Source organism: Capricornis sumatraensis, chromosome 1, assembly GCF_032405125.1.
Source record: "Capricornis sumatraensis isolate serow.1 chromosome 1, serow.2, whole genome shotgun sequence".
Taxonomy (NCBI): Eukaryota; Metazoa; Chordata; class Mammalia; order Artiodactyla; family Bovidae; genus Capricornis; species Capricornis sumatraensis.
In genome coordinates this window covers 111,914,979-111,987,067 of record NC_091069.1, presented here as the reverse complement: position 1 = coordinate 111,987,067, position 72,089 = coordinate 111,914,979, and the positions used below count along the sequence as shown (strand labels likewise).

The 72,089-nt window shown below is 39.0% G+C and overlaps 2 protein-coding genes across 2 annotated transcripts; one reads left to right on the top strand and one right to left on the bottom strand.

Annotated features, from left to right (window-relative positions):
• Positions 1-24,022: 24,022 nt before the first annotated feature.
• LOC138085153 (keratin-associated protein 13-1-like) lies at positions 24,023-24,508 on the bottom strand. Its single transcript, XM_068979317.1, has one exon. The coding sequence runs from the start codon at positions 24,506-24,508 to the stop codon at positions 24,023-24,025; it is 486 nt and encodes a 161-aa protein (XP_068835418.1).
• Positions 24,509-44,880: 20,372 nt separating this feature from the next.
• Positions 44,881-45,426, top strand: LOC138084547 (keratin-associated protein 13-1-like). The gene has a single exon (XM_068978883.1). It carries the CDS (start codon positions 44,923-44,925, stop codon positions 45,424-45,426), a length of 504 nt encoding a protein of 167 aa, XP_068834984.1. The 5' UTR covers positions 44,881-44,922.
• The last annotated feature ends 26,663 nt before the right edge of the window (positions 45,427-72,089 follow it).

Below are 72,089 nucleotides of genomic sequence, written 5' to 3'. Positions count from 1 at the left end.
CTATTTTGCCATAATTCAGCCATTTTACCTGTTATTGCAGGTGGTCCCCAGAATCTCTGGTCTTGCCTATGTCCTATCAGCGGTTGCAGGCAGATTCTTTACCATCTGAGCCACCAGTGAGGCCCATGTCCTATGTATTTATCAGAAAGATTTTTCTAAAGTCTATGTTGGCTTTTTCAAACTCAGATTCAATTTCTGAAGTCTTTGATCCCAATCATCCTATGATTTAACCCCCAATTATCTCATACTTGGTATCTCCATGCCCTAATTTTAATCTTCAAAAGATACCAGATTGCTTCCATGTAGCTTAAGGCTGAAAGCAAAGAAGTTAGGTGAGAGGGTCTTATTTCAAGCTCAGCATCCACAATGAGTATCAGAAGAGAAGAGATGAAAGGTAAGGCTGGAGACAGACAGGAACTAGATGACAAGCAGCTCCTGGACATTCTTCAGAGGTCCAAAATACTCTGAAAATCAAAAACTTCCCTTAAAACTAATTTGGTGGTGAAAGAAGGCATTATCTATTCTCTGGATGGAATGACGTGATCAAATGAATGGTATCTGTGCATATTATTTTTCTTTCTCTTCTTAGTATAGATATATTGTGCCTCAGGAGTAGATCAATATGTTTGATTATAGGGTGCTTTCACAATATTACATACAGCTTATGCATTCTATTATCATTCTAAAATCTGAGAAACTGGATTTCAAAAATCTTCCATCACCCTTGGCTTAGACAAGAGAATGGAGACCTGTAACAGTGAGAAGCCACAGATAGGTTATAAATGTGGACATAACTAGATCAAATTTGCCTCCTAAGGAAATGACTCTAGCTGCAGTGTGATGGCTTGGAGGGTCACATAGGAGTTAGAGTGGGTCCCCAGGTCAGACCCTGGCATTGTGATTCAGTAGCCTGTATTCTTAACTACAGTGAGTGGCTGTCTTCAATAAAAATGATTATTAAAACTCAGAAATATGTGTAAAATGAGAAGGGAACCTCAGATGGCACCCTGAGAAAAACTTACATTTAATGAATTGGCAAAGTTTAAGGGGAGCCCACAGAAGACTAAGAAGGAATAGCCAGTAAATTTTAAAGAAAACTGGGAGTGTAACAAAGTCAAGTTAAAAAGGCATTATAAATAAACAAAAGCAATCAAATTATCCAGCATTGGAAGGAGGTCAAGATAGTCAGTCCTCCTAAATCTTAAGCATCTCACTATCACAAATTATATATCTATATCTGTATCTATATCATTTATTTTGGGAGGTTGTAATTTAATTTGGAAATGACCACCATTTAAATAGTGCCTGGTGCTATTTCAAATGCTAAAAAACTTGCTAAATATAAATTAGCTATTTTTTTAAGCAATAGATGCTAAAAAACCCATTTGTTAAACTAAACCATCTTGTCCAACTTTCTCAATATACTAGCATAGCATTTGAACCTAAAGAGATTCATTTCAAGTCGATTAGCAAGCACACATTAAAAGACAAGGCATTGGAGAAATGTCTATTTAGTTCTTTGGCCCATTTTTTGATTGGGTCGTTTATTTTTCTGGAATTGATCTGCATAAGTTGCTTGTATATTTTTGAGATTAGTTGTTTGTCAGTTGCTTCATTTGCTATTATTTTCTCCCATTCAGAAGGCTGTCTTTTCACCTTGCGTATATTTTCCTTTGTTGTGCAGAAGCTTTTAATTTTAATTAGATCCCATTTGTTTATTTTTGCTTTTATTTCCAGAATTCTGGGAGGTGGATCATAGAGGATCCTGCTGTGATTTATGTCAGAGAGTGTTTTGCCTATGTTCTCCTCTAGGAGTTTTATAGTTTCTGGTCTTACATTTAGATCTTTAATCCATTTTGAGTTTATTTTTGTGTGCGGTGTTAGAAAGTGATCATACGGATGGCTAACAAACACATGAAAAGATGCTCAACATCACTCATTATCAGAGAAATGCAAATCAAAACCACAATGAGGTACCACTTCACACCAGTCAGAATGGCTGCGATCCAAAAATCTGCAAGCAATAAATGCTGGAGAGGGTGTGGAGAAAAGGGAACCCTCCTACACTGTTGGTGCGAATGCAAACTAGTACAGCCACCATGGAGAACAGTGTGAAGATTCCTTAAAAAATTGCAAATAGAACTACCTTATGACCCAGCAATCCCACTGCTGGGCATACACACCGAGGAAACCAGAATTGAAAGAGACACATGTACCCCAATGTTCATCGCAGCACTGTTTATAATAGCCAGGACATGGAAACAACCTAGATGTCCATCAGCAGATGAATGGATAAGAAAGCTGTGGTACATGTACACAATGGAGTATTACTCAGCCGTTAAAAAGAATTCATTTGAATCAGTTCTGATGAGATGGGTGAAACTGGAGCCGATTATACAGAGTGAAGTAAGCCAGAAAGAAAAACACCAATACAGTATACTAACACATATATATGGAATTTAGAAAGATAGCAATGACGACCCTGTATGCAAGACAGGAAAAAAGACACAGCGGTGTATAATGGACTTTTGGACTCAGAGGGAGAGGGAGAGGGTGGGATGATTTGGGAGAATGGCATTCTATCATGTATACTATCATGTAAGAATTGAATCGCCAGTCTATGTCTGACGCAGGATACAGCATGCTTGGGGCTGGTGCATGGGGATGACCCACAGAGATGTTATGGGGAGGGAGGTGGGAGAGGGGTTCATGTTTGGGAACACATGTGAGAATTAAAGATTTTAAAATTAAATTAAAAAAATTAATTAAAAAATAAATAAATAAATAATAAAAAAACAAGTAAAAAATGATAATTATGTGGCATGATAAAGGTATTAGCTAAAGCTAAGGTGGTAATTGTATTGCAATATATAAATGTATTGTCAATAGGTTGTACATCATAAACTTTTATAATGTTATATATAAATTATAAAATAAAAGTGAAGGTTGGGAAAAAAAAAAAGAAAAGAAAAAAAGGACAAGGCATGTCATGGACGGTGAGGATGAGGAGGGGACTAAGAAAGGGCTCTATCCAAAGGAGCTGTGCCTTATGGGAGCAACCTAAATGTCCACCGATGACAGAGGAATGGACAAAGAAGTGGTACGTGTATACACTGGAATATTACCCAGCCATTAAAAAGAATAAAATAGTGTCATTTGCAACATCAATAGAACTAGAGATTATCATACTGAGTGATGTAAGTCAGACAGAGAAGGAGAAATATAGTATGACATCTCTTCTATATGGAATCTAAAAAGAAATGATAAAGGAACTTATTTACAAAACTGAAACAGACTCACAGACTTAGAGAATGAACTTGTGGTTTCAGGAAAGGATGAGGGGAAGGGACAGTTAAGGAGTTTGGGATCAACATGCTCACACTGCTATATTTAAAGTGGATAACCAATGAGATCCTACCGTGTAGCACAGGGAACTCTGCTCAATGTTGTGTGGCAACCTGGATGGGAGAGGAGTTTGGGGAAAAATGGATACATGTATATGTATGGCGGAGTCCCTTTGCTGAACGTCTGAGACTATCACAACATTGTTATCAGCTATACTCCAATAGAAAATAAAAAGTTAAAAAAAAAGTAAAAACTCTAGAAAATGAGAAGTATATTAAGAGCAGATAAGTGATTTTAGAATGTATTACAGGCAATTAAATCCAATAACTTTTGTTCTTCCTTCAGACCCCTCAACAAATACACGAAGCTGAATAAAATCATATGCCCTTTTATTTACATAATGTGAACAATTTTGAATTTTATGTTTTACACAGGAAATAATAATTCTCTAATTTGAAGTTTTTCTTAGACTATAATATTTTTCTACCTCTACAGAAGGATTATACTACCTCTGATTTTACAGAATGTTTTTTACAAAATCAATAACCAAAGTTATCTAAATGGTATTCATTCTATTAAAATATGCAACCCCAGGGAGCCAAGAACTCTCTAAAAATTCAATGAAATATGATTGTATTTGGAATTCCTTAAAAGATTAGTTTATTCAAGAGCAACATTTCTGTCACATTGCAGGATAGCAAGAACATATGAAATAACCTCTTGATTTCTCTTATGAATCGTTGTTCAATCTCTCAGGTATGTCCAACACTTTGCGAACCTGTGGTTGGCAGCACAGCAGGCCTCCTTGTCCTTCGCCATCTCCTGGAGTTTGCTCAAACTCATGCCCATTGAATCAGCGATGCCATCCAACTGCCTCATCCTCTGTCACTCCCTTCTCCTCCTACCCTCAAACTTTCCCAGCATCAGGATTTTTTCCAATGAGTCGGCTCTTCACATCATGTGGCCAAACTATTGGAGCTTCATTTCTTTTAATATACAACATATAAAACTCAAAGATAGTTTCCCAATTTTGACTACTCTGATTGTGTAATGATGACAGAACATCTATATCTGAGAGAGAAAAAAAAAAAAAAAGGGAGTTGGTGGTCAGTCAATTCCTAAAGTGGGGGGTTATAGTAAATGAACAAAATAGAAAATAGTATTTCATGTAGGCATGAAGAGGCATTAAACTGTTCTACAGAATCCAGGCCTCTAGGCTGGTCTGTATTAAGTTGGCAGGATACTTTAATAAGAAAGTAGTTTTCATGATAGAACCTGGGAAGATAATTCAGATTTTGGGAGTTAGAGGATGGATTTAAAAATTGGAAGCCATTTAATTCATACTGTTTGGGAAAAAGATGACTTCTGGTTGCTGATAGGCTTCTAGCATCTCTTTTGAGAGTCATTAGAACCAAAGTGAAGTGAAAGTTGCTCAGCCGTGACCGAGTCTTTTTAACCCCATGAACTGTAGCCTGCCAGGCTCCTCTGTCCATGGAATTCTCCAGGCCAGAATACTGGGGTATCTTCCTTCTCCAGAAGATCTTCCCAACCCAGGGATCAAACCCAGGTCTCCCACACTGCAGGTGGATTCTTTACTGACTGAGCCCCCAGACAGTCATTAGACAGAAATGCATCTTGGAGGAGACTAGCAGAACAAAGGTCAGTGGGTGAGAAGTGGCTGAGATAAGAGGCACCACAGGACAAGAGTAGGTAGACTAGGAATTCTTTAAAAAAGCTGGAGAAGTTTTCCAGTCTAGCTGCTATAACATGTTATCACTATATCTACTTCATTTGTTAACAGTGTCTGTGAAACAGAAAGTAGCTCTGTTGTGTCCGACTCTTTGCAACCCCTTGAAATTCTCCAGGCCAGAAAACTGTAGTAGGTAGCCTTTCCCTTCTCCAAGGGATCATCCCAACCCAGGGATCAAACCCAGATGTCCTGCATTGTAGGCAAATTCTTTACCAGCTGAGCCACAAGGGAAGCCCAACAGTGTCAGAGAAGATCTAAATATCCCTGTTGGCCTAGAGGGCTTATGTGCACTGCACCTGTGGGTGAGATGTTCTTGACAGCCAGTCTCAATGTCTTTGTACACTACAAGTTGTATAAGAACATCTCCTTAGGAATACCTTGATGGTCCAGTGGTAAAGAATCCACCAACCGATGCAAGGGACGTGAGTTTGATCCCTGGTCTGGGAAGATTCCACATGCCACGGAGCAACTAAGCCTGGGCACCATGACTACTGAAGCTCGTATGCCCTAGAGCAGATCTGAGCAACTAGAGAAGCTATGGCAATGAGAAGCCTGCCCCTGCAACTAGGCAACCAGAGAGTAATCCACTGTTGGCCTCAACTAGAGAAAGCCCTGGCATAGTGACAAAGACCCAGGCCAGTCAAAAATTATCTATAAATAAATTTTAAAAATTAAAAGAAGACAATCTCTTTAGTGTGTTGTCTAATTACAATCAAATAGATTAGCAGCATGGTAAATATGCTTACTTGTATTTTATAGTCGAAGACAGTTTATAGTTTATATGGCCTTGGATTTAAGGCATCATTGTATGCTCAGAACAGTTGGTCATCATCTCTGGTTTAATTTGTGACTCAGAGGGTTATTTGAAGGATGTTGAGATATGGCTCTTTTCTTTCCTCCCTGCATTCAGCATTATATTTTACTGCAATTCTTTTCTCAGGCATCCTTGATGTGGTTTGCCATATTATAAAGCGTGTACTTACGCTCAGTAACAACTGATATGTGTGGTATAAATGGTGCATAAAAGACAATGATATCATTGCCTGATCATGATACTCTGTGAGAATCAAATGAGTTTTATGGAAAAATAATTCTGCTCAGCTCTCTTTTTACCAGCTGGATGAATATGGAATGCCTCACATAAGTGGACTTAAATTATATTAGCTAAGAAGATGGAGATGTTAGCCCTAATACTTTTAAAAAGTAATCTGCTATCAAATTTATAGTGTGTAAATTTTTAATGGCCCCTTAGAGGCTATGTTTATAAGCAGTAAAGCAAATACCAAATTATTTTCTTCCAGCACATTGAAAAATGCTGAACAGATAAAAAGTTCCAAAGCAATGTTACAGATAATCACATTTCTATATTATGGGAGGGTGGGCATTACATCTAAAGACCCTTGATTAACCTAACTATAGGAATGTGGTAGCTTGAAGGGTAGACAGACACTCGTGAAGACCAAGAGTTCAAGGCACAGAGATTAGACTGCCCAGAAAAACCACAGCATAAAAGAAACATTAAATAAATACATAAATATATCTATATACTTGTGTACATAAGAAAATGCCAAATTAGGTTACCCCCAGGGTAAAAAATTGTAAAGAAAATGGATTAAAACATCTTTATTTGCATGTTTGTGAGGTTGAGAGGGAATTGTGTACGTTACTGTGTATTTAAAATGTTTACGGATTGAGAGTGTAAATATTTGGCTTTAGGTCAAATGAAAGAGTTTGATGTTTATGGCTTACATTAGTTAGGTCACAGTTTGCTTTATTGACTATGCCAAAGCCTTTGACTGTGTGGATCACAACAAACTGGAAAATTCTTAAAGAGATGGGAATACCAGATCACCTTACCTGTCTCCTGAGAAGTCTGTGTGCAGATCAAAAAGCAACAGTTAAAAATGGACATGGAACAACAGATTGGTTCCAAATTGGGAAATGAATATGAAAAGGGTGTTTATTGTCACACTGCTTATTTAACTTATATGCAGAGTACATTGTGTGGATCCAGGGTGATTTGAAGGTGGGGACGGAGTTGGCGTCCTTGGAAATAACTTATTTAATTACAGATAGAGAGGGATTAGAAAATTAGCAGAGAAAAAGAGGCTGAATAACTTGGTTCACATGGAATAGCAATCACCACCTATGTAGGCTGCAGGCGTCTTCCCGTTCTCCCGAAGGAGAGGAGGCACTGAGGCCCCCCTAGTCCAATCTTAGAAGCCCAGGCAAAATTAGCAGGCTTGGTGGGTACCCATGCACCAGATGGGAATTTGGCCAGAAAAACGGAGAGCAAGAAAGAAGCAACATGGGGGAATCAGTCTTTCCAGAAACTGATCCCATTTCTTTATTTTTAGGTTTGCTTATATACCTTTCGTTATACATAGGGATGAGTACAGAGTCATGCGGGGGTCAGCAGCCCTCACCTTTATCAAAATCAGGTGCTTCACATAAATGTATAAAAATAAAAGCTCTTAGGGGTTTTACATCATCTTCTGGCCATGAGACCTGCTGACATTTTACGACCCTTTCTTTCTCATAACCAAAAAACTTATTTTTTCCAAGGGTGTCTTTTTCTTAAATCAGGCACCACCCTCCAAATAAAGTTGCATTCCTATAGGGTGAGGGTGTAGTGAGTTACAATCAAGAAAGGAATTCATGTAACCCAAGGTTAACATGATTAATCTTAAAGGTTAATACTTATTTCTCCTATATGCTAGTTATATTCATTATAAGGGCAGGGAATATGGAGATTTATCAGCAAACATCAGCCCAACAAGTGAAAATCCTTTCACCAATGTTCCCCTTAAGATCTATTTAGTCTTAAGATAGTGATAAAGTTACATTTTTACATAGCAAGGACACAGTGATTTATAACAAAGTACAGTGATCTATAACAGAAGAGAAAATTCATTAACTCAAAGTCTAGTATTGTTAACCTTAAAAATTACTATATTTCCTTTTCTATATTCCAAATACATTGATTAATATGCTCCCAGGTGCCTAAGGATATGGAAGCCTGGAAGCAATCATTGACTCAACAATGAGAAAAGCCCTATGCTAATTAAGACTCTCAAAATACTCCAAAACTCTCTGTGCTGTTTATGGTTGAGAGGTAGTAAACAATCATGTGGCAGGAGTATGGATAATCCTGTCACACAAGCTAGTCTGTCAGCAGAGAGGTTTGACCTGAGACACCCTTGTCACACCCAGGGCAGGGAATTAGCAGCAATTATTGGCACAACAAATGAAAAATCCTTCACCAATATAATTCCTAACCAACACACTATACTGACAATTTCCCAAAAGAATTTGCCTTTAGTAAGTCTAAAACATCTCATGCCTCTCAGGTTGGGAGGCTGTAAACAATCACATGTGGCCGGAAGAACCTATACAGGCAGGCTAGATAAACTTCAGAGGAGTCCGTAAGCTGAAACACTCTTGTCATGCCCAGGAATTTTTATTGACTTGGAGCTGCACATTAACTCCTTCTCCGAGAGAAATGATGATGGGGGAGAGCCCCCCCGTAAAGTCAGAGGTGTAGGTGAGAGCATGAAACAGTAAAGTAGATAGACTCTGGTTTTGGGGTAGATGCTCGGGAACAGGGTGTTTCCTGAGGCTTGATCATGCCTTTGTGTATGCCAAGGCTCCTTCCTCATGACCTTTGCCTTGGGTGGAGTTCCTCACGCTGGCCCCCCGGCAAGAATACATAAATGCCGGAATGGATGAAGCACAATCTGGAATCAAGACTGCTGGGAGAAATATCAATAACCTCAGATATGCAGATGATACCACCCTGAAGGCAGAAAGTGAAGAGGAACTAAACAGCCTCTTGATGAAGGTGAAAGAGGAGAGTGAAAAAGCTAGTTTAAAACTCAGCATTCAAAAAACTAAGACAATGGCATCTGGTCCCATCACTTCATGGCAAATAGATGGAGAAACAATAGAAACAGTGACAGATTTATTTACTTAGGCTCCAAAATCACTGCAGATGGTGACTGCAGCCATGAAATTAAAAGACACTTGCTCCTTGGAGGAAAAGCTATGACAAACCTAAACAGCATATTAAAAAGCAGAGACATTACTTTGTCAACAAAGTCCCATCTAGTCAAACCTATGGTTTTTCCAGTTGTTATGTATGGATATGAGAGTTGGACCATAAAGAAGGCCAAGCACAGAAGAAATGATGTTTTTGAACTGTGGAGAAGACTCTGAGAGTCCCTTGGACTGCAAGGAGATCCAACCAGTCAATCCTAAAGGAAATCAGTCCTGAATATTCTGAATATTGGAGCTGAAGCTCCAATACTTTGCCCACCTGATGCAAAGAAACAACTCCTTAGAAAACACTCTAACGTTGGGAAAGATTGAAGGTGGGAGGACAATGGGATGACAGAGGATGAGATGGTTGGATGGCATCACTGACTCGATGGACATGAATTTGAGTAAGCTCTGGGAGTTGGTGATGGACAGAGAAGCCTGGTGTGCTGCAGTTCATGGGGTCGCAAGGAGTCAGAAATGACTGAGCGACTGAACTGAACTGAATAGTTAGGTCAAGGAATCCATAGGCATCAATTTTTTTTTTTTTATATAAGTCACATGTATCTATAGCCTAATAATAGTTAACATTTGTAGAATGATTTCTGTATTCAAGGAACAATTCTAGTTACTTCACATATCACTTTCTTCCCATCGTGATATAAATACTGTCATCTCTCTTTTACATTTAAGGAAATTCAATTTTTGAGAGGTTCTGCAAATAGCCATTAAGTATTAGAATTCAAGGTTTTAAATATACAGTATTTCTTCTTAAATGTAGTTTAAATGAGTTCATCCTCAGAGCAGACAAACTAATGTCCAAGTGAAAAATAAAATCTAAATGCTAAGGACACATTCTGAAACATGAAAATTCAGAAATTCTCTAGGTGGAGAAACCAAAGTGGGGACCAAGAATGAAGCATCCTGAAGATCAAGTGATCTTGTTATCTGGAGGGTGGCATGGGAGCTCAGGCACAGCTGTCTCACAGAACATTCCTGACTCTTTCTTCTTATTAATGGGCTTGATCCTGACAACTCTGTACTTAATATCAGATAGCTCTCCTAGTTCCATTTGCATTTTGGGAACAAGGAGTCGCTGCTGATAATCTAGTTATGACTAACTAAAGATACTCACCATTCAGGATCCATGTGCCTAATAACAGACAGGAATTCTTAGGACAGCATCAGTTCTTCATGGTTTTAGCAGCTTGGAGACAATGGACCTTCATTCTCTACTCATATCGGCAAGATTCAAAGTTCAAGAAACAATGATAATAACTTATGGTACGCATTTGTTTCAAATTTTAAGACCAGTACACATTTGTTTCAAATTCTAAGACCATTGGGAAGCAGTTTTCTGTTTGGCATTCCCAACAGAATCATGATAGTGTCATAACTGATATTGTTACCCCCAAGAATAGAATCCAGCAGGTTAAAGGGTGTCGGGTGGAGCTTTGTTTCCCTAGCCACATTTTCTGACTTTTTGGTGTCTTTCATCAGGTACTATAGTATAGATTTATATAGAATTATGCAACATAGTGTCTCATCAGGTGAGAATGCTTTTAAGGAAGGTTTGCATATTTTTAGGCTGCTTTGCTCTCATACAATATAGCAATCAGTGAATATTTAGGCTAAAAATATATTAAATTAGTTACAAATAAACTTTGGAATGCACATTTATTTTTCTTCATATTTGAGAAAGCAGTAGTTGCTTTCCTTATGCTTAAAATAGTGATGCTCTTGGAATATATTTTTAATCTCAGTAATGCAGACCAAGGATAAGATGGCTGGATGGCATCACAGACTCGATGGACGTGAGTCTGAGTGAACTCCAGGAGATGGTGATGGACAGGGAGGCCTGGTGTGCTGCGATTCATGGGGTCGCAAAGAGTCGGACATGACTGAGTGACTGAACTGAACTGCATACAGACCAAAGCCTACTGTATGCAGCTTCTTGCTAAAAGAGATTCATATGTTGACACTAATTGCCAAATATATGATAATCACACCATATATCAAGGAAATGGGCTTAGAAGACAAAGATGACTGAGACACAATACCTCTCTTAAAATCGAAACCTAAAGCCTCCTATTCTAATTACATAATTCTCATAGTTGGTCCTCATAATAGCTCAATGAATTAACTAGTGCTGCTTTCACTTTGCAGAATAAAGCATATTGATATGTTAAACGTGTACAAATTATTTTAATGAAACACTCTATAAAACCAGAAGGTTAGATAAAATCTCTCTGCCTTCAAATATTTCATTACCCATATCTTCTGTTTGTTAGGGTTCCCAGGTAGCTCAGTGGTAAAGAATCCACCTGCCAATGCAGGAGACACGAGTTCAATCCATGGGTTGGGAAGATCTTCTGGAGAAGGAAACAGCAACCCACTCCAGTATTCTTGCCTGGCAGATCCCATGGATGGAGGAGCCTGCTGGGTTACAGTCCGTGTACATGACTTAGTGTACATGTACATGACTCAGTGACTAAAGTCATGTAGTGACTAGTGTACATGTGCACGACTTAGTGACTAGTACACAACTTAGTGACTTGTACATGGATACGTACAAGTCCATGTACACGACTTAGTGACTAAAATCACCACCACCAGCACTGTCTGTTTCTTAAGCCACAATAGCTAACAATAAGCTAACAAATGCTGAGAACCAAATGCATGACATAGATGTGTCAAACTTTATTACTCAGCTCTTTAGCACTTAAGAACCTCTCTAAAATAGGATTAAAATGGAAAAGAGGATGATACTATCCCAGGCAAAGTGCTAACCCACACACCAAAAGGTACTGGGTAGAAAGTGAAAAGCAAGTCATTTTAGAATTCACATGACATACTTGTCTAGAATTTGAAAGTGAAAAACTTGCTGAGTAGAATTCCATCTTGTGACTTCAGTAAAGACAGGCTTGCTGTACAAAGCATTCCTTCCCATGTGTTGACAATCGATTAAGAGAACATTTCCACATCACTCTCCCAGAATGAAGTCTGCAGCTCCTGAGGATGTGCTAAATGTGGTTTGACTGTTTGTTTTTCCTGTGTTACCTTGTGCAATAATAGACCGTGAAAAATCACCCTAAAATTGTTGAAGCAAAAGCATTTTTCAAATTTGGTTTATAAGCTGGAAAAGATGAACAATCAATGACACCATTTCACCTTGCAATATCATGGGACACAGGAAGTGTAGTCCCTTGGAATCAATTTTATAGTCAAGACATTAACCTCTGTGGTCATTTGCCCAGCAGGAAGAGTAAACTGTTAAAAACACAGAATCAGCTGCTATTCACTTCTTTTTATGATTATAAGTGTAATAACAGCTTCCTCTTCAATTACATGACTGGAGTTATTTTGCTGGTAAAGTACCAAAGAGGGTGTATATCAAAAGCAAATTTAGTTATTATCCCTTTGCAGAAATTCCCTGAAATAAGAGCAATAACTCATTCCTTCCCTAGTAGCTCAGATGGTAAGTAATCCACCTGCAATGCAAGAGACCCTGGTTTGATCCCTGCATCAGGAATACCTGGAGAAGGAAATGGCTACCCGCTCCAATATTCTTACTTGGAGAATCCCATGTTCAGAGGAGCCTGGCAGGCTACAGTCCATGCAGTCTCAAAGAGTTGGATGCAACTGAGTGACAGCATGTACAGGTTTTAATTAAAATTAATTTTGACTAAAATATTATCTGGACCTAAAAACTTAGAAAAACTCATGTTGTGTCTCTTTCATCTCTACAATGGAGAAGAGAGGGACAGAAACAATAATTCTCCCCTCTTCATTTGGAAATTTAGATATTCTTGCCCACGTGAGTTTGAGCAGACTCCTCTGGCCATGGGATTCTCTAGGCAAGAATACTGGAGTGAGTTGCCATGCCCTCCACCAGGGGGTCTTCCTGACCCAGGGATCAAACACAGATCTCCTGCTTTGCAGGCAGATTCTTTATCACTGAGCCACCAGGCAAGCCCATATGTGTATAGTTCTATGTAATTGTATTTTATGTCTGTGTGCTCAGTTGCTCAGTCATGTCCAGCTCTTTGTGACCACATAGACTGTAGCCCACCAGGCTCTTCTGTCTGTGGGGATTCTCCAGGCAAGAATACTGGTGTGGGCTGCCATGCTCTCCTCCAGGGGATCTTCCCAATCCAGAAATCGAACCCAGGTCTCCCGCATTGCAGGCAGATTCTTTACCATCTGAGCCACCGGGAAACCCATATCTTATGTCTAAGTCTTCCATAACCATAGCCACAATCCAGGTGAAGAACTGTTTCATCAGTGGTTAACTTTTCAACATTAGAAAAATTGGCATTTGTAATGAATCAGATATATGGGCCATCATTTTGCTTTTTTATATTTAAGTATGTTCGATTTAATTACATCTGAGGTTTTTTAAATTTACTTTTAATTGGAGAATAATTGCTCTACAATGTTTTCTTGGTTTTTGCTATACATCAGCATGAACCAGCTTTAGGTATACATACGTCCCCTCCCTCTTGAAATTCCCTCCCACCCCACCCCCATCGCACCCCTCTAAATTGTCACAGAGCACCAGTTTGAGCTGCTTGTGTCATAGAGCACATTCCCACTGGCTGTCTATTTTACATATGTTAATATATATGTTTCCATGCTACTCTCTCAATTCGTCCCACCCTCTCCTTCCCCCAGTGGGTCCACAAGTCTGTTTTCTATGTCTGGGTCTCCTTTGCTGCCCTGCAAATAGGTTCATCAGTATCATCTTTCTAGATTCCATATATATGGGTTAATATATGATTTTTGGTTTTCTCTTTCTGACTAGCTTAACTCTGTATAATAGGTTCTAGGTTTATCCACTTCATTAGAACTAACTCAAATGTGTTCATTTTTATGGCTGAGTCATATTCCATTGTACATATGCACCACAATTTCTTTACCCATGTATCTGTTGATGGATATCTAGGTTGCTTCCATGTCTTAGCTATGGTAAATTGTAATAATGCTGTAATGAACATTGGGGTACATATATCTTTTTAAGTTTTCTCAGGGTATATGGCCAATAGTGGGACTGTTGGGTTATATGTTAGTTTTATTCCTAGTTTTTAGAAGAACCTCCATACTTTTCTTCAGAGTGCTGTATTAATTTACATTCCTACCAACAGTGCAAGAGGGTTTCTTTTTCTCAACACCCTTTTGAGCATTTATTGTTTGTAGATTTGTTGATGATGACCATTCTGATCCGAATGAGTTGATACCTCATTGAAGTCTTGATTTGCATTTCTCTAATAATGAGCAATGTTGAACATCTTTTCATGTGTTTATTAGCCCTCTGTATGTCTTCTTTGGAGAAATGTATGTTTAGGTCTTCTACCCACTTTTTGATTGGGGTTGTTTGTATTTTTTCTGGTATTGAGTTGCATGAGCTGTTTATATATTTTGAAGAATAATCTTTTGGGGCAATTTTTTCATTTACTATTATTTTCTCCTATTCTCAGAGCTGTCTTTTTACCTTGTTTATAGTTTCCTTTGCTGTGTAAAAGCTTTTAACTAGGTCCTACTTATTTATTTTTTATTTTATTCCCATTACTCTAGAAGGTGGGTCATAAAGGATCTTGCTGTGATTTAATGTCAAAGAATGTTCTACCTGTTTTTCCTCTAACAGTTTTTGGCTTCCTCTAACAGAGTTTCTGGTCTTACATTTACATCTTTAATCCATTTTGAGTTTATCTTTGTGTCCAGTGTTAGGAAGTGTTCTAATTTCAACCTTTTACACGTAGTTGTCCAGTTTTCCCAGCACCATTTATTGAAGAGACATATCTGAGGTTTTTAAAGAAAAGTCAAGCTCACAGTGGACTTCCTCAGTGGCTCTGTGTTAAAGAATCTGCCTGCAGTTCAGGGCACAGACTCATTCCCTGGGTCAGGAAAATCTCCTGGAGAAGGGTATGGCAACCCACTCCAATATTCTTGCTAGGAGAATCCCATGGGCAGAGGAGCCTGACAGGCAACAGTCCCTAGAGTCACAGAGAGTAGGACACAACTGAAGTGACTTAGCATGCTTGCAAAAGTCATAGTAGTGATATAGCAATTGAGGTGACATGAGGGATGGAGCAGAGAAGGAAGAAAGATCAAGTCAAAGTATTGTACCAAATGTAATAATCTTTTCCTCCAGATTCAAGCAGATGCAGTGACCCTAGGAAAGCATACACTGATAAAATAGACCAGATCCTTCCATGATACAGTGTAATTTCTTTTTCTTTTTAGTTTCCACATTAAAGAAAAAATGGTGCTCACACAGTTGCAGATCATGTATTACTGTTTTACAATGAACATTACTGATCCCACAGTCTGTTGTCAGAAAAAATTTCCTAGACTTTGAAATAAGGGGCATTGGAATGAATTACTCTGTAGCTTATCTAGTTCACCCTTCAGGGTATCTCTACTTGCCATTGCTTTTTTTCTCTTATATAATTCTATACATTGTAGAAAATTGACAATAATGCAGATGGTTATTGTTCATTGAAGTAAAAATGATTTGTCTGCTGGAGCTCCATTGACTTTTCCCTCTTTGTACAGTGAACACTTCGCAACTCTCTTTGCAAATTCATTTCATAGGCTCTGACAGCCTATGTAAGTGTGTTCTCCGAATTCTCTTTTAAGACAGTTGTGACTTCTTAACAGTTATCCCCGTATTCATTAATGAGTTAAATAAAATACTCAGTATGTTTTGTTTTATTTGCATGAAGATCATAACTCTACTTTTTAAAAAAATTCTCTCAACACAGAAGGAAAATGTTTAAACATATGGAAACGTGCTTATATTATTATTTTTTATTATTTACTATTATTTTATATTGTATCATATTTTTAAACATTTTTCCTTCTGTTTTTCCCTTCCCAGTCCACAGAGAAAAAATTATACTATTACAGGAGGAATTAACAGCCCATCTTTCTCATGCTGGTATTAACCTAGTATTATTATCATATAATATGTGGATAGGTTAGTAATGGGCTTCCAAGGTGGCTCAGTGAATAAAGAATCCTCCTACAGTACAAGAGGTGAAGAGATGTGGATTCAGTCCCTGAGTGAGGGAGATCCCCTGGAGGAGGGCATGGCAACTCATTCCAGTACTATTGTCTGGGAAATCCCATGGACAGAGGAGCCTGATGGGTTGCAATCACTAGGGTCATAAAGAGTCACACACGAATGAAGCAACTGGGCACACATGTGCAGGTCAGTGATGTTGGAATCTTAGGGATCACAAATCATCAAGGACCATCTCATCTAACATGTAAGAAAAATACTCAAAGAAGTTGTGATGTGTATAAAATCAAAATCTTGCTAGTGGGAGAATCACAAATAGACCTAACTCTTAATATATGGTTTTACTTTATTTTCCTTTTGATGACATCATTAAAAAAAAGTGAAAATTAGGAGATTTCAGAACTCTAATCTACCTGGTGTGGTGGTTTAGTCACTAAGTCTTGTCCTACCCTTGTGACCCTATGGACAGTAGCCTTCCAGGCTCCTCTGTCCATGGGATTCTCCAAGCAAGAATATTGCAGAGGGTTGCCATTTCCTTCATCAGGGAATCGTCTCAACCCAGGAATCAAACCCAGGTCTCCTGCATTGCAGGCAGATTCTTTACCAATTGAGCTATGAGGGAAGCCCCAAATCTACCTATAGTAATCCTATATATAACCACAGTCTTATAAGTTGAAAATAGTGTATATTTCACAGGAAAATGAACATTTTGTAAAACCCAGAGTATTCAAAAGACATACCAGAATATACACATTAATGACAATGTTGGTGCCAGTGAGTTAAATCTCCACAATCTTGCTTTTCTCTGTCATTTTCTACTTGCTGTACGGATCTACTTCATTGCAAAAAATAAGCCTTAAAATAAAACATCACAAAGATTTAATAACTTTCAAATGAATTAATCAAATGGTAGAGTTAATGGACAAAGATGACTTTTCTCTAAGTAGATGCTGCTTGTCCTGTTATAGGGGATGTCTTAGAATAAGTACAGTTGATCCAGAGCAAAGATGTCCAGTAAGAGACTGTTCATATTTGATGATAGACGCTCATGTAATCTTTTCAGAAAAAAATGAGGTCATGCAGCAGCTTGTTACCTTCTTTATCTCTTCCTCTGTTTCTCTGTTAATGGATAAATATGTATATATATAACTAATTCTGCTTGCTGAAACTAACATTAGAAACTAACACAACATTGTAAATCAACTATACTCTAATAAAAATTAACTTAACAAAAACAAATAAAGGGAAAGTAGGTTGGGTGGTGGAAAGAGAGCCCACAACCCATAGGGGTAACTATTGTGTCCCTAGATATAATATCATCAGCCAGTGGTGCTTAAGTGGGATGCTTGTGACATTCAACACAGGGCATAATTGGAGATTAGAGTTATTGCAAATCAGGGCCAGGGCTAGGGTGGAGCAAGTGGAGAGCTTGAGGTACAACATGGAAAGAGGCCATTGTTTGCATAACCCTGAAGCGAGTGTACCCATAAGAATGAGACGCTTCTGTAAACCAGATTGATGGGATGGGAACAAACATAGCAAGACATTAGGAGATCAGAAGATCCCTAAGGGGACAAGAGGGGAATCCCCAGAGCAGCCACACCTAAGCCATGGTGAGAGCTAAGATTTCCTGCTGAGTAGTCATGCCAAGTATTTTAAGCTTGAACAGTAACTCACATTCTCTTGGAGTGTAGTTCCTCTCAAATTATAGCCTGCATCCCTAAACTCTGCCCTGTGCATGTTAGCATTTTATTAGACTTCTAATTGCCACTGAATGAGTCCCCAGTCACATAAATAAACACATTGATTTTTCAACCCAAGAAAAACATGACCCCCCTCCCCCCCCTCCCAGCAATCACTTCTGCATATTAAATGTGAAGGTTTATCACTGACATCTCATTACCCCAGACCCAAAGTTCAGGTCTTTTTAAGCATCAGAGTTGCTTCTATCTCTATTCCTGGACCAGTAGGGTTAGGCAATAACACTTTTAATTATTATGTAATCTCTTACTTCTCACTGCCCCCATTTAACACATCAATTAAAAAAAAATCTTGCAGGTTTCCTCCCTAAACCTCGCATTATATTCTCTCAAGCAATCGTGGCATTGCTTATGCAGTTGGCTCTTCCTGAAGATCTCTTCACATCCACCCTTCCCACCAAGATAATGGGAGACAATATCTCTCTCTCACGAGATGTGAACTAACTCTTGGAAGGCAAAGGTCATAGTCTTTTCTAAGTTCTCCGGTGCATTTTTCATTGGAGAACTCTAGCACAAAGTTAAAGCTCAAAACATATTTAGTGAGCTGAATTCAGAACAAAGACCTGATGTCAGTGTATCAAAGAGCATTAGAGGTGAGACAGTTGTGAATGAGAAAAGTGAGCTGGAAAGGCACATGCCCCATGTCACTCTGAGCTTTTTTGTAGCCACTGATACATTGCAGTCTTACACACTCTGTCATCATCATCCAAACAAATCACCCACCCAGTGTTACCTGGACCTAGAGGGGAGATATCACTGGATATCTCTTTCCTCCATCTTGGGCTGTTCTGAGTTTTAAACAATTCTCTCTGCCCACCACTGCTCTGTGGGCTTGGTGACTTCCTTTGCTTGAGGTTAAGTTCAGTTCACTCAGTCATGTCCGACTCTTTGCAATGCCATGTATTGCAGCACGCCAGGCTTCCCTGTCCATCACAAATGCCTGGAACTTGCTCAAACTCATGTGCATCGAGTCACTGATACTACCCAACCATCTCATCTTCTGTTGCCCCCATCACCTCCCACTTTCAGTCTTGCCCAGCATCAGGGTTTTTTCCAACGAGACAGTTTTTCACATCAAGTGGCAAAAGTACTGGAGCTTCAGTTTCAGCATCAGTTCTTCCAATGAATATTCAGGACTGATTTCCTTTAGGATTGACTGGTTGGATCTCCTTGCAGTCCAAGGGACTCTTAAGAGTCTTCTCCAACACCACAGCTCAAAAGCATCAATTTGGCACTCAGGTTTCTTTACGGTCCAATTCTCATATCCATACATAACTACTGGTAAAACCATAGCCTTGATTAGATGGAACTTTGTTGGCAAAGGAATATCTCTGCTTTTTAATATGCTATGTATGTTTGTCATAGCTTTTCTTCCAAGGAGCAAGCATCTTTTAATCCCATGGCTGCAATCACCATATGCAGTGATTTTGGAGACCAAAATAAATAAATAAAGTCTGTCACTGTTTTCACTGTCTCTCCATCTATTTGCCATGAAGTGATGGGACCAGATGCCATGATCCTAGTTTTTTGAATGTTGAGTTTTAAGTGAACATTTCCATGCTCCTTTTTCACTTTCATCAAGAGGCTCTTTAGTTCTTCTTCACTTTCTGCCATAAAGGTGGTGTCATCTGCAGATCTGAGGTTATTGGAGGTTACTGATATTTCTCCTGGCAATCTTGACTCCAGCTTGTGCTTCATACAGCCCGACATTTTGAATGATGTACTCTGCATATAAGTTAAATAAGCAGAGTGACAATATACAGCCTTGATGTACACCTTTCCCTATTTGGAACCAGTCTGTTGTTTCATGTCTGGTTCTAACTGTTGATTCCTGACCTGCATACAGATTTCTCAGGAAGCAGGTCAGGTGGTATGATATTCCCATCTCTTCAAGAATTTTCCACAGTTTGTTGTGATCCACACAGTGAAAGGCTTTGGCATAGTCAATAAAGCAGAAATAGATGTTTTTCTGGAACTCTCTTGCTTTTTCTATGATCCAATGCATGTTGGCAATTTGATCTCTGGTTCCTCTGGCTTTTCTAAATCCAGCTTGAACACCTGGAAGTTCATGGTTCACATATTGTTGAAGCTTGGCTTGGATAATTTTGAGCATTACTTTACTAGCTTGTGAGGTGAGTGCAATTGTGTGGTAGTTTGAGCATTCTTTTACATTGCCTTTCTTTGGGATTGGAATGAACACTGACCTTTTCCAGTCCTGTGGCCACTGCTGAGTTTTCAAGTTTGCTGGCATATTGACTTCAGCACCTTAATATCTTTTAGGATTTGAGATAGCTCAAGAGGAATTCCATCACCTCCACCAGCTTTGTTTGTAGTGATTCTTCCTAAGGCCCACTTGACTTTGCATTCCAGGCTGTCTGGCTCCAGGTGAGTGATCACACCATTGTGATTAGCTGGATCATGAAGTTCAGTTCAGTTCAGTTCAGTTCAGTCGCTCAGTGGTGTCCGACTCTTTGCGACCCCATGAATCGCAGCACGCCGGGCCTCCCTGTTCATCACCATCTCCCGGAGTTCACTCAGACTCACATTTATCGAGTCTGTGATGCCATCCAGCCATCTCATCCTCGGTCGTTCCCTTCTCCTCCTGCCCCCAATCCCTCCCACCATCAGAGTCCTTTCCAATGAGTCAACTCTTCTCATGAGGTGGCCAAAGTACTGGAGTTTCAGCTTTAGCATCATTCCTTCCAAAGAAATCCCAGAGTTGATCTCCTTCAGAATGGACTGGTTGGATCTCCTTGCAGTCCAAGGGACTCTCAAGAGTCTTCTCCAGCACCACAGTTCAAAAGCATCAATTCTTCGGCACTCAGCCTTCTCCACAGTCCAACTCTCACATCCATAAATGACCACAGGAAAAACCATATCTTTTTATAATTCTTCTGTATATTCTTGCCACCTCTTCTTAATATCTTCTGCTTCTCTTAGGTCCATACTGTTTCTGTCTTTTATTGAACCCATCTTTACATGAAATGTTCCCTTGGTATCTCTAATTTTCTTGAAGAGATCTCTAGTCTTTCCTATTCTATTGTTTTCCTCTCTTTCTTTGCATTGATCACTGAGGAAGGCTTTCTTATCTCTCTGCTATTCTTTGGAACTCTGCACTTAATGGGTATGTCTTTCCTTTACTTCTTTGCCTTTAGCTTCTCTTCTTTTCTCAGCTATTTGTAAGACCTTCTCAGACAACCATTTTGCCTTTTTGTATTTCTTTTTCTTGGGGATGATCTTGATCACAGCTTCCTGTACAAAGTCACAAACCTCCATCTATAGTTCTTCAAGCACTCTGTCTATTAGATCTAATCTCTTGATCTATTTGTCACTATAAACATAAGAGACTTGATTTAGATCATACCTGAATAGTCTAGCAGTTTTCCCCACTTCTTCAATTTGAGTCTGAATTTGACAATAAGGAGCTCATGATCTGAGCCTCAGTCAGTTCCTGGTCTTGTTTTTGCTGACTCTATAGAGCTTGTCCAACTTTGGCTGCAAAGAATGTAATCAATCTGATTTCAGTATTGACCATCTGGTGATGTCCATGTGTAGAGCCTTCTCTTGTGTTGTTCGAAGAGGGATTTTGCTATGACTAGTGCATTTTCTTGGCAAAACTCTGTTAGCCTTTGACCTGCTTCATTTTGTACTCCAAGGCCAACTTTGCCTGTTACTCCAGGTATCTCATCACTTCTTACTTTTGCAGTCCCCTATGATGAAAAGGACACTTTTGGGGGGGTTAGTTCTAGAAGGTCTTGTAGGTCTTCACAGAACAGTTCAATTTCAGCTTCTTCTGTGTTACTGGTTGGGGCATAGATTTTGATTACTGTGATATTAAACATCTTGCCTCAGAAATGGACAGAGATCATTCTGCCATGTTTGAGATTCCACCCAAGTACTGCATTTTGGACAGTTTTGTTTACTATGAGGGCTATTCCATTTCTTCTAAGGAATTCTTTCCCACAGTAGTAGATATAATCGTCATCTGAGTTAAATTCTCCCATTCCAGTCCATTTTAGTTCACTGATTCCTAAAATGTCAGTGTTCACTCTTGCCATCTCCTGTTTGACCACTTCCAATTTACATTGATTCACGGACCTAACATTCCCAGTTCCTATGTAGTATTGTTCTTTATAGCATCAGACCTTACTTCCATCACCAGTCAAATCCACAAGTGGCTATTGTTCACTTTGGCTTTCTCTTCATTCTTTCTGGAGTTTTTCCTCTGCTCTTCTCCAGTAGCATATTGGGCACCTGCCAACATGGCAGTTCATCTTTCAGTGTCCTATCTTTTTGCCTTTTCATACTGTTTATGGGGTTCTCATGACTGAGGTTAGAAGCCTCTAGTTCAATTACGTTTGTTGAATGTGTTCCTAAGGCCTTCTCATGAGCCACATAACTGTTTTCCCTTTGAATTTGTTTCCCAGTGGTGTCTTTAGTCCACATGTTACTCATTCCACATTACTTGAAGAAGAATTATTTCTCAATGCCAGTGCCAAAAATTCAGACTCACAGGGTCTTTTTGTCTTACTAATAAAAAATTTAAATTCCTGTTTATACAAAAGTCAATGAGTAACTCTGCATCTAGATGACACATTACTATTAATTATAACTCTTTGGATGTGAGTAACAGAAATCTTATTTTATTTTAATTAGTTTAAACCAAAAGAAGACTTTATTGGCCAATATAATCAAGGTGCATAAAAGACAGGTAAATCTGGCTTAAAGGATGCTGGGAACAGAGGCTCCTGAATTGGCAGAAACTTTTGTGTCCCACTTCTTGGTATGTTTTTCTTTCTTTTCTTTTCTTTTTTTCTTTTTTTTTTTTAAATTTTCTGTCTCTTGAGAAGATTTCCCTGAACAGATGACGTGGTTCCTGAATTCCTGTGGTTAGCCATGATTATTTCCAATTTAGGAGAAAAGAGGCCCTCTTTTTCCAGATTCACTTAGAAAAAATCCGAGGAAGAAGGAAGACAAATTAATAAACAGTCATAGCACATGATTGGAGCAAATGGTAATGATAGTTATTTTCCCACTCATGAAGAGTTATTACTAAATGTATTATGAACAGTTTTAACTGAATTCTGACCCTACATTTAGCTCTGAGACAAAAAACTTGCTCAAATTTAAATAAACTCGAAGTGTGCTCTGTCTCAGACCTGAGTAGACCTCCCTCCCTCTCTCTTTCACACAAACACACCTAATAATCCATTCCCTATTTATTTAAAGACAACCATAATGGCAACCAACTCCAGTACTCTTGCCTGGAGAATCCCATGGACAGAGGAGCCTGGGGGCCTACAGTCCATGGAGTTGCAAAGAGTCAGACACTACTGAAGTGACTTCGCACTCACACACATAATGTCCTTCAACCCATGGTACTTTATCTTTTCTCTCTTTCAAACCAATGCATCAGATTTATACAAATATTTGATATAATATATTTTATAAATATTTCATCACCATAAATGACATCTTCTGGACAAACTCTAAACCAGTTCTGATTTGAAAATGTAAAATCAAAATCAAATATGGATGTCAGCACAAGGTGTCCTCCTAGAAAGCACAATGAGAATATTTGCTCCACTATGAGCACACTTTCAATTAAAAAAAAAAAAAAAAAGCCCTACCAGATTTGATGGTGGAAGACATGCACACTTATTAGCCCTTAGGCAGTGGAATACACAAAGAATTTCCCATATAGCAGGCCTGATACCATTTCCTGGGGAAATACAAATCCATTCCTAGGGAAAAGACTTTGAGGGTCTGGAGCCCCAAAGATAGATTATAAATCAAACTTAAAACCAAAACAGAACAATGAAAACATCAGATGCAAGAGTGAATGAATTTATTAGGTGAAGCAAAGCTGGATTTCCATGCATTTTGTAAGAAAAGTTTATGTAATTATGAATCAATTGTTTCAACAAAATTACAGATTTGAACTCAATATTTTGGTTATTAATTTCACTGAAAGGATTAGTCAATCAGTGTTTGACACTAGAGAAACGATGAGATGCTCGTGGTGAGAGGGGTTAGCTAACATTTCTGAAAGAGGCTATGGTAGCTGTAAGTAGAGACTGAAACGTTTTGCTCAGAAGTTCTGGAAATTCAACAAGTTGACCTACGGAAGTTTGATCTACAGATTGGCCTATAGCAAGAAGACTGGCAGCTCCTAGAAGCCAAGTAGGCTGGGTGGTAGAACCTGGATCCACACCTCAGGGAAGGGAAGCCATGAATTCCATAACCCAGCAGTCTGAAGACTCTGGATCCACAGCCCACTCTGGATCCACAGTCCAGAGAGTAGCAGCTTCTAGATCCATAATCCAGGGAGCAGCCTCTAATAGACCCACATCCAGGAGAACCAGAATAAGTTATCTGGAAGGGACTGCAGAGCGTGGAGGTCCTTGGACGGTAGCTGGATGTCTGACAGGGCTTGAACACCACACGGGTGGGCCGGCAGATCCTGGGAGAACAGAGGTCAGTCCTGTAGACCAGGTTTCTGGGGAAGGAGGAGCCACAGGAGGAGCCTGGGTAGCGCAGGTGGACCCCGAGGGAGCGGGAGGAGAAGTTTCCAGAACAACATTTGTAGGACATGTTGACAGGAGATGTGAGATCAGCTGAGTTACACGGAGGACACTCTCTGAGCTTCAATGTCATGACCTGGACTTCGAGTGTGTATATATACTCTTAGACCTGGATGCGTCACTGTGAAGAAAGATGGTTCCTCCTCTTTGCTCACCATTTCTTACAGGCATACCTCCCTAAGTTATTGCTTAAATGTATCACGTCTTCACATACTTAATTATGCTTTAATCACGCTGATAGAAAGAAATTACTCAGTTTCTTTCCCATGGAAATTGATGTGACTTGACTTCCAAAATTATTGGTCATCACATCTCCAAATAGCCCCTCCCACTTCTCATTCACGTGTGCAGTTATGTCCTGTTCCTACCAGGTAATCTTACATACATTTTCCTTCACTTCTAGTAGCTTATTGTTCAAAATCATTTCATGTCTTCTTCAAAAACATATGATAAGGATTTCTCCAAATACTAACTATATTCAATGGTCTTACCGATCTATCAGTTGGAACTTTTTTCTATTTCTAATTCATATAATTTTTGAAGAATATGAAAAATATGTTTACATACACATATGTGCTTAACTGAATCACTTTTTCTGTACACTTGAAATTAGCAGAACACTTTAAATTATGCTTCAGTAAAAATCCATGAAATTCTTGATATCCATTAATTTGGCTTAATTAAACCAATTCATTGGCAAAATTTTCATCCTACCTTTTCTGTGATACCCTTGACTTTCTCACATCTGAGTTCATGATCAGTATTAAGGGACAAAGACAGCCATCCTTGGTGTTCAGGCCAATAAACTGCTTTAAAAAGAATGGAAGCTTAAAACATTTCCTTAGATGATATTCTTTTAAGAAACAATAAATATAACTCTGTGAGAGAGACCTTGAATAAAGTGTGTGCTAGATTTGAACATCTTCATGTACCATCTGATACATCTGTCTTGTAGTAAAGTTCCAAGGAAAGTTAACATTTCCTGCAACAACTAACTTGAAGTATTAGAGCTACATGAGTCTTTACCATCCTCTGATCAATCTACACATAAAAAAACATTGTCCTAGAGAGGTTTAATAACTTTCCTTTAATAACTGAGTGCCTGAAAAAAATTGAAGTTTAGACCTTGATCTCCGTATACTGAGTCAAGATTCAAACACTGCAAAGATAAAAGCAAATTCAACTTTAACCTGTCTCATAAATGAAGCTACTAAGCTTACTTACACTAAGATATAAATGCCTGATAAAGGCTTATTTACTTCTCCTAAGAATATTTGCATTGGATAGTGTCCAAGAGAGAATTCCATGCATCCCTCGTCTTTATACATTTAAAGTATATTTGACTTTCTAGCCTAAGAAAGAGAAAAAAATCCTGTGCAATCTATACTTAGATTAATGGGTAAAAAAAGAAAGAAAAAGAAGAAGAAAAAAGACTTTTTAAAATCTGGCGTGTTCCCATTTGTCTTCTTTTGAATCTAACATTTTATTTGATTGAACTAAGGGAAATAGCATTCACAGCTGTCATTGAAAAGAAAGCTCCCTAACTACCTGAAAATTAAGTTGCTTTATTCCAAAGCACGCTGCTTCAGAGCACTTAGTTACTTTGTTTTATGATTATCTCTCCCATGCAGAATCCAAAGTGTAGCATGCATCACATGAAGTGCCCTTGTGCAATACTTAAACCATCACTCTGATTCACAGAAGTAAAATAATGCTTTATGAATGGATACCTATTAAATTTGTTAAAGATGTATGTGTCACTCTCAACACATGGGATTCTTTATGGTGCCAGTCTTTAACTTCTTTGGGATGGATAATGTTTATATATTTCTATTAATAGTTGGTTTCTGCTTAAAAAAAGAGAGATGTTCTAATATGCATATGTTCTTGCTTTTCCAGGCCAGCTCTCTGTGTTTGGGAATTAAAATGAAAATGACTCAGGAATAAGTCAATTTCAATTAACATCCCCTCAACCCATTCCTAATAGGTTAACACTTTTCATTAGAGTTATTTGTGTACATTGTACAAGTGCTAATTATTAACTCATAAATGCTAATAAATGTGTCCCTCTGAAAGTTGGAAAAGGCAAAACAAACTAGAGTAGCTTTAACAGTTCAGAAGTACATCCTGGAACTAATAAAATACTCTGTGTGCTTTGTATGCACAGGCAAATGTTTAAGAGAAGAAAAAAAAAATCACTCTCTGGATAAATCAGAGGGAAAATGCAATATTGGAAAACATTTTTATGAGAAATAGAGGAATACCAACATTACGTAGAATAGAACACATTTTAGAGTACCCACTAGTCATAAGTAGCTTATGATCTAAATGACTTAAATAGTGATGGTTTTTCTAAGTGTCAAAAATGACAGTCTCTTTTACAATGTGCTTTCAGCCATTTTTGAATACCTTTCCTCTACTAGGCAGTAGTAGAAAGAATGAAAATCCATATGCTCCATCCTATACCTTTTTCCCTTCCTGTTCACTTTTTCTCTGCATCCTCAAAATTGCCTTTTCTAGACCTAAAGGATCTTTGCATTGCCCCTTCACCAAAGGCTCTTCTTAAAAACTAAGATGTTTTTAAAATTTTTATAGTTTTTCCTTTGTTGCCAAGTTTTATTCATCTTATTTCTTTCTTTTAAATAATTTTTTTGGCCTTATCAGGAGGCATATGGGATCTTATTCCCCTGACCAGGGGTGAAACCCTGGCCCCCTGCAGTGGAAAAGTGGAGTCTTAACCACTGGACCACCTGGAAATCCTTTCATTAACAGCTTACTTTCCAAACTTTCTTACCAGAGGGTGATCTGCCTGTTAAGCACTATTGCTAGGTATGGGCTGAAAGACCATTTCTGGGTAAAGAACTTGAGATAAACCACTTTCTTTTCCAGAGGACATTCTGCTTCATTGCTAGAATTCTTCTTAGTACTGGTACTCCTCTTGTATGACTACAGCTTTTTCCTGCTTCATATTGACCCAGCTTACATCTTCAGAACTGCATCATCCATAACTTTTAATTGAAGTGAAAAGGCCAGAGTAGCTGACTTCTAAAGGGTTCTGCTTACAGACCTCTCTGATTTTTTACACTTGGATTTACCCATTGAAAAGTAACAAAACATCTTAAAAAAAAAAATAAAGTAATGCCAATATAACTTCTCTCTTTCAGAGGTTCATTCAAACCAAGTTTTATCATTTATCTTTATTTAAAAAAAAATTTTTAAGAGAACAAGCATCTTTTGAATCTTATTAAGCTTGATGGCTTCAAAATAGAATACATGCTCCAATTGAAAGGACACCCCAGTTGACTTACCACCATCACTTTTTATGGATATAAAAAGTGGACTTTTTAACAGCCACAGTTCTACCTCACTTCCCCTTGGTGCCACATTGAGCAGTGTGTGACTAACAGGGCAGAAGGGAGTGATAGGTTTCACCTTGTATTTGAAGGGAAGATCAATCCCTGGGTGTTGGATGGATCATTTAACTGGTAGAGGCAAGTGGAAGTGTTTCCAAAACTTAGTTTTCAAATCTCCATCTTGAAAAATTTTAAAGATGGAGATAATCTGGAAAAAAATTCTTAAGGGGCCAGAAAAGGAATTTAGTTTCATATTCAACTCTGTTGTTCTGTTGTTGTTTTTGTTTGAATTGAGCACTGTGGGCAAAACAAAAGCAGAGCACAGCAGCTGCAAGCTTCCACCTATAGCACAGCAGGGTGGAAACTCAGACAGGTTTTCTATGTAGCAACCTTGATAATTTCTTCTAAATAAACTTTGGTCTTTTCTCTTGAGGCCTCCAACTCACTGGCGGAGGCTCACCTATGTTATGAAAGGTAATCTGCTTTACTCAAAACCTACATTTATGCATTATATAGAATTTATACATTTATACATTATACAGAAACATCTGGGTTGGTGTTTGGCAAACAACTGGACACCATATCCTAGCCAAGTGGAAACACTAAGGTTAACCATTACAGATGGTTATTAAGTCATTCAACAATACTTGCAAATCAACTGTTGTCAGGCATCAAAGTGTTAGCAAACAATGCTTTCATTAGAAAAATGCAGTTATTTGTCTCTGTACTATATTCTTTTTGTTAATTTAGTATTTGTTTGTTTTAGCAACATTGATAATATGGAACCTGTGGAAGTCTCAGTATATTTCAGTCATCTGGATCAAGTTATATTTAAAATTTCAAGATTTAAAACTACAACTGCATTTGAAAAAAAATATGAGATTTTTGATACAAATGTTTTACAAAGGTAAAGCACCATCTGGGAAAGACAATCATCTTGTTTACACATATAAGAAAGAATGCTTCAAAATATTCACAAATAAGTACTGCTAATGGCATCTCTGACTTGATGGACATGAGTTTGAACAAGCTCTGGGAGTTGGCGATGGACAGGGAAGCCTGCTGTGCTGCAGTCCATAGGGTCTCAAAGAGTTGGACACGACTGAGTGACCCAACCGAACTGAAATGTAAACTAAGTTTACATACACTCTAAACCTCATCATAATGAAGCTTGTGTATTTATTTACCAAAAATCACAAATTAATTTCCTATAATTTTGAAATGTTTATTTGAATAGTTTTAAAAACTCCTGACTTTGAAACATGAGACTATAAATCTTTCTCATATAGGAAGACACATTTGTTAGGGTGCATTAGTACTTTGCTGGTGGCTCAGATGGTAAAGCATCTGCCTATGGTGTGGGAGACCTGGGTTTAACCCCTGGGTCGGGAAGACCCCCTGGAGAAGGAAATGACAACCCACTCCAGTATTCTTACCTGGAAAATCCCATGGATGGAGGAACCTGTTAGGCAGTCCATGGGGTCCCAAAGAGTTGGACACAACTGAGCGACTTCACTTTCACTTTCTTTCACTTAAAGTTGTAAACTTTATTTGCCAATTTCTGTAGGATGTGAATTTTCGGTCACCATACTTTTGATTATTAACATTTTAACTGTGACATCACTGAAATAATTATGCTTAAGTCCTGTAAGCAGTGGAAAAGCCCTGGAGAGTTCTTTGAAACTAGAATATACAGGAAAGCATTTTTGGTTCTTAAATTAAAAGGCAGGTAAAATAGATTTGATAGTCTAATTAACTTTTTAACACAATGCAGAATCTCAATTTTCTCTCTTAATGAAATAACACTAGCAAATAATGGCTTTCTAGGAGGTAGTCCATGGGGTCACAAGTGAATAATACTTAATAAGCATTTTATACAGGTCAGACACTGTTCTAAGCTATTCATCTGGTGAATAAGAAATGTTATTTAGCACACAGATGAACAGAGACTACACACCATCACAGCTTTATCTGAGTCTACACTCTTAACTGTGTACTGTCTCAGTAACAAGGAAGATAGATAAGGGAGGTGGGGAGGGTCAGGAGTAAAAGTTTTGAGGCAAGTTAAAAAGTGAAGAAATATTAGAAGGACATAGTCAGAAATATAAGAATAATTTGCTAATGGCTCCAATGGTAAAGAATCTGCCTGCAATGCAAGAGACCCTGAATTCGGTCTCCTGGGTCAGAAAGATCCTCTGGAGAAGGAAAACAGCAACCCACTCCAGTGTTCTTCCCTGAAGAATTCCACGGACAGAGGAGCCTGGAGCCCTACAGTCCCTATGGGTTGCAAAGAGCCAGACACTACTGAGCAACTAACACTTTCACTTTCAGGTTTGGGGAATGCTTAGGGTCTATTTTTGGTTCCTGTTATCCATTCTGTTGAAAATAAATTTTAATTACACTGTGGTTTGTGTATGATTGAACCAAACCAGAAAAACCACCACCATCTGCTACAACCTCATGCCACCCTAGGCTTTAATAACACCAAAAATGTTCTATATTCCTTAAAAGAAAAATGAAAATCTTCCATCTGATTCTCTAATCTTTTACAGATTCTCGAATCTTTCCTGAATATCTTCCTTTTCTTGTGATTCAAATAAACTCCATAGAGTTGAACTTCACAACCACCTCAAATAATGGTACTCATGAAATCCTTCTAGCTTTTTTCTGACAAGATCTCCTTAGTTCAAATATATTCATCAGCTTCACACATTTTTTTGTGTTGAATCTGAAAATTATTTTAATTTCTAATTTACATGACAGAGATTATGAGCATGCAAAAGTTATAAAAGAGACAAGTTCAGGACTACTAATAATCAGAAGCAAGCTCACAGAGGAGAAAGCATAGAAACAAATACTAAGATGTTGAAAAAAATTAATCCAAAAAGTATTTCTGGGTAAAAAGAGATTTAAAAAAAGGGATACGGATTAGCATAGAGATTAGACGGAAAGAAAAGAAAGTAGATTCAAAGTGTAGTAAACAAACAAATCAACAAAAAAAGAAACCACTTGCCAGCAATTTTACATTTACAAAGTAATTTAATTCTCGTAAGAAATATATGACTTTATCACTCACATTTTCCAGGTATAGAAGCAGATACAAACAAAATTTAACAAATTATATAAGGCTGCAACTTATAAGTAAAAGAATTAAGCTTTAAATTCAGGTTTATTTTATTCCAAATTCCATTCTTTTCATTTACCATTAATTTACTCATTCACTGTATTCATTTCATTTCCTTTCATGAGTTTCTTACTCTGAATAGTATTTCATGAGCTTTGAGAAAGTCTTGATATATAGATATATAAACAATAGAGCCCATAAGTAAAGTCTGAACTCCCTCATTTGTTCTATTTAGTCATTCTCCAGGCAAGATTACTGGTAGCCATTCCCTTCTCCAGGAGATCTTCCCAATCCAGGGATGGAACCCAGGTCTCCTGCAGTGCAGGCAGGTTCTTTACCTTATGAGTCACCAGGAAAGCCCCAAATCTGAATTATTAGTACCAAATACATCCTCACATTCTCCCAAACTCTGACTCTGTTAGGAGCCTGAAATATATTTCTGGATGACTTAGGTTGAATTTGGATTCTGCTTCTTTGAGATAACATTTAGGTCTCAAGTGGAACAGCAAGTGCAAAAGAAAGATCTTTCCTCAGCATATTCCTTAGGTTGTCCTCATTGCTTTACCTCTGCCAGGGATGAGGAAAAGCTAATTATTTTGGGGACTTGTAAAAAAATATCTTGCTTCGGGCTCCAAGTTTGGATAGAGACCAAGAGAGGAAAACAGAGAGAAAAGACAGATAATTAAAATCCAACTATAACAATGATTTCAATATCTGGGTCACCTGGCTTGTGAATTCTCTAGAAACTCTAGGCCTTATAGCTACAGGGTATTCCTTAGAGGAAGCAGGATCACTGTGTGTTAAAGCCAACTAAAACTAAGGACACACAGAAACCACTGAAATACCTAAGTAGAAGCCTAATCCTCACTTTTATGCTAATTTAAGCAAATTACCATAAAGCAGGTTGGAATTTTGTTATTCTTTTATCACATTTTAGAAAGAGATGATTCAGAAAGTGGGTAAAATAAATTGTGTTCTGAGAAAGGGAGAGGAAGAAATGGGAGATAGAGGTAGGAGGGAAAATTGTGTGGTGGGGGAGAGGGAGAGAGAGTATTTCATAAGAATTAATTTGCAGATTTCTAGTTGCTTAGCTTGGATTACTGGTGAATTAAAAAGCTCTAGTTAGTGATAAAAGGTGGATTTTGAAGGTCTAATATTTTGGAAATTGATAAGCAGCTCCTGAGCTAGCAGAACTGAAATTTTCTTAGTAATAGTTTTAAGAAATTAGGTCTTCAAGATCTTGTAAATGTGTCATGCTGATTTGTACACCTCTGAACACACACTCAGCAGTGGCCACGGGACTGGAAAAGGTCAGTTTTCATTCCAGTCCCTAAGAAAGACAATGTCAAAGAATGCTCAAACTACCGCACAATTGCACTCATCTCATATGCTACTAAAGTAATGCTCAAAATTTTCCAAGCCAGGCTTCAGCAATATGTGAACTGTGAAACTCCAGATGTTCAAGCTGGATTTAGAAAAGGCAGAGGAACCAGAAATCAAATTGCCAACATCCTCTGGATCATCAAAAAGAAAGAGAATTCCATAAAAACATCTAATTCTGCTTTATGGACTATGTCAAAGCCTTTGATTGTGTGAATCAACAAACTGGAAAATTCTGAAAGAGATGGGAATACCAGACCACCTGATCTGCCTCTTGAGAAGTCTGTATGCAGGTCAGGAAGCAGCAGTTAGAACTGGACATGGAATAACAGACTGGTTCCAAATCAGGAAAGGAATACATCAAGGCTGTATATTGTCACCCTGCTTATTTAACTTATATGCAGAGTTTAGTTCAGTTCAGTCACTCAGTCGTGTCCAATTCTTTGTGACCCCATGGACCCCAGGGATGCCAGGCCTCCCTTTCCATCAGGGTATGTATGCAGAGGATATCATGAGAAATGTTGGGCTGGATGAAGCACAAGGGAGAATCAAGCTTGCTGGGAGAAATATCAATAATGTTAGATATGCAGATGACATCACCCTTATGGCAGAAAGCGAAGAAGAATTAAGGAGCCTCTTGACGAAAGTGAGGGAGGAGAGTTAAAAAGCTGGCTTAAAACTCAACATTCAGAAAACTAAGATCATGGCATCTGGTCCCATCACTTTCTGGCAAATAGATGGGGAAACAGTGGAAACAGTGATACTTTGTTTTGGGGGGCTCTAAAATCACTGCAGATGGTGACTACAGCCATGAAATTAAAAGACGCTTGCTCCTTGGAAGAAAAGTTATGACCAACCTAGACAGCATATTAAAAAGCAGAGACATTACTTGGCTAACAAATGAACATCTAGTCAAATCTATGGTTTTTCCAGCAGTCATGTATGGATGTGAGAGTTGGACCATAAAGAAGGCTGAGCACTGAAGAACTGATGTTTTTAAGCAGTTGGAGAAGACTTTTGAGAGTCCCTTGGACTGCAAGGAGATCCAACCAATCCATCCTAAAGGAAGTCAGTCCTGTATAGTCGTTGGAAGGACTGATGTTGGAGCTGAAACTCCAATACTTTGGCCACCTGATTTGAAGAGCTGACTCATTTGAAAAGACCCCGATGCTGAGAAAGATTGAAGGCAGGAGAAGGGGACGACAGAGGATGACATCTCATGGTGATGCCATGGTTGGATGGCATCACCGACTCAATGGACATGAGTTTGAATAAAGTCTGGGAGTGGGTGATGGACAGGGAGGCCTGGTGTCCATGGGGTCACAAAGAGTCAGACACGATTGTGTGACTGAACTGAAACTGAACACACACTGGTTGGGAATAAGGTGAACTGATCTCTCCTGGAAAAACAGTAGGAATGTCAAGGAAGCCCTGTCCATCCCTAAAAGTGACAAAGGTCCCATATCCACAGCCCAGAGACTATAAACCACAAAGTAGTTGCAAGATTACAGTCTCACCTTCTGGATAGACCAATGAGGAAAGGTGCTCATAAGTGGGCACAGGATACCTGGCAGGTTCCCTATGGACAGAAGAAGCTTGGTAGACACTGGGCATAGATAGTTTACTATAGTCTCTCATTTCTGGAAAGGTGGGACTCCCTTCTTTGATAGTAATTCTCTCCCTATAACTTGATTCATACCTGTAAAGACCCTGTCTTCCAACAAGGTCCTATTATGAGGTATCAGAATTTATGACTTCACACTACGAATTTTGGGGGGACAGGGCACAATTCAACCCATAACAAGAGACAAGCAATCGTTAAAGATAGAAAAAGAGTCACTTTACAAAGTTGATCAGATATAGTTTCAACTTTATTGGGGTTTAATGAGAAATTAGAGTGAATTTCTCCCGAAGAACTTTGTAAACCTTTACTCCTGGGTACAGTATATGAAGAAAACATTCTGGTCAAATCCTCTCTGCTCAGTTCAGTTGCTCAGTAGCATCCGACTCTTTGTAACCCCATGGACTGCAGCACACCAGGCTTCCCTGTCCATCACAAACTCCCAAAGTTTGTTCAAACTCATGTCCGTCAAGTCGGTGATGCCATCCAACCATCTCATCCACTGTCGTTCCCTTCTCTTCCTGCCTTCAACATTTCCCAGAATCAGGGTCTTTTCCAATGAGACAATTCTTTGCATCAGGTGGTTAAAATATTGGAGCTTCAGCTTTAGTATTAGTCCTTCCAATGAATATTCAGGACTGATTTCCTTTAGAATTCTCACTAATCAGTTATCTAATTAAAAGGAAATTAATCTGCACAGACAAGGCTGAATATGTTTTATTCATTTATTCGGAAACATAGATCATTTCCCACTTACAGAATGAAAGTTGCTACTCTCATGGCCAATAATCCATTAATCACCATGCAGAACAGCAAAGCTCCCTACCGCTGCCCACTCTCCACCATCTTGTATTGACAATATGCTATGGTCTTTTATTTCTGTTTCCTAAGGAACAAGGCAGCACAATCTCAGTTTATGAAGCAATAATCACATATCTTCAATTCTCAGCAAGTAAAAATAGCAATGTCAATACTAAGAGGTCTGGTATCTCTCTTTTTAATAAACATCCATTATGAAACAGAAACTGTGAAAAAAACATTATGTTTCACATCTAGATCCTTCTAATCTGATAGATGAAGACATGATGACAAGGGATTAATTTCCAAAATATGTAAACATGTTAATATTTTAAAAAACTCAATCAAAATATGGGCAGAAGACCTAAATAGACATATTTCCATAAAAGACACAGATGGCCAACAGGCACAGGAAAGAATGCTCAATATCATTAATTATTAGAGAAATGCAGATCAAAACAATAATGAGGTATCACATCACAACTCCCAACATCAGAGTCTACAAATAACAAATACTGGAGGGAGTGTGGAGAAAAAGGAACCTTTCTACATTCTTGGTGGGAATGTAAATTTGTCCAGCCAACATGGAGAACAGCACGGAGGCTCCTGAAATACTAAAATAGAGTTACCTTATGATCCAGTGATCCCATTCCTGAGCATATATCTGGAGAAAGCTCTAATTTGAAGAAATACATGCACTCCCATGTTCAGAGCAGCATAGGAGCACTATTTACAGTGGCCAAGACACAGCAACAGTCTAAATGTCCACTGACAGGTGAATGGATAAGGAAGATGATGTAGTTTATATATACAATGGAATATTACTCACCCATAAAAAAGAATTGAAACAGTGTCATTTGCAGGGTCATGGATAGGCCTATAGATTATCATACTAAATGGAGTTATCAAAAAGAGAAAGACAGATATCATATAATTTATATGTTAAATCTAAAAAGAGATGATACAGATGAGCTTATCTACAAAACACAAATAGACAGATACACACACGGAAAATAAACTTATGGCTGCCAAAGGGAAACAAGGAAGAGGGATAAATTGGAAGTTTGGAATTAACATATACATGCATATATGCTAGATTGCTTCAGTCATGTCTGACTCTTTGTATCTCTATGGACAGTAACCCATCAGGTTACTGAACCCTCTGTCCACAGGATTCTCCAAGCAAAAATATTGGAATGGATTGCTATGTCCTCCTCCAGGGGAACTTCCAAGCACAGGGATCAAACCTGCACTTCTTATGTCTCCTGCACTGGCAGGTGGGTTCTTTACCACTAGAGCCACCTGGGAAGCCCAATATACACATGCTACTGAATATAAAATAGATGAACAAAAATACTTGCTGAGTGGCATGGGGAACTATATTTAGTATCAAGATACTAAATCTGAAACAGAAAATATTGAAAGTGAAAGTCACTCAGTCATATCCGGCTCTTTGCGACCCCATGGACTATACAGTCCATGGAATTCTCTAAGCCAGAATACTGGAATGGTAGCCTTTCCCTTCTTCAGACGATCTTCCCAACCCAGGGATCAAACCCAGGTCTCCTTCATTGCAGGCAGATCCTTTACCAGTTGAGCACAAAGGAAACCCATATGTGTGTGTATGTGTGTGTATGTGTGTGTGTGTGTGTGTGTGTGTATGTACATAACTTAATGACTTTACTGTACACCTGAAAGTAACACATCTTTGTAAATTAACTATACTTCAATTTAAAAAAGTGATTGAAATGAAAAAAAGTCATGATGTTCAGACCTGAAGCTTTCTAAAGCATTCTGTAAGAAACAGACCAATGCTTTGAAAAACAGATATGCACAATTATGAACTCAGGTTTTCAGGGCCACAGTTGTAAATTATCTTGAAATTGCCTGCCTTTGGAAATACTCTATTAAAAAGGCATTATTACACTGAGATTTCAGCATTTAAAATGAGTGCTGGAAATTCTTCATTAATTATTTCTATTCTAAAATTAAATAGCAATAAAGCTAATTAAACATCAAGCTTTTTAAGAAAAATGAGTAGAAATGTTTAACTACTCCTGAAAATGAACATAATGCATGGTTCTATTCAACCGATGAAATGAATAGATTTCCATGAGAGTATTTGTTGTTGCTGTTGTTCAGTCACCATGTTGTGTCCGACTCTGTGATTCCATGGACTACAGCACAACAGATTTCCCTGTTCACCACCATCTCCTGGAGTTTGCTCAAACTCCATTTGAGTCAGTGATGTCAAACATCCATATCATCCTCTCTTGCCCCCGTCTCTTCTTGCCCTCAATCTTTCCCAGCACCAGGGTCTTTTCCAATGAGTCAGCCCTTCACATCAGGTGGCCACAGTATTGGAGCTTCAGCATCAGAGTTGAATATTCAGGGTTGATTTCCTTTAGGTTGAATGTTCACGGTTGATTTCCTTTAGACTGAATATTCAGGATTGATTTTCTTTTGGAAATGATTTGATATACTTGCTGAGAGTATTGCCAATTTAGAAAGCTAAATCAAAATGAATAGCAAATGAAAAACAAGTAAGGGGGAAAAAAGAGAATGAAAAAAGGAGAAAGTAAGAGATGGATGGTGATGAGGCAAAAAAAGGGAAATGAGACAAAGAGAATAAAAGAAGCAAAACAGCCTGTGAGTGAAACACTAACTTACGAAGTTAGGAAGCCATTTATAATGGATTTTGAACCACTGATTAGTACTGTAAAGGTTTAAAATAGTGTTTTCTACATGGGATTGCAGATTGCAGTTGCAGTGAATACTCAGGATTGATTTCCTTTATAATTGAGTGGTTTAATCTCCTTGCTGTCCAAGGGACTCTCAAGAGTCTCCTTCAGCACCGCAGTGCTCAGCCTTCTTTATCGTCTACCTCTCACATCCATACATGACCACTGGAAAAATCAGAAATTTGATTATATGGACACTTGTTGGCAGTGATTTCTCTGTTTTTTAACATGCTGTCTAGGTTTGTCATAGCTTTCCTTCCAAGGAGCAAGTTTCTTTTAATTTCATGCCTGCAGTCATGGTCTGAAGTGATTTTGGAGCCCAAGAAAATAAAGTCTGCCACTGTTTCCAGTTTTTCCCTTTCTATTTGTGCAATGAAGTGATGGGACCAGAAGCCATGATCTTCATTTTTTGAATGTTAACTTTTAAGCCAGGTTTTTTCACTCTCTCCTCGTTTACCTTCATCAAGAGGCTCTTTAGTTCTTTTTCACTTTCTGCCATTAGAGTGCTATCATCTGCTTATCTGAGGCTGTTGATATTTCTCCCAGCAATCTTGATTCCAGCTTGTGAGTCATCCAGTCCATCATTTTGCATGATGTACTCCACATAGAAGTTAAATAAGTAGGGTGACAATATATAGTGTTTATGTACTTCTTTCCTAATTTTGAACCAGTCTGTTGTGCCATGTTTGCTTCTGTTGCTTCTTGACTTGCATACAGATTTCTCTGGAGACAGATATGGTAGTCTGCTATTTCCATCTCCTTAAGAATTTGCCACAGTTTGTTCTGATCCACATAGTCAAAGGTTTTAGCATAATCAATGAAGCAGAAGTAGATGAGATATAATTCAGCCATAAAAGTAATGAAATGATGCCCTTTGCAGCAAGATGAGTGGACCTAGAGATTATTACACTAAGTGAAGTAAGTTGGAGAAAGACAAATATTATATGATATCACTTATATGTGGAATCTAGGAAGTAATACAAATAAGCTTATTTACAAAACATACTAAATTTATGGCTATCAAAGCCCCTTTTAGAGAGATAAACTGGGAATTTGGTATTAACTGATACACACTACTATATATAAAACAAATAAACAACAAGGGCTTACTCTATAGAACAGGTAAGTATATTCAGTTTCTTGTAATAACCTATAATGATAAAGAATCTGAAAAAAATATACATGTAACTTTGCTGTACACCTGAAACTAACACAACATTGTAAATTAACTATATTCCAATAATTAAAAAAAAGAAATATTCAGAGTGACCAAGCATACTGTATTCCATAATACCTTATATGTTTGTTTGTTTTATTTAAATTTCATGTATTTTGAAATACTCAAATCTTGGTACTAGGATAAGTTTAAAAGTCAGTATAAAAAAAGATACCAAGAAAGGATGGAGGAACCTGGGCTTAATTCTAGGAATAAACAGGCTAAACTATGCTTTGTGCTATGCTTAGTTGCTCAGTCATGTCCAACTCTTTGTAACCCCATGGACTGTAGCCCTCTGGGCTCCTCTGTCCATGGAATTTTCCAGGCAAGAATATTGGAGCAGGTTGCCATTTCCTATTCCAGGTAATCTTCCCAACCCAGGGATTGAACCTCTATCTTGGTCTCTGCTATGTCCACTGCTGTATTTAACTAACCTATCACTACAAGACCAGTTCACTCCAGAGAAAATAGGGTTCCATTCTTGTTTAGGGATCTGTCTAGTTAGAAGGGTGAACTGCCTAGGAAACAAAAAATCTCAAGTAATCCTCTACTTTTAAACCTTGAAAATTCAGAAACACCTTGGAATAAATTCTTACTCTTCAGTATCCTTTTTTCTGGTCTATTCTCTGTGTATTTTCTACCCATATTCTCCCCAACCTGCCTAACCCATCTCTGCAGATGAAGAGGGTTCATTAACAGAAAGCAAATTCAATCCTATGTTCCCTTTCAGAGGTCAGATGAACAAAGACAGAGTGAATATGGAGCTGCTTTCTGTATGCCACTTGTCATGCCTTCTGTCAGTAAAGACTTTGGAAAGAAAGAAACAAGGCAGGAGATGGTGATGCCTCTCATCAGGAAGAGGCCAATATCCTCAAAGTGGCAGGAGAGGAAACTTACTCAACCACACATCTTCCAGCATTTTCTCTTTTTGTTGTCTCACTACTTTCCAAGCCAAAGACTTGGTATCAACTGGATAAATTCAAAATGACTGCAGATGGTGACTGCAGCCATAAAATTAAAAGATGCTTAACTCCTTGGAAGAAAAGTTATGACCAACCTAGACAGCATATTCAAAAGCAGGGACATTACTTTGCCAACTAAGGTCCATCTAGTCAAGGCTATGGTTTTTCCAGTAGTCATGTATGGATGTGAGAGTTGGACTGTGAAGAAGGCTGAGCACAGAAGAATTGATGCCTTTGAACTGTGGTGTTGGAGAATACTCTTGAGAGTCCCTTGGACTGCAAGGAGATCCAACCAGTCCATTCTGAAGGAGATCAGCCCTGGGATTTCTTTGGAGGGAATGATACTGAAGCTGAAACTCCAGTACTTTGGCCACCTCATGCAAAGTGTTGACTCATTGGAAAAGATCCTGATGCTGGGAGGGATTGGGGGCAGGAGGAGAAGGGGATGACAGAGGATGAGATGGCAGGATGGCATCATGGACTCAATGGACGTGAGTCTGAGTGAAGTCCGGGAGTTGGTGATGGACAGGGAGGCCTGGCGTGCTGCGATTCATGGGGTCACAAAGAGTTGGACACTACTGAGGGACTAAACTGAACTGAGGTCTTATAATGACCATAAATTATGAATTGAAAAACTTCCAAATCTGTTAATAGGTATTGTCAACCTTCCCTCAGCTACCCAATCAAAGAAAAAACAAAAAAGTAGCTAGTAATTGTACAATCTTTTTATGCTTTATTTCATTTAAGATATCTGCCATCTGAATTCTCTTTTCAGTAAATCAACATATATTTATGGAGTACTTACTATATGTCATGGACCATTTCAGTTTCACTCATATACTCAATATGCCAATCATCTGATTTTTAACTAAAACCTCCTTTTTATTCTGCCTCCCAAATGTAGCTATGTCTGTCAAAACTGCTGCTTTCTCCCATATTTGTAGTGAGTCATTACTAGTCACCATGAGGCCATCTGTGCAAACTCACTGAGAAGTGACTTGCAGCTTTTGTTTAATGCTGCATTCTGCAGGAAGGATAGTCGTGCTACTGAATCCATCTTCAGCATTCCTAAACAATAGCATATGTAACAGCTATTATATGTCTGCAGTAGCAAGAAGGGATATAGTGTATTATTAGTAGGAACTGTCCATTACAATAGAATTATGATATTATAAACAGAAAATAGATTTCCTTTTTTTTTTTTAAATATTTTTCTTGACTTTCTTGGAAATGCAATTCTTGTACAAAAGTGGTTACACTTGTCAGGCATGTGGCATGATTTCACCCAGCAATAAGCATCTCCTATGGGCAGCTGGCTAGATGTTAAATCTTTAATTTAACAATGTTGGTGCATCACAGTCACAAGTGGAGTGGCCGGGAAAGGAGTTCAATCACTCAAGATTTTAAAAAAATTATTTAGTTTCAGGTTGGTTTGTTGTGTATTCAGCATTAAGATTTAAGTCTTTGCCCAGTATATAAAATCCTGCTGATGTATAAAGTCAGAGGATCACAAACATAAGTGAGGTAGTCTAATTGACTTGTGATCTGTTTCATAACTGATGTTTTATATTCCAGCCCAAGAGCACAGATTCACAATATTTTCCTATAAAACACAGGAGAATATCCTTCTAGCACACAAGAGAGTTTGTTTTCACAAATTGTCTTTTTTAATATTTATTTTATAATAGAGATTTATTGGAGAAGGCAATGGCACCCCACTCCAGTACTCTTGCCTGTTAAATCCCATGGATGAAGGAGCCTGGAAGGCTGCAGTCCATGGGGTCGCTGAGGGTCAGACATGACTGAGTGACTTCACTTTCACTTTTCACTTTCATGCATTGGAGAAGGAAATGGCAACCCACTCCAGTGTTCTTGGCTGGAGAATCCCAGGGACAGGGGAGACTGGTGGGCTGCCGTCTATGGGGTCGCGCAGAGTTGGACACGACTGAAGCGACTTAGCAGCAGCAGCAGCAGCAGCACAGTTGATTTATAATGTGTTAGTTTCAGGTGTACCACAAAGTGATTCAGTTATACGTATACATATATCTATTCTTTTTCAAATTCTTTTCCCATTTAGGTTATTACAGATTGTTTACTAGAGTGTCTTGTGATATAGAGCGGGTCTTTGTTGGTTATCTGTTTTACATACAGCTGTGTGTATATATCAATCCCAAATTCCTAATCTACCCCTCTCTCCCACCTTTTCCCCTTCCACCCTCCCCCCAACCAATGCTCCTACTCAGTAGCTCAGTCATGTCCGACTCTTTGAGACTCCATGGACTGTAACCTGCTAAGCTCCTGTCTGTGGAATTTTGCAGGCAAGAATATTGCAGTGGGTTGCCATTTCCTACTCCATCCTCCACCCCCCTCCGCCCACAATTGTTTTCTAAGGCCTTGAGTCTGCTTCTGTTTTGAGTTCATTTGTATAATTCTTTTAGTTGCTAAGTCATACCTCCTTCTCCTATGGATAATAGCATTAACAGGATAAAAGCTGTGCTGGCTTTATGATTATTGGTAACTGAAATTAGCTGAGTGTTCAGAGATTTGGGGAACTAGTGGACACATACTCCATATGAATGGAGCAGTTTGTGTTCAGCTCCAGGCAATGGCAAGAAAGGGAGCCAAGTATAACCAGATCTTCAGAAATTTTGAAAGTCATAAATCCACATTCCATGTGATTCTTTTGATTTCTAAATATTGACAACTAATTTGAAATTTAATAAAAAACCTGTGGAGACCTGTGCTTGTGCAGTAAACAGTTATGTGGGTTTGTTTATGAACACTTTGAAACTAGAATATTTGACTAGCATCTGTTTCAAAATGGAATAGACATTTTCAGAAAACTAAAAGTTTAGACAACCTGTCATTAGCTTTCCAGCTGTAAAATATATAATTAATAGCTATACAAAGTCAAAACCAAAATAATCCTGTGTGTTCAGTGGCTCAGTTGTGTCCCACTCTGTGACCTGATGAACTGTAGACCACCAGGCTCCTCTATCCATGGGATTTCCCAGGCAAGAATACTGGAATGGGTTGCCATTTCCTTCTCCAGATGAATCTTGCCCACCTAGGGATCAAAACAGTGTCTCCTGCATTGGCAGGCGAATTCTTTACCACTAAGCCGCCAGGGAAGACCTAGCATACCGCAAAAAGATGTGAGAAGGAATGAAGAGTAAACAAAAAATATTCCACTGTGGCTCAGTGGTAAAGGATCTATCTGCAGTGCAGGAGACCCAAGTTCAGTCCCTGTGTTGGGAAGATCCCCTGGAGGAGGAAACAGCAACCTACCACAGTATTCTTGCCTGGGAAATTCCAATCCATGGAATCTCAAGAGTGAGACTTGACTGGACAACTAAACAAAAACAACAACAAATATATAATCAAATATTGCTTATAGCAACATAGGGAAATACATACAATGTGAATAGAATATGAGTAAGCATACACAAAATGGAAATAGTGAAATCATAACACGTGAATTGGGATAAGGATAAATGGGTTTCCCACATTTTGTATTGTACAAAAAACAGTAAAAGTATTAATTAGCAAATCAACAATTGTCCATGGTCCCTAAGGTAGTACTATCGCATAGAGCTTTTCTTGATGCTGAAATATTTTTTACTAGCAATTTCCGATATTAGGTATCCATTAGTCACATATTATCTGTTGTACACTTGAAATGTGGTGAATATGGCTGAGGAACTGAAATTTAATATAATTTACAGAAATTGAGCTTGAAATATATGACTAGAGGCTACACTAATGGATGGTGTGCCTTTAATGTAACATTTGAATGACTAATAATGTATATCATCCTGGAAGTCTGACAGGATGACTGTCAAGAAATATCTTGCTTAATATGTTAAGAAAAAAAAAAAAAAACATCACATAGCAAACTTTGAGACTAATAAAGTGGCCCTAGTATTGTTTTTGTTTGTTTGTTTCTTTTCCTGGATATATCTTTTACTTTTCCCTTTTCTGTTTTGTTATAGTTAAGAAAATCTAGTTTATGTAGAAAACAAATTTCATTTTCAGTTCAGTTTTATATATGGACTATTTTGTCACATGATATTTAATTATATATGAAGTCAGATTTCTACCTATGTATTTACTATGTTGTTGCTATTTGGTCCATCTTTAAATTTCTTTATGTTGCCTTTCATGCTTTGGGGGTGTAATAAAATGGTTTAATGCCATAATTTTATTATTTTGTTATTTTTTCCAAACTTTTAATTTTAAGCAGTATCTTAGATTTTAATGATCATTCTTAAATTTATTACTGTTTAGTCCCACTTATAGATTAAGAATTTTGTTAGAATTGTGCACAATGTGTATTTACACATAATTCACTCTTATTTAGTCTTCTTTAATGCTCCTGCATGCAATTCCAAATTTCCTTTTGCAATTATTATCTTTTTAATTTGTTCATTTGGGGTTTACCTGATATAGAAAACTATAAAAAGAACCTATTTGGTTATTTTACAGTAGAAAATAATCTTAAAGAAATAGAATCAATAAAAAGTAAGTTTTACAGTGAAAAAGAAAATTGTATAAAAGAACCTGAAAAAGTAAAAATATTCAGAAAGTATTGCTTGATTGGAGTTGTTCAGAAGAGAAAGATCTCTAGAAAATTTTAAATACAGAAGACAAGAGGGATAATCTGTATACATGAAAACCCACAAACTATAATGATACTGAACTTTTAAATTTTCCCTTTCCAAAGAATTTGAGAACCAAATGTATATAAAAATAATTTTAGGCAATGAAATAAATTTAGAAAAGAAGCTTATTGATGGCAAATAGAGTGTCTTTATACCACTGACAAAGAAAGGCTATTAATATTTACTTCATCTTAATCCCTGCCTTTAGAGCTAAGCATCCCCAGCTGATATGCAGTCAAATGCATGAAGAATCTCAAACCATTGGGAAGAGTAGGGGATTAAGGCAGATAGTCATAGAATTTCTGACTTAGAAACATGTCATCAGCTTAGTCCTTTAACAACATGGTGAATTCACCCATGAGTATGAGATGAAAGGAATTTTTCATCAGCAGTTACAGAAAATATTATTGAATTCCACATTTGGAGATGAAAGATTACAAGCATGAGAAAGGTGACTGTGAATGCCACACCCATGGCTGAGAGTATAAAAACACCCCAGTCCGGGAGGTGACATTAAACCTCAGAATCTTCTCCTAGTCACTCACCTAAACTCACATCACCTGCGAAGATGTCCTATAACTGCTGCTCTGGAAACTTCTCCTCCCGCTCCCTCCGGGACCACCTGGGCTACTCAGGCTCCTCCTGTGGCTCCTCCTTCCCCAACAACCTGGTCTACAGCACTGACCTCTGCTCTCCCAGCTCCTGCCAGCTGGGCTCCTCTCTCTACAGCCAGGAGACCTGCTGTGAGCCCATCAGGACCCAGACTGTGGTGTCCAGTCCCTGCCAGATGTCCTGCTACCGCCCGAGGACCTCCACGTTCTCCAGTCCCTGCCAGACGACTTTCCCTGGGTCTCTGGGCTATAGGTCCAGCAGCTGCAGCTCCCTGAGCTCTGGATCCAGAAGCTGCTACTCAGTGGGCTGTGGAGGCCGTGGCTTCAGGCGCCTGGGTTATGGAATCTGTGGCTTCCCTGTCCTGAGCAGTGGATCTGGATTCTGCCGGCCAACCTTCTTTGCCTCCAGGAGTTGCCACTCTTCCTGTTACAGGCCAACCTGTGGATCTGTCTTCTATTGATCAGCTTGAGAAGAGTTCAGATGTTTTCTGCAATGTGTCCAATTTCTTAACAGAGCTTCTATCATCTTCATGATCTTCAGGAAGATTAAGGGCGCATCACATTTTTTCCAGTCATAAAATACTTACTAAAAACGGTCTGCCATGCACACTTAATGATTAACTTTATTGACTGATTTACTGAATGCATTAATGGAGTTAGTAAAATGAATTCAATACATTACTAGATCAATTAATGAAATTTATGTTAAGAAATGAATTAATGTTAATGAATTAATGGAATCCTTGTTCATGTATTCACAAAATATATAAAAGCCTAAATAAATATAATAAACTCTTTCAATCTGGCTTCCAAATATGCTGCTAATTTTATTGTTAGTTTTAACTGGTTAAATTTTGTTTTTTTTCTTTTTGCTTTTTATGGAGGGATATTTAGGTTCAAGTTTACTATACCTTTGAAAGCCAACTTTGGAAACCCAATATTGATAGATTTGAACGAATTTCTTGTGAGCTTTGGAGCTTATCCTGTGACTGTGGTAAAAGAATCTGCCTACAATGCAGGAGATGTGGGTTCTATCCCTGGGTTGGGAGGATCTCCTGGAGGAAGGCATGGCAACCCACTCCGGTATTCTTGCTGGGAGAAGCCCATGGACAGAGAAGCCTGAAGGACTGGATCCCATGGGGTCCCTAAGAGTTGGACACTACTGAAGTGACTGAGCACGCACATCATGGGCTTTAAATATTTTCCTTCAAAACTTCTGCTTTCTGGAATCCTTATATTGCATACATAGACTTCATATGCTTAAAATCTCAGGAGTGGCATAAAACACATTTTCTTCAAAAGATGCAGGGCATTGACGTTTGTTGATTGAAGGAGGAAACAAGGAACTTAGAAAATACAACCAAGTGGGGGAAGTTTTTAGATTATATGGGAAGTTTTGTACACTAGCTTAAAGAGCTTTCTTTGATTCAATCCATGTTGGGTGACAAAAAAAAAACCTTATTACTTCATCTCACTGAAACTGTGATGTGTAATTGATTTTTTCACAGGTGCAAGGAGGAAGTCAATTACCTCTGGTAAGAATTAATTAGGTTCATGAGATGTAGAGTCTCACCTTCTTGTATCCAAAATCCAACTAAACATGGCTGGAAAAACACAAGTCTTTCATTTTAGAAATTACTGCTTCACTCATATCTTATCACATATGTACATACTTCTTGACTTTACGTTGCCATTCTGGTATGTTATAGGTTAAATGCTTCAGAAAACAACATGAAGTTAAAATAGATAACATGTTGATACGACCTACAGCTAATAACAAAAAAACAGTATCTTTATACAGAGATAAAGAGAAATGTTCAATAAATTTTCCCTTTCATTGTTTTTCAGATCACTGTAAGGATCATGAGAAACACATTTTATGAACTAGTAATTTTATACATAAGGAGATGAAGACTCAAAGCAGATCAAGGATTAATTGTAGGTCCCAGTCTTACCATGAAATCAAGATACAAGATTTTATGACAAATGCCTAACTTAAGAAGTGAAGACGCAAGCAATTTGGGATGGAATCAGGAGAACTTTGAGAAGATGAAATAAAATGAACAAAGAAGAGAGGTACAAATGTACTTGTGTTTAGGGAATTATTGAAAATCAAGTTACAGTTTGTATGGGTTAGTAATGGAAAATCAGGCTACAGACATTTAATAGGTCTGTTTCACTTCATTGTTTTGGACATCTTGAATTTTGGGTGACATTAGTCTTAAGATTCATCTCGTCTTATTTATACTGTTGAAATACCTTTCTGCTTGGTCATTTTCATTCTATTTTTTATACCTGTTTAAACATTCTCAAATACTTTAAAAAATAAAGCTTTAGCTAAATATTATGTAAAGTAGTATATCACTATATTTCCTCATTTTATATAAATATGTTCCTATTAATATATAACACAATATAAAATATAAAATATATAATAAACAGTTAAACTCTTAAATCCCATACTACAAATAGAGTAGCAGAGTTTCTGGTAGAATTTTTTGGGTTCTGGAGCAATCAGGCTCCCCAAGTAAATATCCCTCTGGCCTATATGCACAGCTTCTTTTAGGCCAGGAGCAGGATTCTCTAAGCTGACTTTCAGATGCAAGCAAACCCACTGGTTGGGTCAAACAGTTTGGCAAACCATATGGTATTGATGACATCTGTGGCTAGTGGAGGTGATGGTATTCCAGTTGAGCTATTTCAAATCCTGAAAGATGATGCTGTCAGAGTGCCACACTCAATATGCCAGCAACTTTGGAAAACTCAGCAGTGGCCACAGGACTGGAAAAGGTCAGTTTTCATTCCAATCCCAAAGAAAGGCAATGCCAAAGAATGCTCAAACTACTGCACAATTGCACTCATCTCACATGCTAGTAAAGTAATGCTCAAAATTCTCCAAGCCAGGCTTCAGCAACATGTGAACCATGAACTTCCAGATGTTCAAGCTAGTTTTAGAAAAGGCAGAGGAATCAGAGATCAAATTGTCAACATCCACTGGATCATCGAGAAAGCAAGAGAGTTCCAGAAAAACATCTATTTCTACTTTATTGACTATCACAATAAACTGTGGAAAATTCTGAAAGAGATGGGAATACCAGACCACCTGACCTGCCTCTTGAGAAACCTATATGCAGGTCAGGAAGCAACAGTTAGAACTGGACATGGAACAGACTGGTTCCAAATAGGAAAAGGAGTATGTCAAGGCTATATATTGTCGCCCTGCTTATTTAACTTCTATGCAGAGTACATCATGAGAAACGCTGGGCTGGAAGAAGTACAAGCTGGAATCATAATTGCCGGGAGAAATATCAATAACCTCAGATATGCAGATGACACCACCCTTATGGCAGAAAGTGAAGAGGAACTAAAAAGCCTCTTGATGAAAGCTCATCATTCAAAAAACGAAGATCATGGCATCTGGTCCCATCACTTCATGGCAAATAGATGGAGAAACAGTGGAAACACTGTCAGACTTTACTTTTTGGGGCTCCAAATCACTGCAGATGGTGATTGCAGCCATGAAATTAAAAGACGCTTACTCCTTGGAAGAAAAGTTATGACCAACCTAGGTAGCATATTGAAAAGCAGAGACATTACTTTGCCGACTAAGGTCCATCTAGTCAAGGCTATGGTTTTTCCTGTGGTCATGCGTGGATGTGAGAGTTGGACTGTGAAGAAAGGTGAGCGCCGAAGAATTGATGCTTTTGAACTGTGGTGTTGGAGAAGACTCTTGAGAGTCCCTTGGACTGCAAGGAGATTCAACCAGTCCATTCTGAAGGAGATCAGCCCTGGGATTTCTTTGGAGGGAATGATGCTGAAGCTGAAATGCCAGTACTTTGGTCACCTCATGTGAAGAGTTGACTCATTGGAAAAAACTCTGATGCTGGGAGGGATTGGGGGCAGGAGGAGAAGGGGACGACAGAGGATGAGATGGCTGGATGGCATCACTGACTTGATGGACATGAGTTTGAGTGAACTCCGGAAGTTGGTGATGGACAGGGAGGCCTGGCGTGCTGCAATTCATGGGGTCGCAAAGAGTCAGACACGACTGAGCGACTGAACTGAACTGAACTGACATCTGTGGCACTTGAAAGAAATAAAGAAACCTGCAACATGCCGTTCATGGCAACCTCAATGGAAAAATCACAACATAAGCAAATAAAGTTGTAGATTTTAAAATCTGTAGTGCAAAATTAACATATCTTTGGAAAATCTAATTCTTTAACACTTGAGCATGGTAGAGGTACAAAACTTGACCATGGACCAAGTGATCACGAGTCGTAGCTGTCCATCATGAGCTGTGTTCCGATGAAATTTCAAAATCATCAAGTCGGTGGACTCAGTAGCGATTCATGGTAAGATAGAAATAGCTTGGAACTTCCCTGGTGGTCCAGTGGTTAAAACTTCACTTTCCAATGCAGGGGGTGCAGATTGAATCCTTGGTTGTGGCACTAAGACCTCACATGCCTTGTGGTCAAAAAACTAAAACGTATAAGAGAAGCAATACTGTAACAAGTTCAATAAAGCCTTTAAAACTGGTCCACATCAAAAATTCTTTTAAACAAAAAGTAGCTTATTCAGAAATGAGCACTAGCAAAACAAGAAAGCAGGCCCAGACCACCTGGTATAACCAGCATTGTACAACCACTCCTTTCTCAGGTCACATGTGTGGTCACATTGGGTGCCTCAAAGGACCACCTGAAGGAAGAAGGGAACAATCCCAGTGACGCTTGTAGATGGGTTGACCCATTGCATGGATACCTTAAAGACCATGATGAGAAAAAAAAATTTCTTCTATGGGTAGAATTGTAGGTCTAGATCTGGTTATCCACTCATGTAAAAGAGAAACGTGGCCCCAGTTGGTAATACAACTAGATTCCTAGACAGTGACCAGCTAGTATTAGAGCTGGAAGGAAAAATATTAGAACAATGAGACAGTAAAATCTGGGATACAGACTTGTGGATGGATATACACCAGTGGGTCCAAAGTGTGAAGATCTTTATTATTTATTTTCAGTGCCCACCAGAATGCATCCATCATGGAAGAGGAACTGAAAAATCAAGTTGAAAAAATGACTATGAGTTGATGACAGCTTGCCTTTGCCAGAAGTTGTAACAATGCTGGCAAGGTAAACATGTGAATAAGTGACCACAAGGGATTGTAGATGGATCCAATTGCATAAACTCCCACTTGCACATCTGATACAATCAATGCCACAGCAGAGGTCCAATCTGTCAGCAATAGAGGGCAGGCTAAACTCCCAGTGTGGCACGATTCTTCAAGGAAACCAACTGGTCATTGCTACTGCTACTGCTAAGTCGCTTCAGTCGTGTCCAATTCTATGTGACCCCATAGATGGCAGCCCGACAGGCTGCCGCGTCCCTGGGATTCTCCAGGCAAGAATACTGGAGTGGGTTGCCATTTCCTTCTCCAGTGCATGAAAGTGAAAAGTGAAAGGGAAGTCACTCAGTTGTGTCCGACTCTTAGCGACCCCGTGGACTGCAGCCCACCAGGCTCCTACATCCATGGGATTTTCCAGGCAAGAGTACTGGAGTGGGGTGCCATTGCCTTCTCAGAACTGGTCATTAGGTTGCAAATAAACATGGCCCCCTTCTGTCATGAAAAGACCAGTGGTTCATCTTCAAACATGTGCCTACCTATTCAGAGTAAGTCTATTTTTTCATGCTTATCTCAGCAGCATCATTATTCAGGAGCTGATGAAAAAATTGATCCACCAGCATGGAATTCCTCACAATGCAGGGTCCAATCAGGAAATCCACTTCATAGTACAGGCAGCAAGAACTGTGGTCCATTAATATATATTCAAACCCACCAGACCCTGAAGCTTTCTGCCTTATGGTGCATTAAATAGTCCCACTGCCGGCAAAAACTGAAGTTTGCTTGGAGCAGGCAATCAATGTCCTCAAACACTGGGTTCCAAATATCCAGTTATTATCATCCTCAATGACCTATTAAAGTGCTTTGTGCTTCCTATTTCTGCAACTGGAATTTCCAAAGATAGAAGCACTGTTCCCAAAGACAAACTTACTAAAGGACACATCTATCAAGTATTTCATTAAACTACAAATATGTTTGCTGGCTGAGCACTTTGGGTTGCTTGTTTCAGGCAAAAAAAAAAAAAAAAAAGAAAGAAAGAAAAAAAAAGAATTAATATCTAATCTAAGGGTAGATAATCCTGATTAATAGAAAGTGGTAGGGTTACTGTGTGGATGATGCCCTGGAGGAGGAAATGGAAACCCACTCCAGTATTCTTGCTTGGAGAATCTCCATGGACAGAGAAGCCTGGAGGGCTATAGTCCATAGGGTCACAAAGAATCGGACACAGTTGAAGCGACAGAGCATGCAGGGTTACTACTGCACAGTGAGGGTAGGAGGGAATATGTGTGGAGCTCAGTGGACCTACTTGGATGGCCCTTGAAATCTGCTGTCCAATTGTGGATGTAATTTGTCCTATACAGTAACTCTAGCAAAAAAAGGATATGGCTATCAGAGTTCATGCCAAGTGTATGCAACTCTTTGCAACCCTGTGGGCAGTAAGTAGCCCTCCAGGCTCCTTTGTCCATGGAATTCTCCAGGCAAGAATACTGTAGTGGGTTAGCATTGCTTTCTCATACCTCCTGGGAATAAAGGCAGGAATGATACCACCCAGAAATCCACTGAGACCAATAGAGGTGGTAACTGAGGGAAAGGCAAAGTTACAATGGGTTGTGAAGGAGGGAGATAGTGAATACCTATGGCAGCTCTAGGATCAAATACGCAGACAGAGTCTGTTTCATCAGGCTGAGTCACTCTTGTACATTTCCCTCTGAAGGGAAGCCGACCAGAGCCACAGAGAAGCTCTCTCCTGATAGGTTGACTCTCAAGGTGCAAATGGCGGACCGTGACAGGGACAGATATGCATTGAAACTCACATCACATCTCTTCCAAAAAGGAACAGCTATCCAGGTGTGACAAGTGAGATTACCGGACAGCCTCTCTCTGCTGGCTTCGTTCAGATCTGTCTCAGATTTCAAGCCACAGTCAGGTTTTTCTCATAGCAGCCCTTTGTCAATGACTGAACAAGGTGGTCAAATGGCTTTCTTTTCTTTCACAAGTCCTACTCTTTTGCAAACTCTTGCTCTCCCCTTCCTGTCTTATTGCCTGCTTCCTAGAGAATCCAACTAGCACATATTCTCTCTACTCTTTCTTGAAGTTTGATGTTTCCTTTTAAAATTATTTCCTTCAGTCTAAAGAATTTCTGTGCTTATATCAATGCAAATTTATCTGAGATAATTAACTCACTGGAAATTAGGACTCAGTTATCGTGCTACTCAAAGGAAAACATAAAATGGAGAACAGGAGTGACAAAAGAAAAAGGAATTTTTGAAAGAAATTATAGAAAAGGAATTGACTTTGAAAAGTGCACAAAAAACAAGTCTGAGGGGAGAAAAGCCTGAGTTGTTCTAGGACGCAGATCTCAGATTCTTTTTAAGTTTTTATGATGTTAATAAGAGTATATGAAAATACAATAAGTCTCCTACAGATGAATAAGTTCAGTTCCAAGAATGTGTTCATAAGTCCAAGAAAGCTAGCCTAGGTACCCAAGGAACACAGTTGGCTATAAAATACTGTACTATAATAAGTTTATAATATTTTGCACACAAACAATACATAAAATACAAACACACACAAAAATAAAATATTTTAACCTTATGATACAGTACCTTGAAAAGTTCAGTGGTACAGTACACTAGCTGGCATACAGGGGCTGGCATCGAGTGAACAGGCAACAGTTACTTACTAGAGGAGAGAGAGGAGGTGGGAGATGGGAGACCTGAAGGATCGTCAACAATAGGAGATGGAGGGAGGGCTGTAATTTCACTCATGCCTGACACTGATGAAATACATGTTTGCATCTTTTAAAGTTTGCAGCTTGAAAGTTCATATTTAAGGGTCTTACCGTACATAAACTATATTTGCTTTCTACATTTTTCTACTGTATTTATTTTTCTTAATGGCATTTAGATCCATAGTCTCAAGGTAAGTAGAAAAGACACCTGATTTCCCTCTCTTCATCCCTTTTCCCAGTTTCTCACACTAGCTTCATTATCCCCACTCCCTCTCCACATGCCCCATATCAATGTCTCTTGTGACTCCATCCCAGTTCAGTCTTCTGAAGTCACTTTGTCTTTAAATGTTTGCCTGCTTCCTTTCTGTTTCTAGCCACTTCTCATTATGTGCCATTTTTCTTGCCTCTGTTGGATGTGAGCAGCATTGTATAATAATGTGTGACAGATGGGAAATAAATTTGAAACATGTGAATCAGTAGTGACAAGGAGAATCAATCATTAGAAGCATCCTTATAAGAAAGAAAGCCACTGATCACTTGGCACCCTAGACAAGGGACAAAAAAAAATTGCAGAGCAAAGCAAGAATAGATGTACATGGCATCACAGGCAGGGAACAACAAGAAAGCGGGGATGGGGAGTACTTTCCTGGCCTTAATAGAATGAAGATAACTGACAAATTGTGCTAGATTTTCTGTATAGGAACAGTCATTAGCTTCGTGTTATAATAAATCATGGCAGTAGTGATCATTCTCCAGTAGTCATCATTCTCTGGTAGTCATCATCCTCCAGTGGTCATGTATGGATGTGAGAGGTGGATTATAAACAAAGCTGAGTGCGGAAGAATTGATGCTTTTGAACTGTGATGTTGGAGGAGACTCTTGAGAGTCCCTTGGACTGCAAGGAGATCCAACCAGTCCATCCTAAAGGAGATCAGTCCTGAATATTCATTGGAAGGACTGATGTTGAAGCTGAAACTCCAATACTTTGGCCACCTGATGCGAAGAAATGACTCATTTGAAAAGACCTTGAAGCTAGGAAAGACTGAAGGCAGGAAGAGAAGGGGATGACAGAGGATGAGATGGTTGGATGATATCACTGACTGAATGGACACGAGTTTGAGTAAACTCTGGGAGTTGGTGATGGACAGGGAGGCCTTGCGTGCTGCAGTCCATGGGGCTGCAAAGAGCCAGACATGACTGAGCGACTGAACTGAACTAAATTGAAATCATGGCATCCATAAATACAATAGATAGGAAGCTAGTAATTTACATGTAATTACAAAACAACACACTTATTAATGAATTACACACATGCAGAAAGTGAAAGTGAAGTCACTCAGTCGTGTCCGACTCTTTGCGACCCCGTGGACTGTAGCCCACCAGGTTCCTCCATCCATGGGATTCTCCAGGCAAGAATACTGGAGTGGGTTGCCATTTCCTTCTCCAGGGGGATCTTCCTGACCTAGGGATCAAACCCAGGTCTCCTGCATTGCAGGCAGACGCTTTAACCTCTGAGCCACCACACACATGCAGAAGAGGGGTGCAAATGGGAGAGGACTGCAGTAGTCCTGTGTCATTCCAACTGACAAGAAGCATATAATTGCCTAATGCACAAGATGATCTTGGACCTCAGAATATTTTCAGTGTAATTCTGCTGAAATCACATCTCCCAGCACGATGTCTTATAACTGCTCCTCTGCAAACTTCTCCTCAAACTCGCTTGGGGTCTATCAATGCTACCTAGGCTCCTCCTGATAGCTTACCACGAACAGTGTCAGATTCTTGATCTCCAAAGAAGATTTAGCTTTGGGTTGATCACTAAAGAGCTTTTGTGTAGCAGAGTTTTATTAAAGTATGAAAAGCAACAGTGAAAGTTTCTGACATAGACAGCAGAAGGGGGATGGAGAGTGCCCCCCTCGCTAATGTTAGCAAGGGAGTTATATACTTTTTAAATTAATTATTGCAGTAAATCAAAAGAATGTCTCAAGGTTGTAAAAACTTTACCAGACCCACTCCCACAATTTACATTTCAAGGTAACAGGATTAGAATTTAGCAACAGAAAGATCCTACCAGACCCACTCCCATAATTTACATTCTAAGGTATCAGGATTAGTCAGAAGGTTTTCAGGAAGGAGAAACTGTCCTCAAGCAGGAGGCATTGTTGTTATATAATCCCTAGTAAGTAAAAGAGGAGAGTGAAAAAGTTGGCTTAAAGCTCAACATTCAGAAAACTAGGATCATGGCATCTGGTCCCATCACTTCATGGCAAATAGATGGGGAAACAGTGGAAACAGTGGCAGATTTTCAAAATCACCAAAGATGGTGACTGCAGCCATGAAATTAAAAGATGCTTGCTCCTTGGAAGAAAAGTTATGACCAACCTAGACAGCATAGTAAAAGCAGAGATGTTACTTTGCCAACAAAGGTCCATCTAGTCAAGGTTTTTCCAGTAGGCAGTACTGGTGTGAGAATTGCACTATAAAGAAAGCTGAGCACTGAAGAATTGATGCTTTTGAACTGTGGTGTTGGAGAAGATTCTTGAGAGTCCCTTGGACTTCAAGAAGATCCAACCAGTCCATTCTAAAGGATATCAGTCCTGAATATTCATTGGAAGGGCTGATGTTGAAGCTGAAACTCCAACACTTTGGCGACCTGATGCAAAGAGCTGACTCATTGGAAAAGACCCTGATGCTGGGAAAGATTGAGGGCAAGAGGAGAAGGGGACAGCAGATGAGATGGTTGAATGGCATCACCGACTCAATGGACGTTTGAGTAAACCCCAGGAGTTGGTGATGGACAGGGAGGCCTGGTGTGCTGCAGTCCATGGGATTACAAAAAATCAGATACAACTGAGTGACTGAACTGAATTGAACTGAACTGAATCCCTAGCACAGAGTTTAAACTGAGTTGTTTGTTGTGTAATCATCATTTCTGGGCTTAAAGAAAAAACCATTTTATGTGACTAAGACTAAGGAATGTAGAGGGAAAAAACAGTTTGTCCTTTCCTCCTCCTTGACAATTCCAGACCCCTGTCTCTTCTTGGAAAGCCCCAGAGCCCTCTCTCCTGCTCAGAGACCCCGGAATTCTTATCAACCTAACTAGGAATTGATTCTCTCATTCCTGTGTCTCCTCCATCCCCAGCCACCTGGTCTACAGCACTGACCTCTGCTCTCCCAGCTCCTGCCAGCTGAGCTCCTCTCTCTACAGCCAGGAGACCTGCTGTGAGCCCATCAGGACCCTGGGTCTCTGGGATTTGGATCTCTGGGGTTTAGTTCCCTGAACTCTGGGTCCAGAGCTGCTACTTACTGGACTGTGGATCCCATGGCTTCAGAGCCCTGATTTATGGAGTCTGGGACTTCCCTACCTTGGGCTTTGTACCCAGTTTCTGCCATCCAACCTCCTTGTCTTCTAGGAGCCTCTAGCTATTTTGTAACCAACCTATCTATCCATCTGCCCTCTACTGATCAATTTGTTGAGTTCCAGTACTTTCTAAGTCAATTCATCAAAATGCCTGCTCAGAGTTCCATCATACTCATTATTTCCATTGGCACATATCTTCTTACTCTTTGGTCATCAGTTCCTCACTTAATCTCTTTCCACAGACTGATTCCTGAATCCTATGAATTTAAAGACATAACCCCCCAGATAAGTATAACATCAACATTACTAATGGAATTTATGTTTATTTACTTTCTGCCCCAAATGGATACAGTTAAAGGATTGTAATCCAATAAACTACTCCGTCCTGGCACTGAAATATTTTTGTTACTGTTTATACATTTTGACCAGAGTCTGTGCTGATTCAATTTATCAGCTAAGCCAAAGCTCAACATGCTTGTGGAGGACATTTTGGAAGCATAAAATGTTGCAGGGTGTTCCCTGGTGGCTTAATGGTAAGGATTTTGCCTGGCAATGCAAGAGTCAGAGGAGACTCAAGTTTGATCCCTGGGTCAGGAAGATTCCCTGCAGAAGGAAATGGCAACCCACTCCAATATTCTTGCCTGGGAAATCCCATGGACAAAGGAGCCTGGCAGGCTACAGTCCATGGGGTTGCCAAAGTGTTGAAAGTGACTTAGTGACTAAACAACAACAACAAAAAATGTTGTAGATTTGAACTAATTTCTTTGAACAATGAATATTTTTCTCATTCAGACTATAGTTACTAAATATTCATGTTTTGAAGTTTTGGAGCTTTATTGAATAAAACTGTTAGAATCAGGATAAATTTTGATTCTATCAAAGATATGAATCTTATCTATATGGACAGAGGGAATGTAATTGTGAAGCTGACAGATTCAAGGGGAATTTCATAAATAGATTTACATTGTTAGATTTATATGTCTAGTGTAATAAATGAAAGAATAACTTGAGAAAAGACCAATTTAAAAATCCACATGAACACTGAATAAATTCTGAGTTTACCAAGTATTTGTTAAAATTGACCAGATTCATATTTCTAATGGTGAGTTTCTAATGTAATCCACTTTTTCATATGTATGAGAAAATATAGACAATGATTTTAATGGGAAGGATGCAGCTTCAGAATCACAGATACAGCTTGTGATTCCACATCAGTGCCTTCTTAAAGCTCAAATGAAATTTAGGTGAAAACAAAAACTTTCAGCGAATTTGACTATTTCAATCTGATCTCAATATAAAGTTGGAGACACTACTTGTTTATTTATTATTTTGGTAACATGCTCAATGTTTACAGGCCGAGTATTTAATGAAACCATAAGAGACCAAGATAAATATATATTTGAGTAATGAAAGTGGATTACACAGGAGATGTGGCCTTAATCCCTGGGTCGGGGAGATCCTGTGGAGAAGGAAATGGCGACGCACTCCAGTATTCTTCCCTGGAAAATCTCATTGACAAAGGAGCCTGGCAGGCTACAGTCCATGGGGTCACAAAGAGTCAGACATGGCTGAGCAGGACCACACAAACACAAAAAGACATTACCCCTAAATAATGCTTTAATCAATGTTCAAAGAATAACCTACTCAATGTATGTTTAGGTCCTTGAATAGATTTGTGACAAAGATATGTATTTAAAATTCAAGCTCTTTTAAAAAAGAAGCAATGGATACCTAAAGCAGATCAGGGAATTCCCAAGTCATTACAAACAAAATTGTCTCTCCAGATATTGTCAAATAATCCCTAGTGGACTAAAGGGAAATTATCTTCTGATTGAGAAACATTTATCTAAACTAATGCACAGAGAAAAGAGGAGATAAAAAAAAGAGAACAGAGTTTAAGAAGATATGGATCATAGTGAAAAGATTTAGCATATTTGTGTTTGAAGTCTTAAAAATAGAAAAGAGAGAGAATGGAGGAGGAAATATATTCAGGGATAAAATGCTATGAATTTTCTAAAACAAATTCAAATAAGTGTTGCCAACTGAAATTTGGAGAAATACAGAGAATACACCTACACACACCTAAATCAGTGACAAGAGAAACATTTCTAAGTTACATGGGGAAGAAAACTGATTACCTTCAAAAAGTAACAGTAGGACTGAAATATAAATTATTTTAAGAGAAAATTGACTGAAATATTAAAAACTATGACAAAATGAAGATTTCATGTTTGAATACTAGGGACAGGAAACATGTGCTTCGAAACTGAAGAGAATTGCAGATAACAAAAGGCTGAGAAAATGTCTCACCAGCAGACTGACTAAATCCATAGGCTGAGTTGACTATTAGTGAAGAAGGAAAATACATTTGCTGGATGATGGAAGAAAATATGACATTAAGATATGGGTTGAATTGTTTTCCCATTCTTAAGATTCTTTCTTAGTTTGGTAGCCTGACCAGCGACTAGTTACCATTTTGTGGGATGCAAAATGACTCCTAGTCTCCACTGGGTAAATATATATAATAAAAATATTCTCTAGAACCGGACATGGAACAACAGACTAGTTTAAAATTGGGAAAGGAGTCTATCAAGCCTGTATATTGTCACCCTGCTTATTTAACTTATATGCAGAGTGAAGTGAGTGAAGTCCCTCACTTGTGTCAGCCTCTTTGTGACCCCCATGGCCTAGACAGTCCATGGAATTCTCCAGGCAAGAATACGGGAGTGGGTAGCCTTTCCCTTACCCAGAGGATCTTCCTAACCCAGGGATTGAACCCAGGTCTCCTGCAGTGCAGGCAGATTCTTTACCAGCTGAGCCACAAGGGAAGCCCTATATTCAGAGTACATCATGCAAAATGCCAGGTTGGATGAAGCACAGGCTGGAATCAAGATTGTCAGAAGAAATATCAAGAGCCTCAGATATGCATATGATACCACTCTAATGGCAGAAAGCAAAGAGGAAAGAGCCTCTTGATGAGGGTGAAAGAAGAGAGTGAAAAAGCTGGCTTAAAACTCAGCATTCAAAGAATGAAGATGATGGCATCAGGCCCTGTCACTTTATGGCAAATAGATGGGGAAAAATTAGAAACTGAGTCATATTTCATATTCTTGGGCTCCAAAATCACTGTGGACAAAGACTGCACCTATGAAATTGGAAGACATTTTCTCCTTGGAAGAAACTTGTCTTTTGTGTCTCACACAAAAGTGTGACATCACTTTGCCAACAAAGGTCCATATAGTCAAAGCTATGCTTTTTCCAGCAGTCATGTATGGATGTGACAGTTGGACAATTAAAAAGGCTAAGTGCAGAAGAATTGATGCTTTTGAACTGTGGTGTTGGAGAAGACTCTTGAGAATCCCTTGGACTGCAAGGAGATCAAATCAGTCCATCCGAAAGGAAAACAGTTCTGAATATTCATTGGAAGGACTGGTGTTGAAGCTGAAGCCCCAATACTTTGGCAACCTGATATGAAGAGCTGACTCATTTGAAAAGACCCTGATGCTGGGAAAGATTGAAGGCAAGAGGAGAAGGGGACGACAGAGGACAAGATGGTTGGATGGCATCGCTGACTCAATGGACATGATTTTGTGTAAACTCCAGGAGATGGTGATGGACAGGGAGGCCTGGCATGCTGCCATTCATGGGGTTGCAAAGAGTTGGACATAACTGAGCGACTGAACTGAACTGAACAGGTGATGATGAGGGACAGGATATCCTGGTCTCTGGAAACAGAGTCATATTTCATATTCTTGGGCTCCAAAATCACTGTGGACAATGACTGCACCTATGAAATTAAAAGACACTTTCTCCTTGGAAGAAAATCTGTGATAAACCGAGGCAACATACTAAAAAACAGAGACATCACTTTGCAAAAAAAGTCCATGTAGTCAAAGCTATGGTTTGGTGGCTCAGATGGTAAAGCGTCTGTCTACAATGCAGGAGACCCGGGTTCGATCCCTGGGTCAGGAAGGTCCCCTGGAGAAGGAAATGGCAATCCACTCCAGTACTATTGCCTGGAAAATCCCATGGACAGAGGAGCCTGGTAGGCTACAGTCCATGGGGTCCCAAAGAGTCAGACACGACTGAGCGACTTCACTCACTCACTCGTGCTTTTTCCAGTAGTCATGTATGGATGTGAGAGTTGAACCATGTAGAAGGCTGAGCTTTGAAGAATTGATACTTTTGAATTGTGATGCTAAATAAGACTCTTGAGAGTCCCTAGGACTTCAGGGAGTTCAAACCAGCCAATTCAAAGGAAATCAACCCTGAATATTCATTGGAAAGACTATGAATGCTAAAGTTGAAGCTCCAATAATTTGGCCACCTGATGTGAAGAACCAACTCATTGGAAAAGGCCGTGACACTGGAAAAGATTGAGGGCAGGTGGAGAAGAGAACGACAGAGGATGAGATGGTTGGATGGCAACACCAACTCGATGGACATGAGTCTGAGAAAACTCCAAGAAATAGTGAAGGACAGAGAAGCCTGGAGTGCTGCTTTCCATGGACTTGCAAGGAGTTGGACATGAGTTAGTGACTGAACCACAATAACAATTTTCTAGATAATAGGTGTACAAGACACCATCTGGTGGCATCAATCTTAATACTCCAAGTCATGACTTATGATACCTGCCTGCTTATTAAGATGGCTAATCAAAGTTGAAGACTCTGGATGGCTAGTATGTTAGGTGAAAGTCACTCAGATCTGTTCGACTCTTTGTGACCCCATGGACTACACAGCCCATGGAATTCTCCAGGCCAGAATACTGGAGTGGGTAGCCATTCCTTTCTCCAGGGGGTCTTCCCAACTCAGGGATCAAACCTGGTCTCCAGCATTGCAGGCAGATTATTTATCAGCTGAGACACCAGGGAGTTTTTGTCTTTTAAATAATTGAACGGAAAAAATTGGATCTATACAATATAATGGTTCCATAAACCACAGATGTGAAAAAAATATATAGAAATCAGATATGAAAACAATTTTTAGAGGCCACTATTTCCATAGTTTGGAGCCAATATTTTAATTTAAAATTCTCCAATATTTTAAAATATGGATAAATAAATTTCCTTCAGGGGAAAAAAAAATCTGTCTTTAGAAACATAATTTGTGTCAATATAACACATGATCTCCATTTAGTAACCATCTGAGAGTTAGTAGTTTCATTAAAATATTTGCTACTTATATCTTATTATTAAGGAATGACTAGAGAGGAGAAAATGCAGGAAACTACTGGACTTATGGATTAGTTCAGTAAAAGATACTCTTAGAGAAGAAATAGTTCCTAAGGAAAATGCACTTACCCCAAGGTTTTGCTTGAGAATGACCTTGCTCTTCATTCATCAACTCTGAATTTGTTCCCCCAAGGCTACTTTGGGGGAAAAAGGGAAAGTTTGGCAATAAAATAAAATGGAAGATATAGACACACAAGATATTACTAAGCGGAAAATTTTCCCTGCTTGGTTGGCAAGAAAGAATGAGATTGCAGTTCTAATTTGGGATATCTGAAAATAAAAGATATGCAAAAGAGTTATTTACATTTGGAACAGTTATTTCCTCACTTTGCTCTCTCTTGTAGGAGTCTTGTATAATGTTTCTTTTTCAATTTGAATGCTATTCTTGTTATTAATTTTGAAGAACCAACTCTGGACCTGGTTATATTCTATACAAATAATTTTTTACTCTTATATTGATTTCTACCTTTAATTTGTTTCCTCTTTTTGTATTCTTTTGTCTTGATTTGTTATTCCTTATTCTAACTTCTTGATTTTCAGCCTTTCTTCTTTTCAAACATACCCATTTAGTGTATAAAATACCCTCAAAGAACTAAATTAGCCAAAACCTGTTAAGTTTTAGTGTTTTATCTTCAAAAGCATTCTGATCAAGGAATTTTCTATTGTTCATATTGATATATTTTCTTTGAATCATGAATTACACAATGTCTTGAATTGTCATTTGACCCCAAAATCCAAATGCTAACTTCTAATTCTGAACACAGTGGTTATCAGAGATGGAAATCTTTTGAATAGGATTAGTGCCCTTGAAAGAAGAAACCCCAGAGAACTCTCAGTCCTTCTATTATTGAGGTTACATTGAAAAGATAGCCATCAAGGAAAGGGTCTCATCAGACATTCAGACATCTCACGGTGCCTTGAACTTGAACTTCTTAGCCTCCAGAACATAAGAAATCAATGTTTTGATAAAGCATCCATTCCATGATAATCTGTAATAGCAGCTGCAAAGAACCAAAACGGATTATTTACAAGTGTATTTCACTGCCTTATAATTATTTCCTCGATGACAAGAGCATTACTAAGAGTTATTATAATCATGTGAGTTGGTGGAGGTTTGCTTTATGATTGGAGTATTTTCAGTTAAACTCCCTGTGCACTTCAAATGATTGTGCTTGTTGAACTTGAGTGCAATGCATCCACCGTTTGATCAGTTCTCTTAACTGTGTTGGTCAAGGGTTCTACACCCTAACTAGCTTTTGTCTTCCTTTTTCATATCCTTAAGCATTGAGTATGATGCCCATGGAGGATTCACACCTTTTTAAAAATTATGATCATTCCTCTTTATCGTTAGTGAAGTTTCTATGACTGAGATTAATAAATTAATAGCTCCCTTTTGTTTTTTTTTAGATAATTCATATCATTTCTTTCAAAATTTCTGTATGCTTTTATTTTTATTGATTATTCTTGAAAGTAGAATACTGTGGTACTCTTTTAAAATTGAATCTGAATCTTTGTATTAGACTCTTTTTCCTTTTATGTGTGTCATATACATATATAGATAAAGATGTCTAAATATACGCATATGTGTATATGCATATATGGTCCCAGGGGGTAAAGTGTGAAGAATGCACCTGCCAGTGCAGGAGATGTGGGAGACACGGTTTCTATCCCTGGGTTGGGAAGATCCCCTGGAGTAGGAAATGGCTGGGCTTCCTTGGTGGCTCAAAAGATAAAGAATCCGCCTTCAATGAGGGAGACCTGGGTTCAATTCCTGGATTGGAAAGATCCCCTGGAGGAAGGCATGGCAACCCACCCCAGTATTCTTGCCTGGAGAATCCTCAAGGATAGAGGGGTCTGGTGGGCTACAGTCCATGGGGTTGCAAAGAATTGGACATGACTGAATGATTAAGCGCAGGCAATGGCAACCTATTCCAGTATTCATGCCTAGAAAAATTCCATGGACCCAGAGCCTGGAGGGCTGCAGTCCATGTGGTCACAAAGAATCTAACAGGACTGAGTGACTGAGCATGCACATATGTATATATACACATATAAAAATGCATATCTAAAAATCTGGAATTTTTAAATATTTAATCTTTTAGATTAATTTTTTTTCCTTTTTTGATTAGCAAAACTTTTAATATTATCATTTACCATTTTTAATGTAATATCTGTGGTGTTTTACTGATTTTAGAATTTTTTTTAGAAATTTCAACACACATTCCTGATTTACTTCTTGTTAATATAAATTATTATTTTACAATTTCCACAATAATGCTAAAACCTTGGAAACCCTTAAATCCCATTGTTCTCTTTTTTGGTATTGTCGTCCTCAGGTATTTTAATACTATATATATTTTTAAACCAATAATCTTTTCAGTTAATGATTTATAAAGTTTTTACTTAAATGTAGTCTGCGTTTATCTATATATTCACATTTCTTCTTATATTCCATGTTGCTCTCTAGGAATATTTTCTTTGTATCTACCTGAAGAAAGTCGTTTACTGTCTGTGTGTGTATGTGTTAGTTGCTTCAATCATTCTGACTCTTTGCGATCCCATGAACTGCAGCCCACAAGGCTCCCCTGTCCATGGAATTTCCCAGGCAAGAATGATGGAATGGGTTGTGCATTCCTTCTGCAGGGGATCTTCCCAATCCTGGGATTGAAGCTGGTTGTCCCACATTGCACGCAGTTTCTTTACCATCTGAGTCACCAAAGAAGATCAGCAACTAAAAGTGTTAGTCGCATCCAACTCTTTATGACGCCTTGGACTGTAGCCAGCTAAGTTCCTCTGTCCATCGGATTCTCCAGGCAAGAATACTGGAGTGTGTAGCCATTCCCTTCTCCAGGGGCTCTTCCCAACCCAGGGATCCAAGCCAGGTCTCCTGCATTTCAGGCAGATTCTTTACCATCTGAGTTACCAGAGAAACTTTGCACCTGAAGAAAGTGCTTTAGTGTTTAGTTTTTCTTTTTCTTTTTTTTTGGCCATATGGTATATGGCGTCTTAGTTCTCTGACCAGGTATCAACCTGTGACCCTACAGTGGAAGCATGGTGTCTCGACCACTGGACTGCCAGGGAATTCCCCTTTAGTGCTTTTAGAGAGATAACACGAAAGATACATTCAGGTATCCTGCACTAAAGAAATAACAGTAAGAAAGTGGTCTAAGGAAGAAAGAGGATGTTTAACAAGGAGGAAATGTAGTCACCTACATGATGGGGCTGCAGTGTCTAACTGGGACTTTTCTAGAAGAGCAACATATCTGGTTGTACTGTAAATGCAGATAGCAAAAAGGCAAAAAATATCTCAAAATTCATAAAGTTAATCCATTTGAAACTCTTTTGATTTGAATAATATTTATTCAGCAAATCGTAGGTTTGAAATCAGGTAGAGGAGAAACCAGAATGTGTCATTCTGTCCTCTGTCATTTACTTCTACTCACCTCAACAGAGGGCTTCAGATGGTAAAGAATTCACAGGAGACCCGAATTCCGTCCCTGGGTTGGAAGATCCCATGGAGAAGGCAGTGGCAACCCACCCCAGTATTCTTGCCTGGAGCAGCCCATGGACAGAGGAGCCTGGTGGGCTACAGTCCATGGGGTCGCAAAGAGTCGGACATGACCGAGTGACTAACACAGACGTACACCTCAGTAGAGCCATCACCCGAGTTTCCTCTGAGAGGCTCAGATTGGTCTCCATTTGTGAGTGTCCTATTGATTGGTCTTGTGTCTTCCAAATGCTCGCCTAGGCTTCCCTCTGTTCCTGTTACTCCTTCAGTCAATTTGTAACAGGGTTGGGCCTTTTGCATTGGCTGTGAGGTCTCTACATTAATTTTAATATTTAAAATTAATCTTGGAGGAAATAAATGAATGTCACAAGCAGGTTCAATGTTTAGAAGGCTGTTTTGAAGGCCAAAGCTATGCCTCTGACCAAATAAAAATGAAAGATGGTATCATTTCAATCTTCACCCTTAGAAGAACTGCATATTCCAGCAAAACCAGTCTCAGATACACATGCAGCATATACCAGGAAGAAATGAAGGAACATTCCTGACCACAATGGGGTGGTCATGAATACAAAAGGGACATACCTTTGTGACATGAGTAGTTTACTGGGTTTGTGTTATAAGGAAAATTATTACAGCACACAAAAAGTACTGGAGAAGGAAATGGCACCCCACTGCAGTATTCTTGCCTGGAGAATCCCATGGACAGAGGAGCCTGGCGGCCTACAGTCTATGGGGTCGCAAAGAGTCAGACTCGACTGAGCGACTTCACTTTCACTTTTTTCACACATTAAGCACAATGTGTAGGAAACTAGCCAGCTGCACTTACAGAAATGATGATTGAGAGATCATGCAAATGAGGGAGAAGAAATGTGGAAATGATGACCTTGTAGTTGTTAATACCTATTGCTAAGAGTGTGTAAATGCCACAGTCCAGGAGGTAGAAATTGTCCTTGCATCTCCTGTCAATGCGTCCTATAACTACTGCTCTGGAAACTTCTCCTGCTCCTGGGGGACCACCTGCACTACTCAGGCTCCTCCTTCCCCAGCAACCTGGTCTACAGCACCGACTTCTGCTCTCCCAGCTCCTGCCAGCTGGACTCCTCTCTCTACAGCCAGGAGATCTGCTGTGAGCCCATCAGGACCCAGACATCTCATGTGTGTCCAATCCCTGCCAGACATCCTGCTACCATCCAACGACCTCCAGATTCTTCAGTCCCTGCTGGACAACTCACCCAGGGTCTTTGGGCTTTAGGTCTAGCAAGGACTGCTCCCTGAACCCTGGATCCAAAGGCTGCTACTTACTGGGTTGTGGATCCAGTGGCTTCAGACCCCTGGGTTATGGAGTCTGGGGTTCCCCTACCTTGGGCTATGGATCAAGATCCTACCACTCAACCTATCTTGATTTTTGGCCAATCTGTAGATCTAGCTTCTAGACATTAACTTATAGAATATACAGATATTTTTGAAAAATGTCAATTCTTAAATAAATCTCATAAGAAACAACCTTTTTTGTGGTCCCAAAGTCTTGTTCACCCATCTGTAGACCACCCAGCCTCACTTAGAAATTGGTTCTTGCATAATGTAAAAGTAAGTAATAGACCTAAACTTTAAATCATATAGCTGTACTGGTGATGGAAATCACCCAGTTATTAAATATACTTCATAATTCAACATTATTTAATTACCTTAAGTAAATAAACAAAGGAACCTGGTGGGCTACAGTCCACAGGGTCACAAAGAGTCAAACATGCCTGAGCAACTAATATACATATAAATAAACACACTTATTCTGGCAGCCATATACGGTATTGTTATTATTATTATTAATTATTGACCAGGAGTTTCTTTTACTGTTTATTGGATTTATAAATGTAAAAGATTAATTTGTTTTACAATGCAAACTTTGGGATAATAAAGATTGAAGAATTTGAGATAAAAAATTTGTCATTTAGATTTCTTTTAACCTTTTTATATGAATTGGTATGAATAAGCATCTCAAAAGTTATGTTCTGTGTGCTAAGTCACTTTAATCATGTCCGATTCTTTGTGACCCTATCAACTATAGCCTGCCAGGCTCCTCTGGCCATGGGATTCTCCAGGCAAGAACACTGGAGGGGGCTGCCATTCCTTCGTCCAGGGGATCTTCCCGACTCAGGGATGGAACCCGTGTCTCTTCTGTCTCCTGCACTGGCAAGTGGGTTTTTTTTACCATGAGCACCACCAGGGAAGTCCCTCAAAATCTATAAAAACCTCATTATTTAAATCACATGAGATCTTAGATCTCTCTTCACAGGAAAAGAAAAGAACAAAAGTTAGTGTATATATATGGAATGCAGAGAGAAAGAATAAAATTTAGATATACTGCTAGATTTGTACATAAAACAAAAATACACATCTAACTTGTGGCAGTATATTTTCAGAAAATGCTAAATATAAATCTAAAGTAACTTCCATTAAGTTCATCCGAAGTTGGTTGGTAAAAGTGATCAGATTCGTGAATCTTGGTGAGTACTTTTCCATGAAATTCATTTCTTTACAGCATGCAAGAAGGAAGCCAATTATTCTTCTTGGGAAGAATTTTGATTCAGGATGTGTGGGCTTTTATGTCTGTGCTTTCCAATGGCTCAAATTATATATGGCTGAGAATCATCACAACCCTTATGTCAGCAAAAATGGATATTCTTTACTTTTTTATAGTCATGTGCTAATCTTTTTAACAAGACACAGATTCCAGAAAATGATACACAGTCAGACAGTTTGAAAAGGAGGCAAATCTAATAATAAAGGAGCATTATCTTTGTGTTGAGGTAAATAAATGTTCAAAGAGATTTTCAAGTCATTATTTCTTCAGAATTTTAAACAGTACTCAGAGGAAGGTCAATTTTGTGTGATACATTTTTTTTTTTTTTCCCCTAAGCATGAGGCAATGAAAGTGCAAAGGGAGTCAAGATCTGGCCAAACATCCCAGTCTCACAGAGAAACTGTTGTTCACAATTTTCCTAAATGAGGGAGGCTGTTATGAAAAGCTAAAACAGAAGTAGTATAGAACTGAATTAGAGAAAATTTGGAAAAATAAAATTTTTCTCTCTCTGACACACAGAGATAGAAATTGTCTGGTATATTCCAGGAACATTCGGGGAATTGATTTGCAATGGGGTTATTAATTAATTTGGTAAATAGGTTTGGACAACATTTCTAATGGCTTCATGTCCATCATTTTGAAGTTTGCATTTTGAAAGACATTAATCTTATTTTCCTTTCCATCTAGTCAACTTACTGGAACAGATTTTTGGTGATAGTCTTCACTAGATTTCTCATCTATTCTAAATGACTTTGCATGCATTGTAAAATAAATATTTTTACGAACCACCTTTGTATTTAATATGTAGAAGGGTAACATTATGAAGGGCTTCCCTGGTGGCTCAGCAGGTAAAGAATCTGCCCGCAATGCAGGAGATCCTGGTTTAATCCCTAGGTCAGGAAGATCCACGGAAGACGTGAATGGCAACCGACTCCAGTAATCTTGCCTTGAGAATCCCAGTATAGCCCAAAAGGTTGCTCTGTCCATAGGATTCTTTACACACAAGGGAAGCCCTTTACCAAATAAAACTTTTATCATCATCAGATTGGATACTTCAAATCAGACACGATCGGACACGTTCAGGGTGGTTTGGCCATAGACAGAGTTGCACTGATTTTGATGATATGATGTTAGCAATCTTACAACAGCTTGGTTTATCCAAAGTAAATTGCTCTGCAGATAGATCCATTAAGAGCCTCAAATTACCTATAGTAATTGATTAAACATGATCAGTGCTACAAAAGGGCTAGAAAAGAACAAACCAAGAGGCAACACAGAGTACAAAAAAGTCTACAGTTCAGTTCAGTCACTCAGTCGTGTCCAACTCTTTGCAACCCCATGGACTGCAGCACTTCAGGCCTCCCTGTCCATCATCAACTCCTGGAGTTTACCCAAACCCACATCCATTGAGTCGGTGATGCCATCCAACCATCTCATCCTGTCGTCCCCTTCTCCTCCTGCCCTCATTCTTTCCCAGCATCAGGGTCTTTTCAAATGAGTCAATTCTTCACATCAGGTGGCCAAAGTATTGGAGTTTCAGCTTCAGCATCAGTCCTTCCAATGAACACCCAGGACTGATCTCCTTTAGAATGGACTGGTTGGATCTCCTTGCAGTCCGAGGGACTCTCAAGAGTCTTCTCCAACACCACAGTTCAAAAGCATCAATTCTTTGGTGCTCAGCTTTCTTCATAGTCCAACTCTCACATCCATACGTGACTACTGGAAAAAGAATAGCCTTGACTAGACAGACCTTTATTGGCAAAGTAATGTCTCTGCTTTTACACGCTGTCTAGGTTGGTCCTACCTTTCCTTCCAAGGAGTGTCTTAATTTTATGGCTGCAATCATCATCTGCAGTGATTTTGGAGCCCCCCAAAATAAAGTCTGACACTGTTTCCACTCTTTCCTCGTCTATTTGCCATGCAGTGACAAATATGTCTAAAAGAGTTACAGATAATGGACATATTAGAAATATACATCAAATAATTGTGGCTATTTTTCTTGAGAAATTAATGATAAATTTAAGAATTTTGACAGAGTATGAGAATGTATAAAAATGAACATTTGAAAATTGTAAAATACAGTAAAATAATGGGCAAAACTCAAATGAATTCAAAGGTAAACTAAAACATTCTGAAAGTATTGGCCAATATATCTCCCATCTGAAACAAAATATAATAATGGCTCAGATCAGGGAGTGGCAGTGTATCTGGTCTAAGTATAGGCAAACTAGAGGTTCAATCAACCACATTTAAATTGAAGACATTGCCTAACTAATTTAATTTTTTGAGGAAGCTTATTGATAAGCCCTTTACCTTTCTAACATGAAGAAAAAAGGGTTTGCAATCTCTGGAAAACATTACATCAAAATATTTTTGTACATATATTTATGTGTATATATGCACTCATTTCACATGCTAGCAAGGTGACACTCAAAATCCTTCAAGCTAGGCTTCAACAGTACGTGAACTGAGAACTACCTGATTTTCAAGCTGGATTTAGAAAAGACAGAGGAACTAGAGATCAAATTGCCAACATCTCTTGGACCATAGGAAAAGCAAGAGAATTCCAGAAATATATCTACTTCTGCTTCATTGACTACACTAAAGCCTTTGTGTGAAATCACAACAAACTGAGAGAGTCATTTCCTAGGCAGGTTAATAAGAAGTCTAGGGGTCCCCAAGGAGAGGTGAGGTGAAATCGCTCAGTCATGTCCGACTCTTTGCGACCCCGTGGACTGTAACTTACTAGGCTTCTCCATCCATGGGATTCTCCAGGCAAGAATACGGGAGTGGATTGTCATTTCCTTCTCCAGAGGATCTTACTGACCCAGGGATTGAACCTGGGTCTCCCACAATGAAGGCAGACACTTTAACCTCTGAGCCACCAGGGAAACCCCAAGGAGAGAAGGGTCTGGAATTCTCAAGGAGGAAGAAAGGACAAACTTTTTTTCCTTCTCTACATTCCTTAGGGTTATATAACAACAATGTATTCTGCCTGAGGACAGTCTCTGGATTAAACCTTCTGGCTAATTCTGTAAATTATGGGAGTAGACCTGCTCTTTACAAGGATTATATAACAATGTATTCTGCCTGAGGACAGTCTCTGGATTAAACATTCTGGCTAATTTTGTTATCTTAAAATGTAAATTATGGGAGTAGGTCTGGTGAGGTCTTTACAACCTCCAGACATTCTTTGGATTCATTGGAGAGTATATAACTTCATTGCTAATACTAACAAGTGAGTACTCTTTCTACTCCTTTCTGATGCCTATGTCAGAAGCTTTCTCTGTCTCCTTTATACTTTAATAAAACTTTATTACACAAAGGTTCTGAGCGATCAAGCCTCATCTCTGGCCCTGGATTGAGTTCTTCTCCTCTGGGGGCCAGAATCCCGGCGTTGTGATCCAACAACAACCTTTCAAAACTGTGGAAAATTCTTAAAGAGGTGGGAACACCAGACCACCTGATCTGCCTCCTGAGAAACCTGTATGAAGGTCAAGAAGCAACAGTCAGAACCAGACGTGGAACAATGAACTGGTTCCAAATTGGGAAAGGAGTACATACTGTCACCATGCTTATTTAACTAGCATGTAGAGTACATCACGAGAAATGCCAGGCTGTGTGAAGCACAAGCTGAAATTAGACTGCCTGGAGAAATATCAATAACCTCATGTGTGCAGATGACACCATTCTAATGGGAGAAGGCAAAGAGGAACTAAAGAGCCTCTTGATGAAGGTAAGAGTAAAAAGGCTAGTTGAAAACTCAACATTCAAAAAACTAAGATCATGGTATCCGATCCCACCATTTCATGGCAAATCAGTTCAGTTCAGTTCAGTTCAGTTCAGTCGGTCAGTCGTGTCCAACTCTTTGCGACCCCATGAATTGTAGCACGCCAGGCCTTCCTGTTCACCACCATCTCCCTGACTTCACTCAGACTCACGTCCATCGAGTCCATGATGCCATCCAGCCATCTCATCCTCAGTCGTCCCCTTCTCCTCCTGCCTCCAGTCCCTCAGAGTCTTTTCCAATGAGTCGACTCTTCTCATGAGGTGGCCAAAGAACTGGAGTTTCAGCTTCAGCATCATTCCTTCCAATGAAATCCCAGGGTTGATCTCCTCCAGAACGGACTGGTTGGATCTCTTTGCAGTCCAAGGGACTCTCAAGAGTCTTCTCCAACACCACAGTTCAAAAGCATCAATTCTTCAGTGCTCAGCCTTCTTCACAGTCCAACTTTCACATCCATACATTACCACAGGAAAAAACATAGCGTTGACTAGACGGACCTTAGTCAGCAAAGTAGTGTCTCTGCTTTTGAATATGGTATCTAGGTTGCCCATAACTTTTCTTCCAAGGAGTAAGCGTCTTTTAATTTCATGGCTGCAGTCACCATCTGCAGTGATTTTGGAGCCCCCCCAAAATAAAGTCTGACACTGTTTCTACTGTTTCCCCATCTATTTCCCATGAAGTGAGGGGACCAGATGCCATGATCTTCGTTTTCTGAATGTTGAGCTTTAAGCCAACTTTTTCACTCTCCATTTTCACTTTCATCAACAGGCTTTTTAGTTCCTCGTCACTTTCTGCCATAAGGG

Bases quoted from the DNA above. Each gene is read 5' to 3' on its own strand.
- LOC138085153 (XM_068979317.1), bottom strand. From the start codon at position 24,508: ATGTCCTACAAATGTTGTTCTGGAAACTTCTCCTCCCGCTCCCTCGGG.
- LOC138084547 (XM_068978883.1), top strand. From the start codon at position 44,923: ATGTCCTATAACTGCTGCTCTGGAAACTTCTCCTCCCGCTCCCTCCGG.